This window comes from Pecten maximus, chromosome 13, assembly GCF_902652985.1.
Source record: "Pecten maximus chromosome 13, xPecMax1.1, whole genome shotgun sequence".
Lineage (NCBI taxonomy): Eukaryota > Metazoa > Mollusca > Bivalvia > Pectinida > Pectinidae > Pecten > Pecten maximus.
This window is the reverse complement of record NC_047027.1, coordinates 34,649,444-34,718,845: the sequence shown is the minus strand read 5'-3', so window position 1 is coordinate 34,718,845 and position 69,402 is coordinate 34,649,444. Positions and strand designations below refer to the sequence as shown.

General features: G+C 36.0%; 4 protein-coding genes and 1 long non-coding RNA gene across 5 annotated transcripts; 1 reads left to right on the top strand and 4 right to left on the bottom strand.

Annotated features, from left to right (window-relative positions):
• Positions 1–9,376: 9,376 nt before the first annotated feature.
• On the bottom strand, positions 9,377–14,247 carry LOC117341028. Its single transcript, XR_004535535.1, has 2 exons — positions 13,956–14,247; positions 9,377–10,369 (listed from the first exon to the last, which is right to left on the bottom strand). It is a non-coding gene; the product is annotated as an uncharacterized LOC117341028 (long non-coding RNA).
• A 6,420-nt stretch (positions 14,248–20,667) lies between these two features.
• On the bottom strand, positions 20,668–40,017 carry LOC117341377 (transmembrane protein 192-like). The gene is made up of 6 exons (XM_033903229.1): positions 39,945–40,017; positions 28,521–28,667; positions 28,118–28,334; positions 26,414–26,566; positions 23,745–23,850; positions 20,668–22,472 (listed from the first exon to the last, which is right to left on the bottom strand). Exons 1-6 carry the CDS (start codon positions 39,978–39,980, stop codon positions 22,334–22,336), a joined length of 798 nt encoding a protein of 265 aa, XP_033759120.1. The 5' UTR covers positions 39,981–40,017; the 3' UTR covers positions 20,668–22,333.
• Positions 40,018–43,971: 3,954 nt separating this feature from the next.
• On the bottom strand, positions 43,972–44,877 carry LOC117340697 (medium-chain acyl-CoA ligase ACSF2, mitochondrial-like). The gene has a single exon (XM_033902461.1). The coding sequence runs from the start codon at positions 44,875–44,877 to the stop codon at positions 43,972–43,974; it is 906 nt and encodes a 301-aa protein (XP_033758352.1).
• Positions 44,878–44,953: 76 nt separating this feature from the next.
• Positions 44,954–45,670, bottom strand: LOC117340696 (medium-chain acyl-CoA ligase ACSF2, mitochondrial-like). The gene has a single exon (XM_033902459.1). The coding sequence runs from the start codon at positions 45,668–45,670 to the stop codon at positions 44,954–44,956; it is 717 nt and encodes a 238-aa protein (XP_033758350.1).
• A 19,136-nt stretch (positions 45,671–64,806) lies between these two features.
• On the top strand, positions 64,807–66,492 carry LOC117340695 (medium-chain acyl-CoA ligase ACSF2, mitochondrial-like). The gene has a single exon (XM_033902458.1). The coding sequence runs from the start codon at positions 64,807–64,809 to the stop codon at positions 66,490–66,492; it is 1,686 nt and encodes a 561-aa protein (XP_033758349.1).
• Positions 66,493–69,402: the final 2,910 nt, after the last annotated feature.

Here is a 69,402-nt window from a genome sequence, read left to right as displayed (position 1 = left end):
CTATATAGATGCCAGAGCTTTGCAGACAATCTTCATAATGCGCGCTTGCGCATTATGAAATGATTATCTGCAAAGCTCTGGCATCTATATAGACCATATAATCCATAAAAAGACAGTTTAATGCTTATATTTACGTTTTCTATATTAGTTTCTTCTCGATTTCAACTTTAATTTTTATTATAATTTAAAATCTTACTTTTACCGACGTTTTCATTGTCAGAGGTCAACAAATTGAACAGCCTATTGTGATTCACGTGCTGATTGGCAAAAAAAAAAAAAAAAATAGTGCGTGGAAATAATTAAAAAAATACTGAAAATATCATCAGATATTTTAATAACAATATCAATAATATTGGTAGTCAGTATTTCAGAATATACGGATGAATTATTCAGTTTGTTAACGATTTCGGATTTTTTTTTTTTTAATTTACCATCCGGAACAATTATGCGGATGGAAATTTCACCCGTCACCACGCGCACGCAACGGCTGACAGCATTGACAGAGTTTAGCTATGAAAGTTGAATGTGCAGTGGGAGAAAGTGGAATTCGCCAAAAAACCAGGTGTAAACATGTTCTTTGATTGCATGGAAACAGCATTACAGTTTATAGTAGCTACAACAGCACCGGTGTCAGGGATACGACCAATGAGAGAAGTGACAGTGGCCGAGGGAGTTAGACGAGCTTCAGCGACAACGTTGCTTGTGACGGGTACCATGGCTGTTTCAAGTTTAGGATGCGTTAGACACGATAATGCACCACTTGATGCTTTCTTTTGTGAAGAAGAAACTGTTCTATTGCACGACCGTAGAGAAGCCTCGTTCTTATGATTTGACATAAACATGATGTGTCGGGTTTCAAAATTTTTGTCATTCAAACACTGGATGGCGGTGGCGCGCAAACAATGTGGTGTGTAATGATTTTCCACTCTGGCCCCGGGACAAATATCTGTCAACATATGTGTTTATTAAATCTTGTTTTATTTCCATTTTCGTGATTGTTAACCATTCTTACCTTTATTTTCGTTTTACATTTTAAGATTTGTTTTCTGGTCTCGTACTCTATCCGATAGCATGGTGAGCAATGATAAGATGCCATTTGTTTACATTGGTTGCAAGTAGTTCCGGGGGATCCCGTCCGTACATCCGGTCGCGTATGAATAACACCTGAATGCACGATTTGGGTGTCAGTTATGCATAGAATGGTGTCACGCTTTGGGTGTCAGTTATTCTCTCATAGACTGCAAATTTGTTTAGTTTGTTTATATCATGGCTTTGCCATCCAAATGTAAATATATACATGTATACCATTTATCGACATTGATTGATAATTTGACCCGTGACCTTAATTGAACCTGACAATGATCTTTCGAATAACTTTACACTGTTTTAAAATATGCATATAAAATGTATACGACATTGATCGACATTGATTAACAATTTGTCCTGTGACCTTTGGTGACCCATATAATGACCTTTGGTAAAACTTATCACTGTTATTAGATATGCATATGGCATGTACACGATATTGATCGACATTGATAAACAATTTAACCTTTGACCTTTGGTGACCCAGATAATGACATTTCGTATAACTTATCACTGTTATAAGATATGCATATGAAATGTATACGACATTGGTCCACATTATTAAGAATTTTACCTTGTGACCTTTGGTGACCCATATAATGACCTTTGGTATATGTTCAAACTAAATTATGATATGTGTAGTGAATGTATACGATATTGATCGACATTGATAAACAATTTAACCTTTGACCTTTGGTGACCCATATAATGACCTTTGAAATAACTCATTACTGTTATAAGATATTCATTTAACATGTTAACGATATTGATCGATATTGGTACACAATTCAACCTTTGACCTTTGGTTACCCAGATAATGACCTTTCGTATAACTCATCACCGTTATAAGTGATGCATATAAAATGTATACGACATTGGTCCACATTAATTAATAATTTGACATGTGAGCTTTGGTTACCCATATAATGACCTTTGGTATATATTAAAACTGAAATATAATATTTTTATGGGATGTATACGATATTGATCGACATTGATTAATAATTTGACCTTTGACCCTTGGTGACTCATAAAATGACCTTTGAAATAACTCAACACTGTTACAAGATATTCATGTAACATGAACACGATTTTGATCGACATTGAGTAACAATTTGACCTGTGACCTCTTGTGACCCATATAATGACCTTTGCTATAACTCATTACTGTTATAAGATATTCATTTAACATGTACACGATATTGATCGACATTGGTACACAATTCAACCTTTGACCTTTGGTGACCCAGATAATGACCTTTCGTATAATTCATCACCGTTATAAGTTATGAATATAAAATGTATACGACATTGGTCAACATTAATTAATAATTTGACCTGTGACCTTTGGTGACCCAGATAATGACCTTTGTTAAAACTTATCACTGTTATTAGATATTCATATGGCATGTACACGATATTGATCGACATTGATAAACAATTTAACCTTTGACCTTTGGTGACCGAGATAATGACCTTTCGTATAACTCATTACTGTTATAAGATATTCATTTAGCATGTACACGATATTGATCGACATTGATACACAATTTGAACTTTGACCTTTGGTGAGCCATATAATGACCTTTGGTATATATTCAATCTGTAATAGGTTATACATATGAAATTTATGATATTGATCAACATTGAAACACAATTTGACATTTGACCTTCGGTAAGCCATTTAATAAACTTTGGTATAACTTATCACTGCTATATAATATTCACATAGCATGAAAACGATATAGATCGACATTGATAAACATTTTGACCTATGATCTTTGGTGACCCATATCATGGCCTTTTGTGTAACTTTCAACTTTATACGCATATGGCTATTCACGACGTTGGTCCATATTTTTGAAGAATCTGACTTGTGACCTTTGGTGTCAATTTTAATGACCTTTGGTATAAACTTCAAACTGTTAATTGATATGCATACTCTTACGTATGCGATGTTAATCGACATTGACCTTTGAAGATTGGTGACACATATAATGACATATTGTATAAATATTAACTATCATAAGCTACATAAAACATGTATACGATATTGTCCACATAGATTTGTCCAATTATGTTTTCGGTAATTTATTCATTAACCAAGATCCACTGTAACGTTCGAATATGGAACTGGTGTCAAAATATAATAACCGGGTTAATTTTCAACAAATAATATGGAAATGGGCAGTATATCGTGGGGTCCATTTTCAACGTTGAATATGGAACCGGAGTCATTTTAAACTAATGATATGGAAATGGGTCAGTATATTGTGGGGTCCATTTTCAACGTTGAATATGGAACCGGGGTCATTTTCAGTAAATAATATGGAAATGGGTCAGTATGTCGTGGGGTCCATTTTCAACGTTGAAAATGGAACCGGGGTCATTATCAGTAAATAATATGAAAATGGGTCAGTATGTCGTGGGGTCCATTTTCAACATTGAATATGGAACTGCGTCATTTAAAAAATATATATATATTGAAATGGGTCAGTATATTGTGGGGTCCATTTTCAACGTTGAATATGGAACCGGGGTCATTTTTAGTTCTCTGTGGCTATTTATAGCCCCGAAAACTATAGCCAGCGGTCGAAAAAATTGATTATACCCCAAACTTGGGTAAGGAGGTATATAGTAATCACGTCCGTCCGCCCGTCCGTCCTCTCCGACATTGTGTACAATATATCTGGTATCTTGAAATCCCCTGGGTTTGGTGATCAGCGGTCAAGGTTATAGGACTTAAGATCACTCCTGGACCGTTTTGTATGGGTATAGGGGTATATCGATCGGAGTCCCTGCTCAGTTTATTTTCATTACTTTTGACATCATGTATCGCATGCTTTATAGTTACCATTGACATTGGGTCTCAAATTGTGCATACTTACTGATAACCGACGCCATATCTTCAAAGATGGCAATGCCAGCTATTGAGCATTGCTGTTTTCTGTTGTTCCGATTGGCATTGATTGTCACTGAATTAATATTTCATAATTATGCTACACAGTTACCGATGTCGATATGTCCCATGTTATATAATGTACATGTATATATATTTACTTATGACGTCTTTTTCCATACTTAATTAATGTGACGATGACTTTATATACAATGTATACTGTAGTTACCAATGACGCCACTGCTGACGCAAAGTCTCATATCCTAAATTGATGGTATTGCGAAGGCAAAATTGAGCTTATGTCATGGTGCAGCGTCCGTCGTACGTCATCCATTATCTGTTGTCCGTCCGTTAGCTTAACTTTTCTTTTAAATCACTACTAATCATGAACCACAGAGCCGATTTTGACCAAAATTGGTCTGAAACATCCCTGGGCAGAGCTGAACCATTGTTTTATAAACAGTATGTTTGACTCCCATGGAGCTTGATAGACGGGACCAGAGATGACAAATAGGACATATTACAATTTCTCATAAGAATGAAGGATTCTTCCATATTTGTTAAAAAAAAAACATCTTTGGGTAAAGGGGAATCAGTTTGTATAAACAGGCCAGATGGGCGATGTCCAATGGGGGAAAACAAAGCAACTTCGTTAAAATCCTACTTAGTCCATAGTAATGAAAGGATTTGTCCCATATATTTGGTCTGAAACATACCTGGATGAAGGGAAATTAACTTTGTATAAATGATAGGTCTGGCTCCTCAGGGGCCTGAGGGACGGGCCCAATGTAGCGATTTCTTTAAAATCCTACTTCTTCTGTTGGAAAGAAATGTTTTGTTCCATATTTGGTCATAACCATTCTTGGATGAAAGGAAAGGAAACCAATTTGTAAAACAGTGAGTCAGGCCTCCGAGGGATTGGAGGAGCGGCGTCCAATAGGATAAATATAGTAAATTCTTTAAAAATGCTTCTTCTTCTGTAAGAATTACACGAAATGTCCAAATGTAGTCTGAAGCATCATTGGGTAAAGATACTTTACTTTTATAGAAACTATTAGACTGGCCCGAGGGCCAGAGGACTAAGACCAAACAGGGGAAGTGTAGTGAATTCTTTAAATCTGTCTACTTCTTAAGGAGGAACAGGATATTGGTTTTCATGGGTGAAGGGAAATTCATTTGTATACGCAGTTGATCTGACCCACCTGGAGTCTGAGGGGCGGTTCCCATAGGGAATTTAGTAAATGCTTTAAAATGTATCTTACTCTATATGAATGTCAGTATATTATTCAAAATTGGGTGAACATGGTTCAATTTTATATAAATTGCGGGACTGATTGATAGTGTTGATTATATGTGATTTTCGTTATGCATATGGATATGATTGGTTAAGTTGTGTTTAAAAGGACAAATCACTTACTTTGATATTAGTTGCAGCATATATCGCAAATAATATTACAAAACAGTATTATCATTTCCAACCTAATTTCCTGGTTGTAAAGGGATTAATAAACTGTATAAACACAGATATATGGTCTTCATAGTTTCGTTTTGTTAAATAAAAGCTGTCCGCTAGGGAGCATGCCTGCATATTAACTGTTTGTAACGACAGAAAAAATACATACATACACAACTGTACACCAGCCAAGAATGCAAAACGTAATCAATTCACTATACAAACTATCAGTGAAATCACATCATATTGATGTTTTCATACCCATGCTTAGAATGTTATCAGTCAAAGTGTCACTGAAGACATCGTCATTCAGCTAGTATTTAAGATTCATTGTATCTAATCCAACAAAAGAAGGATAACGTGGTTCATGTTCATCGTTGAACATTTACATTGGAATATGATATTCAATATCATAATAACTCTTAATGACCGGGTGTAATATTTGAAACGTAGAAAATGGGCCCCCGTAACGTGTCGAACCATTTACGTATCAAATATTAAAACATGACACTGGTTTCGTATTCAACGTTCAATGGGTTCCTAAGTTAGGATCATGGAAAATAAAATATGATCAACCTTTACCGATTACATAAAAAAAATTAACCCGGTTCCATATTCAACGTTGAAAATGGACCCGACAACATACTGATCCATTTCCATATGATATGTTTAAAATGACACGGTTCCATATTCAACGGTGAAAATGGACCCCGCAACATACTGATCCATTTCCATATTATATGTTTAAAATGACATGGTTCCATATTCAACGTTGAAAATGGACCCGACAACATACTGATCCATTTCCATATTATATGTTTAAAATGACACGGTTCCATATTCAACGTTGAAAATGGACTCGACAATATATTGATCCATTTCCATACTATATGTTTAAAATAACACGGTTCCATATTCAACGGTGAAAATGGACCCCACAACATACTGATCCATTTCCATATTATATGTTTAAAATGACACGGTTCAATATTCAACGTTGAAAATGGACCCGACAACATACTGATCCATTTCCATACATTTTTGTATAATATGTTTAAAATGACATGGTTCTATATTCAACGTTGAAAATGGACCCGACAACATACTGATCCATTTCCATATTATATGTTTAAAATGACATGGTTCCATATTCAACGTTGAAAATGGACCCGACAACATACTGATCAATTTCCATATTATATGTTTAAAATGACACGGTTCCATATTCAACGTTGAAAATGGACCCCACAACATACTGATCCATTTCCATATTATATGTTTAAAATTACACCGGTTCCATATTCAACGTTGAAAATGGACCCCACAACATACTGATCCATTTCCATATTATATGTTTAAAATGACACGGTTCCATATTCAACGTTGAAAATGGACCCCACAACATACTGATCCATTTCCATATTATATGTTTAAAATCACACCGGTTCCATATTCAAATGTTACAGCGGATCTCAGTTTATGAATAAATAACCGAACGTTTAATAGGACAAAATGTTTATCCGTGTCGATCATATCATACATTTTATTTGCATATCCTATTACAGTTTGAAGATATACCAAAGGTCATTATATGGGTCACCAAAGGTAACATTATCAACCATTGTCGATCAATATCGTGTGCATGTCATATGCATATCTGATAACAGTGATAAGTCATACCAAAGGTCATTATATGGGTCAACAAAGGTCAAAGGTCTAATTGTCAATCTGTGTCGATCAATATCGTGTACGTGTTAGAATAATTTATCATATTTATCATAGTGATTAGTTATACCAAAGGTCAAAGGTCAAATGGTTTACCAATGTTGATCAATATCGTATACATTTTATATGCATATTATACTACAGTTTGAAGATATGCCAAAGGTCATTATATGGGTCACCAAAGATCGAATTGTTAATCAATATCGATCAATATTTATGCTTGTTAAATTGTATACAGACTTGTATCTTATAACAGTGCTATTATTCATAGAAACATGTACATGTGGCTCACTTTTCAACGGGTTCCGTTTTCAACAGGCTACACGTGGAAAAGAGAGAACTGATGGGGTCCATTTTCAACAGGAGGGTCAGTTTTCCACGGCATCCCGGTTCCATTTTCAACGTTGAAAATTACGTTGAAAATGGACCCGGGTTCCATTTTCCACGGGGGTCCATTTCCAACGTTACACCGGCACACTAACCGACTGTGCCATCGCTTCCCCTCTAACTTACAGAAAATCCAGCGATATTTTAAAAGTCTATAAATAACTAATGCTACAATTGAACAAAAGTAAATTTATCAGTTGTTAGTATGTATCATGGCTAGCCATGGAACTTACTGTTGAAATGAAAAAGTCATTCCGATGTATATCTATATAATTTGATAAATAACAAAATTGCTAATAATGTAAGGAACGTTTGGAACTTGATATCCTTAAATATTACACAATCATAGTTTACTGCTGACATGCAATTTATTCAGCCGTTTGATATTGTTTACTATTGTAATTGATAACAGCACACCTATTGTTACGGTGCTACCCGCACCGCTTCTAGCGGGATACACCAAACACAACACATGTATTTTTATATTTTTAATCAGTGACAGTAATTCTACAAAAATAATTTCATTGATGTTATCAACGCTTCCTCTCAAATTTGAAAAATGAAATATGTTAATCTGATGTGTTATCTACATAATTTGATAAAATAACAAAATTGTTAATAAGGTAAAGAATGTTTGGACCTTGATATCCTGAAATATTACAAAATCAGTTTTATTGTAAACAGACAATTATAAAAATCAGCGAATTTAACTGAAAGAGACTACAATATTTAATGTGTATCCTGAATGATTTTCATTGTTTGTTTTGAAAAAAAGTATTCTGAAAAACCAATGAGAAAATATTACGTCTTTTGCAAGATATACGAATGACTGCACACTTGTACGCAAATCTTATTGTAAACATTTAATCATGTCTTTGAAAAGCGTAATATACATAATAGTAAATCGATACAACTAATACATATTCAATGTGTCAATTTGTAAATGACAAAGACAGCCTTTTTCAAAGCCTAGCAGTTGTTTATGTCGGTGGCTTCGATTGCGTGCAAAATATTGGGCGTTGTTGGAAAACCATTTTTTTTCTACCTGCATAAGTTTTTAAGCACGGCAAGTCAACATGACTTTTTATTGGGGATTATGTGGTACTACTTAAGCCGACCTGAATGTATTGACAATATAATTCAATACTAATTATTATATTAATTTAAGAGACGGACTGTTACAGGGAGCATGGGTCCGCGGTGGCCGAGTGGTTAAGGTGTCCCGACACTTTAACACTAGCCCTCCACCTCTGGGTTGCGAGTTCGAAACCTACGTGGGGCAGTTGCCAGGTACTGACAGTAGGCACGGTGGTTTTTCTCCGGGTACTCCGGCTTTCCTCCACCTCCAAAACCTGGCACGTCCTTAAATGACCGTGGCTGTTAATAGGACGTTAAACAAAAACAAACCAAAACCAAACCAAAACAGGAAGCATGGAGTCGTTTTAACCTGTTTGACTAAAAACGTTTTGACTTTGGGTTAAATAAAGGTTACGGGATAAATTAAATATATGTGAATGTCTTTATATACAAATAAGCATGTCTATATAATTCCTAATGCTCGGGTCCAGCCTTTGACGAGGATTCAGACTCTTTATTTCCCAAGTCACGATCTTGGCTGCTCCAGTGTCTCATGACCGACTGCACACATTGGAACAGCCAAGATGGCGACTTCAGAAGTGGAAAAGAGACTGTTTCCTCGCAATATGCTAAGAAGTCGAACGTTTAGAATAATAGAGATATGTTTATTGGTATAAGATGGTTTATGTTAGACACCGGTCATACTCTCTGTGTTCTTGGTCGGCACATAATAAGATAATTACACCATATATATAATGAACATATTTTATTTGTAAACAAATTGCAATTACATAATTATTGACAACAACATAGGCAACGATGACATACAGTTACATGACTGGCCATTACAGAATGCTCTACAACGGACACACTGATCCTCTCACATCATCATAATGTTAAACAAAATATGTGTAGCCTAAGTATGGTTCATGGAATTGTGACACGGTGCATATTGCAGGTTGAGTCACCACAGATTTTCTAAAGTTACGTAAAGAGATATCTGGTAAGTTACTGCAAGGCAAATAGCTAACCTACTACATAACTATCTTCTTTTCAGTAAATAAATACATCTATGAGCCAAATTGAAATTTGACCTTGCTTATCTGCAAAACAGGAATTTTACCTTTCTTACTCTTATCTTTACAGACTCACTAGATATGAATTTTCTTCTTTTCATATCTTAAAGTTATTGATATTTTTAACTCATTATTTATTTTTGGGTCTTCCATTTAAAAAAAAGAAACTAGTCATAAGCATATACACTGTAGCTGTATATCTCTGACTGACTTTATGCAGGGCTTATATTTGGTGAAAAACGTTTTATATTGTTAGGTAGATCATTCAATATTTGCACTTTGAACAATATAACGATGTTTTGCTAATTTTCAAGCAATTACCAAAACTACTTTCTCTTTTTTTTCAAATGATGATTTTCTTGAAAAAAACGTCAATGACTAGTTATATCAGTAAAAACATAACACAATAAAAAGTATATATAAACATTTATCACACATGCATTGCATCATGGGAGTTGATATAATACTTGATGACAAAGGGCTGTGTGGGAATATGTAATATATACAACAATAAGTATTACTTCTCAAACAACTGACATTACATGTAAGATCTACGTTTTGGCGATTACTGAAAGATGATTTAAGTTCTTACTTGAGATATTTAGCAATATTCCACAATCAATAATGGAATATAATTCAAAAGATAATCATTTTGGAAAAAAGTACCTTATAATTAATTACTAATAATTATGATTCGAAGATATTGCTTTGTCAAAGCAACAAAGCCGTCTCAAAGCTGAACGCCAATTTTAATCTGTGGTTATGCGGTTAACAGCCTTTAGCAACCAGTAAGTGTCTTTAACACACAAGATATGAAGTATCTTGCTCAGGGAAAACCAACACACAATGTACCAATCTAATTAAAATATAGATGGTCATTCTCACTACGTTGCATGAACATCTAACAACATCCCATCAGGGGTCACCTCGGAATGACCTTTTGGATTAGCCAATCAAATGACTACTTCCAGAATCTTGGAAGGGATTTTTTTTATGTCCGAATTAGTATGACTAGAGTGCATAGCTTGCATAATCTGTCAATTTGTTTCAAGTCATTTCGTCCCCCAAGCATATATTGTACATGCTGTGCCGAAATGGTTTGCTTCAGATGCATGCTGTGACGAAATGGTTTACGTCGATGACATCGACAAATTGACAATTCGCCCTGAAAGTGAAATACACACATCTCAAAGGTCATCAGAACGTGACCCCCTATGGGATGTTGTTAGATGTTCATGTAACGTAGTGAGAAAGACCATCTAGATTTTAATTAGATTGACAATGTCCATGCCATGTTGTCTAGTAGCGACCATCACGTGCCCAATGAAAGGACATACCACCTGCGCCCAGTTGTTCAAAAGGTGATTATCTTAATCAATTGATTAGTGACAATCTCATTTCTCATTTACTTAAAAAATCTGTGTAGGTATATTCCTTAAAATAGGCAGGTAGGAATATAAGTCAGTATTGTGATTTCATAAAAATTTGTCAAGTTAGTTTTACCAAAAATGATTTGATCCGGATTTTAAAATTGTTGTTAAACTCTAATTACTCTGATTATCATTAGCCTAATTATTGTTTGAACAACTGGGCAAGACCACTGTCTTTTGATCTTTAAAACAATTTGGCTACACGTACATTACTACAAGAATGCCTGTTTGAATTCTAAAACCACAAAGGACGTCATTTCCAATCATCTAAGTACCAAAGCAAGATTTCAAAATGAGGAAATTTCATCTCAATGTTCTTAATGTTGATGGATTTGTGAGAGAAAGGGCAAAAAACAGACAATTATTTCCAAAAGAACTGTCCATTAGCAACTAGAGGGCAATTTTCAGTGAAAATTTTATGAAAATAATGTTCATGTTCAATTTGTAATACATAATTATACAAAAATGTACTCTCTGAAAGACCATATGGATTATTTTACACCATAATAGTGTTTAAAGAAACTAAGTCCCTTAGGGTGGGGAAAACCCTTTGGCCTATTTTTACATAAGAATTGTGTTTATCCCTTAATGCCCAGCGATACTATACATAGTTATGGGATTAAGGGTCACAGTAACCATTTATGCAAAATCTGTTCCCCCATGACCACGGATGTTTCTGACCAAATTGGGTTCAAATCCATTTAAAACTCAAATCTCTATTTCCCCTATTTGGCCCCTCCCTTCAGGCCCCTTGGGGGTCAGAGTCAATATTTATATAAACTCTCTTCCCCCCTTCCCCTAAGGATATTCCAGACCAAATTTGGTTCAAATCCATTCATAACTTTATGAAAAATAGCGATTTAAAGGATAAACCCCTATTTCCCTATTTGGCCCCGCCCCTCAGGCCCCTGAGGGTACAGAGTAAAAATTTATCCAAACTCGGTTCCCCTTCTCCAAAGGTTTTTCTTGACCAAATTTGGTTAAAATCCATTTAAAACTTTATGGCAAATAGCAATTTAAAGACTAATCTCTATTTCCCCTATTTGGCCCCGCCCCTCAGGCCCCTCAATATTTATACAAACTTTCTTCCCCTTCCTCTCTGGATGTTCCTGACCAAATTTAGTTAAAATCCATTTGTAACTTAATAATTAATAGCGATTTAAAGGATTAACCCCTATTTTCCCTAGCGGACCCCACTCCTCAGTCCCCTGGGGATTCAGAGTAAAATTTTTACCAACTCGGTTCGCCTTCTCCAATGAATATTCCTGACCATATTTGGTTAAAATCCATTTAAAACTTTATGACTAGTAGCAATTAAAAGACTAATCTCTATTTCCCCTACTTGGCCCCGCCCCTTAGGCCCCTAAGGGGTACAGAGTAAAAATTCATATAAACTCTGTTCCCCCTCCCCTCAAGGATGTTCCTGACCAAATTTGGTGAAAAGCTATTCAATACTTTAGGACTAGTAGCGATTTAAAGGAGTGACCCTATTTCCCTTATTTGGCCCCGCCCCTCAGGCCCCTGGGGGTTGAGAATAAAGATTTAAACAAACTCTGTTCCTCTTCCCCCAAGGATGTTCCTGACCAAATTTGGTTCAAATTCATTAATAACTTGATGACTAGTAGCGATTTAAAGGATTAACCCTATTTCCCCTATTTGGCCCCGCCTCTCAGGCCCCTGGGGGTTCAAAGTAAAAATTTATACAAACTATGTTCCCTTTCTGCCAAGAGTGTTCCTGACCAAATTTAGCTCAAATTCATTCATAACTTTATGACAAGTAGCGATTAAAAGGAGTAACCCTATTTCCCCTATTTGGCCCGCCCCTCAGGCCCCTGGGGGTTCAGAGTAAAAATTTATACAAACTCTGTTTCCTTTCTGCCAAGGATGTTACTGACCAAATTTGGTTCAAATTCATTCAGAACTTGATGACTAGTAGCGATTTAAAGGAGTAACCCTATTTCCCCTATTTGGCCCCGCCCCTCAGGTTCCTGAGGGTTCAGAGTAAAAATTTATACAAACTCTGTTCCCCTTCTGCCAAGGATGTTCCTGACCAAATTTGGTTCAAATTCATTCATAACTTGATGACTAGTAGCAATTTAAAGGAGAAACCCTATTTCCCCTATTTGGCCCCGCCCCTCAGGCCCCTAGGGGTTCAGAGTAAAAATTTACACAAACTCTGTTCCCTTTCTGCCAAGGATGTCACTGACCAAATTTGGTTCAAATTCATTTATAACTTTATGACTAGTAGCGATTTAAAGGAGTAACCCTATTTTCCCTATTTGGCCCCGCCCCTCAGGCCCCTGGGGGTTCAGAGTAAAAATGTATACAAACTCTGTTCCCTTTCTGCCAAGGATGTTACTGACCAAATTTGGTTCAAATTCATTCATAACTTTATGACTAGTAGCGATTTAAAGGAGTAACCCTATTTCCCCTATTTGGCCCCGCCCCTCAGGCCCCTGGGGGTTCAGAGTAAAAATTTATACAAACTCTATTCACCTTCTGCCAAGGATGTTCCTGACCAAATTTGGTTCAAATTCATTCATAACTTTATGACTAGTAGCGATTTAAAGGATTAACCCTATTTCCCCTATTTGGCCCCGCCCCTCAGGCCCCTGGGGGTTCAGAGTAAAAATGTATACAAACTCTGTTCCCCTTCCCCCAAGGATGTTCCTGACCAAATTTGGTGAAAATCCATTCAATACTTTAGGACTAGTAGCAGTTTAAAGAAAAAGTTGACGGACACCGGACGACGGACGGACGACGGATGCTGCACCATGGCATAAGCTCACCAGCCCTTCGGGCCAGGTGAGCTAAAAAAGTACCTTATAATTAATTACTAATAATTATGATTCGAAGATATTGCTTTGTCAAAGCAACAAAGCCGTCTCAAAGCTGTACGCCAATTTTAATCTGTGGTTATGCGGTTAACAACCTTTAGCAACCAATAAGTGTCTTTAACACACAAGAAATGAAGTATCTTGCTCAGGGAAAACCAACACACAATGTCCCAATCTAATTAAAATCTAGATGGTCATTCTCACTACGTTGCATGAACATCTAACAACATCCCATAAGGGGTCACGTCGGAATGACCTTTTGGATTAGCCAATCAAATGACTACTTCCAGAATCTTGGAAGTGAATTTTTTTACGTCCGAATTAGCATCATTAGAGTGCATAGCTTGCATAATCTGTCAATTTGTTTCAAGTCATTTCGTCCCCCAAGCATATATTGTACATACTGTGCCGAAATGGTTTGCTTCAGATGCATGCTGTGACGAAATGGTTTACGTCGATGACATCGACAAATTGACAATTCGCCCTGAAAGTGAAATACACACATCTCAAAGGTCATCAGAACGTGACCCCCTATGGGATGTTGTTAGATGTTCATGTAACGAAGTGAGAAAGACCATCTAGATTTCAATTAGATTGACAATGTCCATGCCATGTTGTCTAGTAGCGACCATCACGTGCCCAATGAAAGGACATACCACCTGCGCCCAGTTGTTCAAAAGGTGATTATCTTAACCAATTGATTAGTGACATTCTCATTTCTCCTTTACTTAAAAAATCTGTGTATGTATATTATGTATGTATATTCCTTAAAATAGGCAGGTGCAAAAAACAGACAATTATTTCCAAAAGAACATTAGCAACTAGAGGGCAATTTTCAATGAAAATTTTATGAAATCAAAATCTTTATTATGGAGTCTGCACTGATGTAGTTTTATTTTTACAAAAAAATTAGAAAGAAGGAATATATCACGTACAAGTTAAATCATATAAATAGCTAAATTCAAAAATGATAGAAAATGTCATGGATGTTGGCTTAATATAATGTATACAAAAGTTTTTCTACTTGAAATAATAATAAAAAAAAAGAAGCAAAAGTGAGACAACTGGATTGATTAATCAATTGATCATCTAACAATCAACAGTGAATGGACAAAGGAGTGACCAGATAAAACGGGCCCAGATAGTTGGGCAACCACATTGGTGGTGCTGAATAGTGGAACAACCAGATTAGTGGTGATTGGGTAATGGGACAACGAGATTAGTGGTGATCGGATAAAGGGACAACTAGATCTGTGGTGACTGGGTGGCGAGACAGCCAGATTAACAATGACTTGATAGTGGGACAATGAAAATTGTGTTGACTAGACAGGGACAAGCAGAATATTGGTGAATGGATAGGGGGGTAATGAGATTAGTGATGGATGGGTAGTGGAAGAACCAGATTGGTGTTGACTGGATAGTGGGACAGGCAGAATAAATGTTGACTTGATAGTGGGACAGACAGAATCAATGTTGATAGTGGGACAGCCAGAATAAATGTTGACTTGATAGTGGGACAGCCAGAATAAATGTTGACTTGATAGTGGGACAGCCAGAATAAACGTTGACTTGGTAGTGGGACAGCCAGAATAAACGTTGACTTGCTAGTGGGACAGCCAGAATAAATGTTGACTTGGTAGTGGGACAGTCAGAATAAACGTTGACTTGATAGTGTGACAGGCAGAATAAACGTTGACTTGATAGTGGGACAGCCAGAATAAATGTTGACTTGGTAGTGGGACAGTCAGAATAAACGTTGACTTGATAGTGGGACAGCCAGAATAAACGTTGACTTGATAGTGGGACAGCCAGAATAAATGTTGACTTGGTAGTGGGACAGTCAGAATAAACGTTGACTTGATAGTGTGACAGGCAGAATAAATGTTGACTTGATAGTGGGACAGCCAGAATAAATGTTGACTTGGTAGTGGGACAGTCAGAATAAACGTTGACTTGATAGTGGGACAGCCAGAATAAATGTTGACTTGATAGTGGGACAGCCAGAATAAATGTTGACTTGATAGTGGGACAGGCAGAATAAACGTTGACTTGATAGTGGGACAGGCAGAATAAACGTTGACTTGATAGTGGGACAGGCAGAATAAATGTTGACTTGATAGTGGGACAGGCAGAATAAATGTTGACTTGATAGTGGGACAGCCAGAATAAATGTTGACGTGGTAGTGGGACAGCCAGAATAAACGTTGACTTGATAGTGGGACAGCCAGAATAAATGTTGACTTGATAGTGAGACAGAATAAATGTTGACTTGGTAGTGGGACAGCCAGAATAAACGTTGACTTGATAGTGGGACAGCCAGAATAAATGTTGACTTGATAGTGGGACAGGCAGAATAAATGTTGACTTGATAGTGGGAAAGGCAGAATAAATGTTGATAGTGGGACAGCCAGAATAAATGTTGATAGTGGGACAGCCAGAATAAATGTTGATAGTGGGACAGCCAGAATAAACGTTGACTTGATAGTGGGACAGGCAGAATAAATGTTGACTTGATAGTGGGACAGGCAGAATAAATGTTGACTTGATAGTGGGACAGCCAGGATAAATGTTGATAGTGGGACAGCCAGAATAAACGTTGACTTGATAGTGGGACAGCCAGAATAAATGTTGACTTGATAGTGGGACAGCCAGAATAAACGTTGATTTGATAGTGGGACAGCCAGAATAAACGTTGACTTGATAGTGGGACAGCCAGAATAAACGTTGACTTGATAGTGGGACAGCCAGAATAAACGTTGACTGGATAGTGGGACAGCCAGAATAAATGTTGACTTGATAGTGGGACAGCCAGAATAAATGTTGACTTGATAGTGGGACAGCCAGAATAAACGTTGACTTGATAGTGGGACAGCCAGAATAAACGTTGACTTGATAGTGGGACAGCCAGAATAAATGTTGACTTGATAGTGGGACAGCCAGAATAAATGTTGACTTGATAGTGGGACAGAATAAATGTTGACTTGATAGTGGGACAGCTAGAATAAATGTTGACTTGATAGTGGGACAGCTAGATTAATGGTGACTTGATAGTGGGACATCCAGAATAAACGTTTACTTGATAGTGGGACAGCCAGAATAAACGTTGACTTGATAGTGGGACAGCCAGGATAAATGTTGATAGTGGGACAGCCAGAATAAATGTTGACTTGATAGTGGGACAGACAGAATAAATGTTGACTTGATAGTGGGACATCCAGAATAAACGTTTACTTGATAGTGGGACAGCCAGAATAAACGTTGACTTGATAGTGGGACAGCCAGAATAAATGTTGACTTGATAGTGGGACAGCCAGAATAAATGTTGATAGTGGGACAGCCAGAATAAATGTTGACTTGATAGTGGGACAGGCAGAATAAATGTTGACTTGATAGTGGGACAGACAGAATAAACGTTGACTTGATAGTGGGACAGCCAGATTAATGGTGACTTGATAGTGGGATATCCAGAATAAACGTTTACTTGATAGTGGGACAGCCAGAATAAACGTTGACTTGATAGTGGGACAGCCAGAATAAACGTTGACTTGATAGTGGGACACCCAGAATAAACGTTTACTTGATAGTGGGACAGCCAGAATAAACGTTGACTTGATAGTGGGACAGCCAGAATAAATGTTGACTTGATAGTGGGACAGCCAGAATAAATGTTGATAGTGGGACAGCCAGAATAAATGTTGACTTGATAGTGAGACAGGCAGAATAAATGTTGACTTGATAGTGGGACAGACAGAATAAACGTTGACTTGATAGTGGGACAGCCAGAATAAATGTTGACTTGATAGTGGGACAGCCAGAATAAATGTTGACTTGATAGTGGGACAGCCAGAATAAATGTTGACTTGATAGTGGGATAGACAGAATAAACGTTGACTTGATAGTGGGACAGCCAGAATAAACGTTGACTTGATAGTGGGACAGCCAGAATAAACGTTGACTTGATAGTGGGACAGAATAAATGTTGACTTGATAGTGGGACAGACATAATAAACGTTTACTTGATAGTGGGACAGACAGAATAAATGTTGACTTGATAGTGGGACAGACAGAATAAACGTTGACTTGATAGTGGGACAGCCAGAATAAACGTTGACTTGATAGTGGGACAGCCAGAATAAATGTTGACTTGATAGTGGGACAGCCAGAATAAATGTTGACTTGATAGTGGGACAGCCAGAATAAATGTTGACTTGATAGTGGGACAGCCAGAATAAACGTTGACTTGATAGTGGGACAGCCAGAATAATGGTGATTGGATAGTAGGACAGCCAGATTAATGGTGACTGGATAGTAGGACAGCCAGATTAATGGTGACTGGATAGGGGGAATAATGAGATTAGCAATGGATGCATAGGTGGGTAATGAGATTAGTGGTAGCGGCCATGGATAGTAGAGTGAGGAGATTTGAGGTTGTTTGATAGCAGAAATTACTGATTTAATGAATCTTGCTAGCTTTATCGGAGATAGCCATAGTATTTATCTTGTGTTGAATTAATCCAAGATTTTGTTTGTAGTATGGCTGGATATGAGATTAACTAAATATCAGCATCCTTTCTAGATCTACTGAATCACAGTAAATGCTGATGTAAATATTGTTGTAGGTCTTCATCATGACCATTATAGTAACAAAGAAATAGTTTGTGCCATCATGGAATGTTTTTTTCTGTTATACAATAAAATAGCATTTACTGATCTTCATAATAATCAGCTAAATGAATGGGCTTACTACAGAGTATTGTGGGTAAGGGTTTTATTCAGCACAAAAACATGATATATCTTGTCAATTAAACCCCCTTGTTGAAATTATATATATATAGTATACACACACACATATCAACAATTATCCAAATATGTTTGCCTTTTAAACGTTGTTTAGCTTGGAAGTAGGTCAGTTGAATTGACGCATGTGCTAAGATTAAAAAATACTGCTGTTTTCCATCACTGCCGTATACAGCAAAAACATATATGGTGGGTGTATTCCAACAATGCGGTGGCAGTTGCAGGATATATATAGGTGTGTATTGCAGAAACATAATATCCTTATACTGAAAACATTCTATAATGGCACAAAGTTAAGCACATTATCACACATCTACAAGTCCAAACATCCACAATATTCGGCATAAAACAATACACATCGATAAACTGCATATATAATTCAGTGCAATGTTTTAATAGGAAACGTGCTGAAACAATTCTACAATTATTCTCAGTTGCTAAATTCTTTAATGTGTCCATAGTGAAAATACAAGTCTTATCAAAGGACAACAGAATTACATTTGTTGGTAGTTGAATAGGAACAACACAAGTTATCATAGAACTAAAAGCAACAGATCGGGTGATCTCCAGTATGGTGACTTTTCATACACCGAGCCCCACTCGATTCGCACTCTTCTTAGAAGAGAAGCCTTCTAAGATGATTGCATTCCGTTATATGTAAATCGAGTAAACCGGTAGAATATAACCCAAAATAAACAAGTTTTTAAGTTTTCTCAAACACTATTACACAAACATATGCATATATGTGTCATATATCCTTCTCTAGTGAAACTCATCACTCGCACACTTAAAACATGGTCGCCGCCATCTTGGAAGATAAATCTTCCAGCTTCGAGACGGAAGAGGTAGAAGATCTTCCAAAAGCAGAAGAGCTACAAATCGAGTGACCGGAAGATATATTCTAGAAGGAGAAGAGTGCAAATCGAGTGGGGCTCTGGCCTTTTCGGGTTGTGTTAGCATATTGAATCATTTGTTGTTCAACAATTTTATTAGAACCTCAAGACAGATAATGTTATCAACTTAATTTTAAGGAAAAGAGACACTAGGTCAATGTAATTGATTATATTTCAATATTAGATATGGTCATACTTTCCTAAATTTCTATTGGCTAAAACATGGTCATATTGAGGTTAATAAGTTGAGATATCAACCTGATAGTTCTAATTTTAGAAAAATTGTGTAAATATTGCATTCATGACCATGGTGACATCAAATTATGCTCAAATGTAATGTCCTGTTTTCAGGTTAAATATAATGCAGTTCTATTTTTGCAAACATGCTTTGTATCTGCAATGTTTCTTATCTAATATAGAAATTAAGGACCTTTTATTCCGCCAATACAGTGGTGTTACATCGATATGGTAGAATATAAAATATTGATCATGGGCTTCAACCAAGGTCAATATTTTACTCTACCAGGTTGACGAAACACAATATTGACCTCACCAAAGTTCCATAACTGTTAATTATCAAAAATCTTCAGATCAGACCAAACATTGGTGGTTGCCAAATTAACAGCATCTTCGCTAGCCAAGGCTTCTGATTACGTTACACTCCAAGAACCCTTGGCAGATATAGTCGTGTTTAAACTGTCGCGCCCTGGAATCCCAGGGCACCCAATCAAATCACATTTTACATCCAGGCTTGGTTTCACAGTAAACAAAAATTGCGGCGCCCAGTGCAGAGCTACATCGTCGACTATGTCATGACATTTTACCTAAAAACAGAGATATACAATCATTGGGAAACATTCGCAGTGATTGATCAATTAATAGAAGTCATTGATCACATATCTCATCAAAATGACACAAGCCTCCATGTGTGTTTGTAAACATCTCTGATGAAGTAAATCGGTAATGTTCGTTTTGATTGGTCGAAAATTTCATGTGTAAAGGGTGGTAATTTCGAATCTCCGCTAGAGGGCCAGAACTGACGCCTATATCTGCCAAGGGTTCGTGGAGTGTAACGTAATCAGAAGCCTTGGCTAGCGAAGATGAATTAACAGGTACCAAAATAAACAGGATACTCCAGTTGAAAGCTGGAAACTTGAAAAGGATGTGCCAACAATGTACTGAAGTCTGATTACTGTATAAATTGACTCATTGCAGGCTAACTAAGATGACTGCTTAAATAGGCTTATTTGCAGTACAGCACAATATTTTACTGGAAGTTAAATATCTAATGAACAATAAATCATCGCATACAGGGTACATGGATATATAATTAACTTCAGGGACAACATCTAACATGGCTTTCATTGGAACATTTGCACATTGTCATATTCAATTAAACAATTCACAGACTTAAATAACTTCACATTGATATATACATACATAATTACAAATTGTGTAATAGTAAATACAAAGAATTTATACAAAATGTAATATGAGTTATTGAGTTCTATAGTGAAAAGAAACATCATTTCTCAAAGAGAACACTCAAAATGTGCTGACATAGACAAAAAAATATCAGTGTAATATTTTCAAAATGAATACTTGAGATCCTAAATAGACACAAAATATCATTGTAATGTTTTTAATATTGATATTTCATGTTTTATGTCCTTTCCTTACAATCAAACCTGTTCTCAACAACTTCTGTGCTCAATTTCTTAAGCCTAATGAAAAAGCATTTTTACACTTCTTCTTGACAAAAAAACCATTAAGACTTAGTTTCTACAATTTGTTCTTGAGCTTAAACAGAAATAGTGTCATTATAATAATGATAAATCTCATTACATACTATTAATTTTATCCTCTTTCTTGGAGGACTTTTATTCTCACATACTCCAGAGAGTGATCCCGTCGTTGAGAGGGAAGAGATTAAATAGAAATAAAGTGACGTCATGGTATTGTTGACGTACAAAGAGCATGTGTAGCTTGTCCCAACCTGATGTGATATAAGGAAATCTCACACCAGTAAAATTGTGGATATCCCTGTTCAGGGTAAGAGAAAACTCTATATAACACAGGAACAGGTAGCTGTCACATACTGTGACACCCTAACAAGGAATTGTCAACAGGACACCATTGTTAGAGTTGAACTAGATTCATATTGCAAATGAAATCATTTTATTTATAAGTACCGTATTTATTCGAATAAACGCCCAATCCCTCTTAAACACTCCCCCTCCCCCCAATGAAAAATTGCAAGCCCCCGGGGCGTTTATCAGAATAAATACGGTATATGAGAATAATATTAATACATGAATACGTCTATTCCGTGGACAGGGATATCCCAACCCAAGTTTAACTCTTACACTCAGGATGAGATATATCCCTGTCCATAGAAAAGTAAGATTCCATTATTCACCACTAACAACAGTACTGAAAGTCAAAATATAACTGTCAATCGGACCGAGCTGTTCTATTTTGATCTGTGAAGATAAACTTGATGAAACCTTGACAATTCCCCACGTACGGGTGACAGTCCAATCAGTGTTTTTTTTTTCAGCAGACAGTAGCCATGCCTGGAGGAAAAAATAATTTTTTCGCCAGAAATAAACTGTTTATCCTCAGTAAGAGTTCGATAATCTCAGAATAGTCATCCTGTTAGCATCGAATCACTCAGCTATTACCTCCCTTGAGGTTGTGGTTTTCGGCTGTAAGTGCAAGGATACGTTTCCCCAGCTGAGCGTTGTGTTGCTTCAGGTACCGTATCATATCGGCCTGTTTCTCCAATACTTGTTCAGTATATTGCTCGTCTCTGTAATAAAAAAAAAAGAAATATTGGCTACATAATTCTGAAACATTTACAATAAATTAGGGAATTTCTAGCCGTGGTTGTACATGTTGTTAATAATTATGTCACACATACATATTCCGAAATATAACAAGAGGCCCATGGGCCTTAACGGTCACCTGAGTTATGATATATTTTAGCATATTCGGCCCCTGTAACCTTCAATGAAGGTCAAGGTCATCCATTTGAACAAACTTGGTAGCCCTTCAATCCAGCATGCTACAGACCAAATATTGGGTCTCTGGGTCTCTGAGAGTTATCAAGAAGAACTTGTTTAAAGATTTTAGCATATTTGACCCCTGTGACCTTGAATGAAGGTCAAGGTCATCCATTTGAACAAACTTTGTAGCCCTTTATTCCAGCATGCTACACACCTAATATCAGGTCAGTGGGCCTGTTGAAAATATGATTTTTTTACGATGCACGGTGGACTTTGTCTCAGGTGACCTAAAAAGTTGAAGAACATGCATGCTGGGTATTGCTAAAGCAAATGTCCCCTTCTGGCCCTGCTAAATATAGTTAGTGACCTTGACCCAAACACCCTGAAACTTGAACTTGATATATGTAGCTACTCATACTGAAGTTACATACCAACTTTCAGCAACATGCCTTGATGTATGGCTGAGAAAAGAGTAGAAACTGAGTGGACGGAGTGACAGACGAGGAAGATAGACAGAGAGACAGACAGACGCATGAACCGAGAGGAAACCAGTATTGATAGTCCCCCAGGTTTCACCTATAGAGAACTAATCACACTGTATGGATATTTTATAACCAGAATCACAGTTTATCAAGACATACAGAGTCTTTAGGGCTATTTCCTTAAACTGTATATCATACAGGATGACTCCATTGAAGATATTCCTTGCATGATGGGTGACAGGGAAAATGTTTCTAATATGGTAGTTTTAATGAACTTCTAAGTCTTATCACCAGAAATCAGTCTTTACACTTTGATGATATGTTGTCTCAGAGATGTGAGTAGACTATACATAGCATCCCTGAGATACAGTCTTGAGACTCAGGAAAAAAGTTACATGACTTTTATTTCAGGGGTGAGGTTACATGACTTCTATTTCAGGGGTGTCAGTAGACTTTACAAAGTATCAGACTCGGGGAGTGTGTTGCCTGAGTCAGACTCGGGGAGTGTGTTGTCTGAGTCAGACTCGGGGAGTGTGTTACACGAGTCAGACTCGGGGAGTGTGTTGCCTGAGTCAGACTCGGGGAGTATCTTACCTGAATCCTATCTCGGAGGAGTGAGTAGACTGTACAAAGCTGGCCATCATGTCTTCTTGAGTAACATCAGGTGAAACCTTGCTTTTGTTGAATTTCACAGTCTTCACTGCAAGTAAATGGAAATAGGGATTTATTGTAATCAACAACATAAACCACTTGGAGTGTGCAACATTTCTCAAAAGAACAAGAGATCCCAGAGGGATCTTGGCGTCCACCATTGAATGATCTTTATAGGTTCCATGTCAGATTGATCTTTTCTCTTTTTTTCCCTTCCTCTTAATAATCTGTATAAATTGAGAAACATCCCTCCAGTGCTTTTTAAACAAGGGAAAGCTCTACATGAAATTTGAGATTTAGCGATAATGCTTGTCTGTCGACAATGTTTTCAGATTAGTCCAAAAATACAATACGACAGACCAAGGAGAACCTACATATGAAAATTGAGAAAGATCCCATCAGTTCTGTTGTTTGGTGCAGAACTACAGACCAAGTGGAACATATATATGACATTTGATAAAGATCCCTTCAGTAGTTTCTGAGAAATAGCGATAACAAACTTCAATTGTCAAAATCCAAGATGGCTGCCTGTCGGCCATGTTGTTTTCCGAAAGGTCTCAAAATAGAATATGCAAAACAAGGCACCGAGGGGAACCTATATATGAAATTTGAGAAAGATCCCTTCAGTACTTTCTGAGATATAGTGATAACAAACTTCAATTGTAAAAATCCAAGATGGCTGCCTGTCGGCCATGTTGTTTTCCGATAGGTCTCAAAATGCGATATGCATAACTAGGCACCAAGGGAAACCTACATATGAAATTTGAGAAAGATCACTTCAGCACTTTCTGAGAAATAGCGATAACAAGAATTGTTTACGGACGGAGGGATGGACAACGGACCACGGACGCAGGGCGATTTGAATAGCCCACCATCTGATATCGGTGAGCTAAAAACAAACTTCAATTGTCAAAATCCAAGATGGCTGCCTGTCGGCCATGTTGTTTTCCGATCGGTCCCAAAATGCAATATGCATAACTAGGGACCAAGGGCAACCTAAATATGAAACTTGAGAAGGATCCCTTCAGTACTTTCTTAGAAATAGCGATAACAAACTTCAATGGTCAAAATCCAAGATGGCTGCCTGTCGGCCATGTTGTTTTCCTATCGGTCCCAAAATGCAATATGCATAACTAGGCACCAAGGGGAACCTACATATGAAATTTTAGAAAGATCCCTTAAGTACTTTCTCAGAAATAGCGATAACAAACTTCAATGGTCATAATCCAAGCTGGCTGCCTGTCGGCCATGTTGTTTTCCTATCGGTCCCAAAATGCAATATGCATAACAAGGTACCAAGGGGAACATACATATGAAATTTGAGAAAGATCCCTTTAGTACTTTCTCAGAAATAGCGATAACAAACTTCAATTGTCATAATCCAAGATGGCTGCCAGTAGGCCATGTTGTTTTCAGATCGGTCCCAAAATGCAATATGCATAAGTAGGCACCAAGGGGAACGTACATATGAAATTTGAGAAAGATCCCTTAAGTACTTTCTCAGAATTAGCGATAACAAACTTCAATGGTCAAAATCCAAGATGGCTGCCTGTCGGCCATGTTGTTTTCCTATCGGTCCCAAAATGCAATATGCATAACTAGGCACCAAGGGGAACCTACATATGAAATTTGAGAAAGATCCCTTCAGTACTTTCTCAGAAATAGCGATAACAAGAATTGTTTACGGACGGACGGACGGACCACGGACCACGGACACAAGGCGATTTGAATAGCCCACCATCTGATGATGGTAGGCTAAAAAAACAAAACAAAATTAAATTTTTTTTCAACATATAGTAGCCTACACTTATGAAACAAGTTCAATGATTTCATATGCCACAAGCATTTCAAAAATCAATATTTTCAGACATTTTTCACACACATCTATAACTTCATATTTTAAATAAAAAAAGGCTTTAAACTAGACCCTATATATATTTGATTGACTACAAGGTACTCACCTAGATAGAAGATAAGTATGAGTTTGATTACAATTAAATACAAGGTACTCACCTAGATAGAAGATAAGTATGAGTTTGATTACAATTAAATACAAGGTACTCACCTAGATAGAAGATAAGTATGAGTTTGATTACAATTAAATACAAGGTACTCACCTAGGTACAGGATGAGAACAATGAGTTTGATTACAATTAAATACAAGGTACTCACCTAGATACAGGATGAGAACAATGAGTTTGATTACAATTAAATACAAGGTACTCACCTAGATACAGGATGAGAACAATGAGTTTGATTACAATTAAATACAAGGTACTCACCTAGATACAGGATGAGAACAATGAGTTTGATTACAATTAAATACAAGGTACTCACCTAGATACAGGATGAGAACAATGAGTTTGATTACAATTAAATACAAGGTACTCACCTAGATACAGGATGAGAACAATGAGTTTGATTACAATTAAATACAAGGTACTCACCTAGATACAGGATGAGAACAATGAGTTTGATTACAATTAAATACAAGGTACTCACCTAGATACAGGATGAGAACAATGAGTTTGATTACAATTAAATACAAGGTACTCACCTAGATACAGGATGAGAACAATGAGTTTGATTACAATTAAATACAAGGTACTCACCTAGGTACAGGATGAGAACAATGAGTTTGATTACAATGTGGATGACGACTATAAGACGAAGACAGAGATGCCAGACTTTGTTGTGTTTCCCCGTATCTGGTGTCCAGCCTTCCCTTCTCGCCACACTGGCCAATATGATCAACCCGGCGTTAACTGTAAATTGGATAATAAAAGTGACAATAAAGATACCGGGTATGAAAAAGGACGTTTAATCAATAAAGGGCATGTTAACCTTTTAAGGGTTAATTTATTTACCCCATAAAAGATAACCAAATTTCCTTTAACACTGTTTTTCAGATTCTTCCAGCTTCTGTATCAAATATTGTTTTTATGCTCGTCTCCAGGAGATTAAACCAAATAGCATGTAAGATACCATGTATATTTTTGTTGTGTGTATTTCAATAAGGAAATACACGGGTTGGTGTGATCCACTAGATTTTTAAGCGTTATCTGAAAGTTGCATTTAATACCAAAAGGTGTTGCAAACAGCTTTATCGAAAGTGAAAGTAGAACATAAATTCATCTTATGGTTTATATGTCACATTTTAATTAAAATCTTTTCATACATATTTCAATCAAAATCTTTTCAGAACTGTGATAGACAATAAGTCACCTGACTGAAAAAGGTATAAATTGACTCTGAAAATGCAACCGAAATGTTTGTCGATCTTAGGGAATTATCATTTATCAAGGTGTGGTGGTCTTCAGCTTTAACCTTTTCACCCCTACTGACCATATTGGACTTCAAATTATGAAAGAATGGCAGAGTCCACTGAAGATTCTAAGGGTTGAAATGATTGTTCATGATAAATCTTGAGCAGATGATTTGTATTTATTTTTTTTATTTGGAAATTCTGTGTGCTGTCTAGTCTATAATTAATCAACATTTTGATAATGTGATCATCATGTGTCAGCAACATGTAAGAGGGATGCATTTATACTCCTATGAATACACTATCATTCTGAATGTTACACATATGATATATATCAAAGCCATTAACAGTTTAATTATTTATTGAAGTCTTGAAAGAACATATAAAGTCTAGGAAAAATCAGGTCTTGAAAATAAGCCGATATTGAAAAATTTGTGACAAATTCCATGCAGGTTAAAATGATTAACAAACATACTTGGTATTGCTAAACCAATACATGTCCCCTACTGAAAATATAGTAACAGTGACCTTGACCCCAAAACCTCGAAACTCAAACTTGTCCCCTATCGATAATGTGAAGTTTGATTTAAATCCCTCAAGGAATGAAGCTGCTAGAGTGCAGACATACCCTGACGAATGAAGAGGAAACCTATAGTCCTTCAGGTTTCACCGGTAAGGGATTAATAATAATAATAATAATCAGGGTCACTTGACAATAAGCCTTAAGGTAACAGGATCATATATCAGTCGGATAGATTACATCTTATGGAATTAGGATTTATCAAGGTGTGGTGGTCTTCAGCTTGAACCCTTCCACCCCTACTGACCATATTGGACTTCAAATTATGAAAGAATGGCAGAGGCCACTGAAGTTTCTTAGGGTTGAAAGGGTTAAACAGTAATTAATTGGCAGTTAATCTGTATCGTCAGAAACAAACGCAAAAACACCTAGAATATAAGGTATTTGCGAAAATAAGCCATGAATTGTTACCAAAAGGACCAAATGCTTATTTTCAAGATTTGATAGTTTTGATTTTATAACATACTCCACCTGCTGAGTTGATGGCCAGTGGCAGCTGACGCACAAGTCTGGTCTGTCTGTAAAACTCCAAGTATCCATGGAGACGACTCTTCTTGTGGCAGTGTCGGTAAAACATGTCAAAAGCTAGATGTAGGAACCACAGCGCCCCCTGGATGTAATATATGATCGCCTCCGTTCTGTTGTGATATATGGAGTCTAATGCCAGTACTAATATGGCTGCCACAACCTACAGTAAAAAATCAACCATTCATGATGCCTTAAATCATGTCTCAAATGAATTTGTTGATACCCACACTCAACTTTGAAGAAAACTCTTCATTAAGCAATCCCCAATTATCGAGCGTCACTGTCTGAAAGGCAGAAACTTGGAAGTTATCATTATTCACGGACAAATGATTCAGTCAATATTTACCAGAATTAGGATATGCAGGACAATGGCTGCGGTTGTGTTGATGACCCGGAAAGGACGGTCCAGTTCTGTTGTATAAGTGGGGCTATCGAGGAGAGGTTCATCACCATCCCGACCCTGAATCATGTTTTCATCATTAAAAAAGTAACCCTGAAATAAATCAGATAAATGTTGACTTCATTGAAAAAAAAACCCATATTAAGTTATACTAGTGTGAAAATATGGTGCCAATATGCACAGCCGTCTGCTTCCGGATAGTATTAAAAAAAAAAAAAAAATTACTATCTTGAAGCAGATTCCAGTGCAATACTGTAAACGTACATATTTTAGCGGTAATTTTATTTTAGCGCTTTTCGCGCTGGAAGCCTTGCGCTAAATTATTATTGCGCTAATTACTTTTTGTACGTTCTATTACTATAGAAAGTTCTGTGGATGCGCTAATTCATCAATGCGCTAACTCGCTAAAATCTGCAAATGCACTAAAATTTGATTGCGCTAAAATAAGTACGTTTACAGTATGTTATTACTGGTTTCATCAACCCTGAAATGTAAAACACCTTCATATGATCACCAACAGGAATTGGATGTTCTAAATATGAATAATTATTAATTATGTACTATGAAATATATCACCAGTTATATAACAATAAATAGTGATATTTGTACTAAGCATTACGGGGATCATTTACGCTGATGATAACAAATTTCTAGTAATGTGCATCCAGCGACCATCTGTTTGTTAGGATCCAGTACCTATATTGGACCATACCATCGTTATTACTTTCTAGACCCTATATATACAGGTATATATGTATATTGATTCCTGAATGACCTAGTGTAGCAACTTGGGGTGATCTAAACTTCATTTGCTTTAAGATCTTTCCAATGACGGTTCAAATAGATTAAAAATTATTCAATATACATATACAGTGGACCCGCGATAATCCGGACGCCGATAGTCCGGAAAACTCACAGTCCGGATGGAAATGCACGGGAACGGATTTCCGTAACGTTATTTGTACTCACCAGTCCGGAAATTCGGATTCCGATTCCGGAAGCCCATTTTGGGAACGGAACGTACTTTTCATTAGTAAATTTCCCTCAATAATCCGGACGATTTTTTCGCCACGAGGAGAAAAAAATGTCGGGGCAAGTCACCCGTGTCGACAGCTGTACAGACTATCGCTTGACACTGTGCGTAGTCATAGCGACCGCTGCAAGGTCATAGCCCCGGGGGTTTACCTGTGTTACAATGTGTAGCTTTTGTTTTTATAACGGTACATTGCTGAATTTACGCACAAACATACAGTATGTGATACGATAATTAATCAATCTCAAATACATGTAATAAATTTATGATCGGTTATTAACATCATTAACACCTGTATTGGGTAAACACGGATATCGGCTTTGTAACACCGTTAACGTTACTTGAAACGACGACTCATTGAAAGATGCATGTTATTAATTACATACACATTTACGTATTAAGCAGTGATCAGAAGAACTGGGTTGATTACACACAAATTAGTCAATAGTCGTCTGATACTTTTAAAACTAAGCGTCACATTGTTAAGTGAATACGGCTTGAATAATTATCGGACATCTTGGGTAGTTCTCGCTGGTGTCGCGTACTTTTAAATAGATAGCTTGGGGTTTCTGGTACGTAAAAATCATAAAAAAACATGGACTGACGGAAGTTGTAAAATCCGGGTATTTTATTTAAGGTATTTAACGTTTGTAATTTCTACTTGTTTGTGAACCTCCGGGACGTGACACATGTGTGTTATTTGTAGGTCACATGATATGCCCGCTATACATAAAACAACTATCACTTTACATGTTCTTTTAAAAACATAGTTTATTTTTTACTTTCTACAAAACAAAACAAAAAGAATCATATCAGAAACATAAGTATATTTATTGTTAAAAAGGCTGACAATTAGACGTGTTTATGAAACGTCCCGGATTGTATATAATCAAGGGAGATAACTCTTACACAACAATTTTTTTGACCTGGTACACGAAATTCGGCAGTCCGGAAAACTCGTAATCCGGACGGTTTGGACTGGGAACGAAGGTGTTCGGATTATCGAGGGTCCACTGTATAGATATAAAGATATATGTACAATTCGTATCCATACAAGTATGTAAATACATTGCGATCCAGGTATTCATATCATCTTATAAACGACTTCCACAATGATCATGTCAGGGTATCGGGCCGACCATCACTGCGCCATTGAAACGTTCTTTTTAGAATGCCGATGTCGCGCAGCGGTATAGGCTGCGGGTATTTCTGGCTAGGCGATTGAGTGCCGTAGATCATTAGTTTGAGGCCTGGTCAGGGCACTTGTCAAAAAGTTGACTTCCTTTGTCATTTGTGTTGCTAAGTTATATATCTATTTATTAGCACAATGTATTATATACACTGACACTATGTGTTGGTGATCCGAAGATATAGATGTGAATTTCCTGTCATAGTTGTACCTACTCCTATACGTATATGAGGTCTTATTCCACCTGATTACATTGGTGGATATCGTTACATGACAGCCTGTCAAAAGTTTCCTGTCGTGTAAACCTCTAATATTATTGGAGTAAGTTGTACCGAGAGAAATGTATATAGATACAAAGATATATGTAGGGTCTAGTAAGTAATAACGACGGTATATTCGAATATAGGTACTGGATCCTAACAAACAGATGTTCGTTGGATGCGCATTACTAGAAATAGATAATTGTACTGTTGTTATTACTACTTGACAATTACGAAGACATCAGGAAGGAGTGTAACTCAACATTCAGCAGCTTCAATACTTAGGTTAATAAAGCAGTTACGGCTCGTCAGGGCAAAGATACAACAATTTTTAACCCATGAAGACAGTACACTCAAAGAGGTGCACATATCACTCTTTTTGTTATAAGGGGCGGTAATTCTTCTTTAGTAATATACAATCAGTGCAATTATATATACAATTATTGAATTAAATATTCATTGTAGAATTTAAAGTTCATTATAGCAATAAAATGTTCATTATAGAAATACAATGTTAATTATAGAATAAAAATGTTCATTATAGAAATACAATGTTAATTATAGAATAAAAATGTTCCAATATTCTTCTTATATGTCCGATTCCCTTTCGTCTTGGCAGACGATCCCCTCACTCTGATAACCTAGTTCCTTGTAATCCACGATGTCATGCTCCGAGGTGTTAGCTGTTGACGCTGTATCTTCAGACTCACTCTCCCGTAGCTCCAAATCTTTTTATAGTCTTTCCATAGCGATATCCAGCACTGGTTTGGTTTTCTGGTGATAGTCTATCTACCCTATGGTCTGTGCAGATTTAATTCTAAATTTAATCCTTTCCAACTGCGCCTGTGTTAAAGCCTCATTTTTTAACATTTCCGGTTTCTGAGGTTCATGAGTAAATTCCTCCGGCTCCACATGGTAGCCAGGGTGTTCTGTTTCATGTGGCGAGTGTGTGCGTCCTTCCTTGTTAAGCTATTCTTGCACATTTAACATTTATACCAGGTTGCGTATAAAACATGTGCATGGTTAGCATGTACTCTCCGTAATGTTCTTAGGCTTCAATACGTCTTGCCGCATCTTATGCAAGGTATTTTTACACTCCCTGTGGCGATCCTTCTTGGTGTTTTTGGTGTTTACTATTATGCTATCATGTTCATACCCCACGGCTGCTTGGTCTTCAACAATTGAATCCGTGACTCCTCAGTTCTGAGTCGAGTGCTGACGTCACTGATACACGTCACTATGCCAATAACCCCGACGTCATTGACATTGTGATCAGGTATCGTGAAATGTATTGCTATTGGTTTGTACTTAACTTTGTTCTGTATATCATATAAATGGCCCCCAATGCAGACGTTTAATGTATTTGATGTTGTCCAACGTATTGCCTACCACACTTTTTAAATGTGATTAGATAGACCTTCCCGTAATATGACTGTTGAAACTTTGACTCGAGTTCATATATGGACATATTTTGCATTTTGACAATTACAGTTGAGTGTAGACTAAAGGTTACACCCAAGTGCACTCCGAGTGCACTCCATTTGGACTTGGAGTGCACTCCGTTTGGACTCCAGGTAAACTTGGAGTGCACTCCAAGTGGACTCCGAGTCTACAGGGGGTCCTATAAGACACCATGTCTGCCCCGGGTCTATCATCAGACTATATCATATATATATATTAATACTTTGATGCTTTTAATATAATTTATTATAAATAAATAGATTTTTACAAATTATTTTTGTTCTGTTCATATTACTATTTACATTTGTTTAGTCTACTAGGAATATTTATTTTATTGTTAATACATGGTAATAATATGCGTACATGTTAAATCTATATTTATTAAGATCCATAAAATACAGTTATACAATTTATGCTATAATCAGGTTTTTATGAAAGTTAATTGCTTATTATTTCATATTTTATTTAAATGTAATTAAATTGTATTTCATTTTATTAAGGAAGTAAAAAAATATTTCAATTAGAATATTTATTTCTGTACACATATCATGACTTTAAAGGAAGTTTAGATAATGTACATATATTATGTTATTGATTATTCAAAATATTGAAAGTTTACAGTATTTAATGACTTATGTGGTTTTTTTTTAATAAGACATTCTCTACATGAAAGGAAAATATAACTACAGATATGAACTCAGTTCAGGCAAGTAATTATAAAATAAACACAAGAGGCCCAGGGGCCTTAACAGTCATCTGACTCTAAATTAAAACCCTTATATTATTGTAGTATGCATTCTCTGTAGCAAGTATATAGTGGCACTGTTGGCCATGGTGGCCATCTTGGATATCTGACCGACCCAATAAATAATAACATTTGGTCTGGACCATCTAAGGATCATTTCTGGTAAGTTAGCTAGAGCTGAATCCCACCGGTGGAATTTGAGAAGAAGTTTGAAATAGGTGTTGTTCAGGAAAACCATGATTGCGCAATCATGTTACAAAATGGCCGCCATTGCTGCCATGCCAAAGTTTTTACAAGGCCGAAAAAATAACAACACTTTGTTGGCACTCCTTCCTTAACATCCTCACCAATTTCGAGCTCAATGGCACCAGTGGAACTGGAGAAGAAGTTTAAAATGTGTTTTTTAAGATGGCGGATATGGCGGCCATCTTGCATTTCAGACCAATCTAAAAAATAACAACACTTGGTCGGGATCATCTCAGGAACATTTCAGGCAAGTTTCAGCCCAACAGCACTGGTGGAACTTGAGAAAAGTTTAAAATGTGCTTTTCAAGATGGCGCCTATGGCGGCCATCTTGGATTTCGGACCAACCCGAAAAATAACAACACTTGGTCACGATCATATCAGGATCATTTCAGGCAAGTTTCAGCTCAATAGCACTGCTGGAACTTGAGAAAAGTTTAAAATGTGCTTTTCAAGATGGCGCCTATGGCGGCCATCTTGGATTTCGGACCAACCCGAAAAATAACAACACTTGGTCACGATCATATCAGGATCATTTCAGGCAAGTTTCAGCTCAATAGCAATTGTGGAACTTGAGAAGAAGTTTAAAATATGTTTTTCAAGATGGCGGCTATGGCGGCCATCTTGGATTTTGGACCGACCCGAAAAATAACAACACTTGGTCGGGATAATCTCAGGATCATTTCTGGCAAGTTTCAGCCCAACAGCACTGGTGGAACTTGAGAAGAAGTTTAAAATGTGTTTTTCAAGATGGCGGCTATGGCGGCCATCTTGGATTTCGGACCGACCCGAAAAATAACAACACTTGGTCGGGATCATATCAGGATTATTTCAGGCAAGTTTCAGCTCAATAGCACTGGTGGAACTTGAGAAGAAGTTTAAAATGTGTTTTCAAGATGGCGGCTATGGCGGCCATCTTGGATTTCGGACCGACCCGAAAAATAACAACACTTGGTCAGGATCATCTCAGGATCATTTCAGGCAAGTTTCAGCTCGAAAGCACTGGTGGAACTTGAGAAGAAGTTTAAAATGTGTTTTTTCAAGATGGCGGCTTTGGCGGCCATCTTGGATTTCGGACCGACCCGAAAAATAACAACACTTGGTCGGGATCATATCAGGATCATTTCAGGCAAGTTTCATCTCAATAGCACTGGTGGAACTTGAGAAGAAGTTTAAAATGTGTTTTTCAAGATGGCGGCTATGGCGGCCATCTTGGATTTCGGACCGACCCGAAAAATAACAACACTTGGTCGGGATCATCTCAGGATCATTTCAGGCAAGTTTCAGCTCAATAGCACTGGTGGAACTTGAGAAGAAGTTTAAAATGTGTTTTCAAAATGGCGGCTATGGCGGCCATCTTGGATTTCGGACCGACCCGAAAAATAACAACACTTGGTCGGGATCATATCAGGATCATTTCAGGCAAGTTTCATCTCAATAGCACTGGTGGAACTTGAGAAGAAGTTTAAAATGTGTTTTTCAAGATGGCGGCTATGGCGGCCATCTTGGATTTCGGACCGACCCGAAAAATAACAACACTTGGTCGGGATCATCTCAGGATTATTTCAGGCAAGTTTCTGCTCAATAGCACTGGTGGAACTTGAGAAGAAGTTTAAAATGTGTTTTCAAAATGGCGGCTATGGCGGCCATCTTGGATTTCGGACTGACCCGAAAAATAACAACACTTGGTCAGGACCATCTCAGGATCATTTCAGGCAAGTTTCAGCTCGAAAGCACTGGTGGAACTTGAGAAGAAGTTTAAAATGTGTTTTTCAAGATGGCGGCTTTGGCGGCCATCTTGGATTTCGGACCGACCCGAAAAATAACAACACTTGGTCGGGATCATCTCAGGATCATTTCAGGCAAGTTTCAGCTCAATAGCACTGGTGGAACTTGAGAAGAAGTTTAAAATGTGTTTTTCAAGATGGCGGCTATGGCGGCCATCTTGGATTTCGGACCGACCCGAAAAATAACAACACTTGGTCGGGATCATCTCAGGATCATTTCAGGCAAGTTTCAGCTCAATAGCACTGGTGGAACTTGAGAAGAAGTTTAAAATGTGTTTTCAAAATGGCGGCTATGGCGGCCATCTTGGATTTCGGACTGACCGGAAAAATAACAACACTTGGTCAGGACCATCTCAGGATCATTTCAGGCAAGTTTCAGCTTAATCCCACTGGTGGAACTTGAGAAGAAGATTGAAATGTGAAAAGTTTACGCACGGCGCACGACGCACGGCGCACGGCGCACGACGACGGACGAAGCATGATGACTATAGGTCATCCTGACCCTTCGGGTCAGATGACCTAATAATCAATATAGTTTATATAGGTTTATATTTTTAAATGTATTGTTAAAAAATATACATTTAGGCCTACAACTGTAAATATTTACGAGCATTACCTGGTTAAAATAATGTTCTGACATAATGTACACACAAGTATGTGGTTCTGTACTACCCATAATAAATGACAGTATCTGTTATAATTGCTATTATTATTTGCCATGCATGACTGACTCTGCCCTGACCCACCTGAGAACTGTGCCAGGTGAGTTTTAGTAGCCAGCTACAGGTACTGCCCTGGGTTCACAGAAATGTCCATATTTGTTGTTGTGTGGCTTCAAATGATGAAGCTGTGCAAAGCAGGGTGTGTAGCCTCAGGCCATCAGAACAGTAAGATTATCTCCTGACCTGAAGGAAAGGTTGAAGCTCTCCATCTGAGAGGCCTTAATCAGACCAAAATTATAAACGAAATACCGATATAATTAAGGTGGAAATGTCAAAATAAGCTGTAAAATCATTAACAAACTGGTAAACAGGTTTTAGAAGACCAACTTTATTGAAATGAAATTAGAAAGTAAAAATAAGTTGTTTCTTATTACATTGTAACCTGTCTAAACTGTAAGTCATTGAGACTAAACGTATTGGCCGGTTTATGCAGGTGTCCGGTATGTAGAGGTACAATGTTGAATGATATAAGTTCAGAAAAAAATAATGCAAATCAAATTAAGAAATGATGCAGTTCTTATCTTGTTATATTCAAAAATATAAAGACATTGCTTTAAAAAATAATTGTAAAGAAAGAGATTAAAGTAAAAAAAAAATCAGTATAATTCCCAATGGTATAATAAATGTAAATTCACCATTTCCCGAAACCAACCTATAGCCGTAATTAGTACACATTGTTCTCGTCCAGGAAATGGGATCATAATAGGAAACAGGAAACTGCCTGAGGTACAATTTGCCTATGGGCAGTTGGACACTGGCAACCTATGTACCATTTACCTGTAAAACTTACCTGTTGGAACTACATCGTTTTCTATTCCTATTCAGTCAATATGTAACAGATACAGGTCATGAATGTACAATGGTTGTTCAAGACAATTATAAAATCATAAAGTTAAATGTTTAAACTTAAAAAAAAAAAATTCATAAGGTAAGCTGCAGTTAGTGTATGGAATGTTTGATAAGTATTTACTTAACTCATAGATGAAAATTATATTAATCTATGGTGATTTACATTATAATTGACTTCTAATACTCTATACATACTTCCATTATAATATTAAAGACACAAACTAATAGTACCAGTTTGAAATAAAATATCTTTTGTTATTTTTTTTTATATATATGATAATGACTTATAACTGTTGTTGTAATAGTATTTTAATAGTAATGAACAATCATATCATTTCAAAAGTGTCAGATATAGACAGCCACATATTCTATATGACCTTGGTATATAGGTTAGCCCGAGTTTCCTCTGGCCCTGGCACCATATACACCAGATATGGTGTCAGGGCCAGAGGAAACTCAGGCTAGGTAAAGGTAAGGTGTGATGACCAGTTTCCATTTAACAATTAAGGGAGTCTTTATCTAGTTAGATGACTGTGTACACCTGTCCTGATCTTCACACCTTATAAGGTAAACTTGGAGGAAGGGGTCATTATTGCGGTCAGTGTACAAGTCTGTCTTTTCTCCACACCCCTGTAATCACGCTTGATATACAGGTAAATATTGATTCTGGAAGTGGGGAGTGGGGATGGGTGGGGGGGTGGGGGTGGGGGGGGAGACAGGATTGTATCTTACATAACAGTTAAAAGAACTCCATGTATGACCTGGATTTAATGAGGCAGGTATAACAAGAAAACAAACAGTTGGTTTACCAAATGGAAATGTAAGTCTGATGTTAAACTCTATACAAAACTAGACATTGGATCCAGAATATGCTATCAAGGTGATAAAAAAGCTTTCTTTTGTATTGTATGTTAAGTAATATACAATTGTATATACTGTTGGAACTGTTGAAATATTAAAAACAGTAGTACTTTGAGTACAAGATAGTTCCGGTACACATTCAGACTCTACATTTTGAGAGACCACAAACAACTTGCCAAATACATTTCTGTTTATTCCCAATTTCTATTCATTTATGGCGTGGCTTGTTAAAATTCTTCAAATCAAAGGAATGCTGTCCTATATTTTCAACAAAGTGCCAAATCTATTCAGTCACTTATATAGGGTTTTCTAATAAAAAAAAAATCAATTATGTTAGATGCATTGTTTGTTAACCAAAATAAAAATGAACCAACAAAATTATATGATATATACACAGATAAAACAGTAACACATATCTTATTTATATGATGTACATGTATACATCTATATATAAACATTATGTGTATATGTACTTGGTTACAGGTACATGTGATACATGTGTATCCAGGTAGAATTGGAGCCTGATAGGACTCCAGGTAAACTTGGAGTGCACTCGGAGTGCACTCGGAGTGCACTCCAAGTTTACCTGGAGTCCAAACGGAGTGCACTCCAAGTCCAAACGGAGTGCACTCGGAGTGCACTTTGTGTAACCTTTAGTCTACACTCAACTGTAGATACACAGATATATATGTGTACAGATTCCTGAGTGACCAAGTAGCAACTTGGGATGACTTGAACTTCATTTGCTTTAACATTCTTCTAATGATGTCTCAGATTGAAAATAATTTAATGTGCCGGCATGCATTCAAAATACTTCCTGGCCATTGATTCACAGATATAGCCTATTCTATTTATCCTATAACTCTGACAAAAAAGAAATGTTTCCTGATGTTTATTCATGCACATAGTTTTTTTCTGATTTCTTACTCTGGCCCCTATTTTGGTCTCTTTTGATGATTTTATCATTTTCCGTCCTTTTTGGTCGAGATTGTCATTGTCATTAATTATACATCATCTGTTTCTCTTTCAGCATATATCCTAAGATTATTTAACAACATAAAATAATTAATGCATTGTATTGTTCACTGGAATATTTAGTTCAGAATCGATGAGTCCAATATTAAGCTTATTTAAAACAACAATTAATGCTCTAGATATCCATCTCCATAATCCCTAATTATTACTGTGGGAGTTGGGTATTTTATATGTGTGTATGTGTGCATAGGCCTCTGGAATGTTGTGTAAGTTGTACGAGCTACCGATGATCGAGTCTGTGTGTGAATGACTGAATGTAATCATGAATGGAAGGTATGTATCTGTGTATGGATGATGATTATTATTAATATTACCTTGTTCTAGCCCTGTGTTTATAATATGTGTGTATTGCCGTCGCTGGGACTTGTCGTCTGTCACTCGTGTCGTCCATGTTGTTTATAATTTTTCATTTATGAGAGCGGCTCGTTGATTGGTTGACCAGTAGGGTATCGGAGATTGGCTACCCTATTTACTATAATACGGCAGCACACGGGTTTTCGTCAGACGGGCAGTTAGCTTTTGCTGAGTCCGTCTCGGCGTCCCTGTTAGCGGAAGTGTGTACGTGTTTGCAGGTGGGTGGCTATGTAAATGTCTAAGTAAATATTTTTCGTTCTTGTCTCGTACATTGTGTCGTCATACGGGCCGAGCCAGGTAGCTGAACCCGTTTGTATATATCTATCCGTGTTATCCCCAGCGACGAAATAAAACTGTTGAAACTTAATATTGTTGTTCATTATTACTGTTACACATGGAACCCCAGACTAGAACCTGGGTAAAAGTCTGTAATTTAAAGACTGAGAGGTCATTCCTCCTACATTACCAACACTGTTTTCAAACTTTCAAATGCATCTTTTTAAAATATTCTATTTTCAATTCTAATCTTCATCCACTTAACAAAACATTCTCATATCCTTCATCTAAATAGCCCAATAAGACACAATTCAAACTGCATCGACGCATTTGCTGCACACAATATAATCAAAAGATGATGATGCACTTGGCTGGTATGGTTTTACAGGTTTAGACTTAGAGATGAGATCATACAGACTGGCTCCGAGATGTGGCAGTCGCAGTTTTCGGATATCACTGGTTAATTCACATCTACATTTCCATGCGTCAGATATATTAGTAATTAAATTCTCATTCAAAAACAATAAATATATATCATAAAGCTACAAACTTACGCCAGAACGTCGGTTTTCATTCGACAGGCTCACCATCGCGGATTTTCAAGAGCTTATACTACCCAGATCATGATCATATAAGCGCTTAAAAAGGCGTGATTACTTTACGGATGGAATTGTTGAAATTCCGGAATCTGATCGTTACAGATCAAAGAACAAAATAATATATTATAGGTCTCTGGAACAGACCACTCACATCGATATATCTTTTTATTGTCATTTGAAATTAAGTCGAACACCAGATGTATATTTGGTGATCAATTGCATGATATCATGGATACGTTATCTAGCTCACTGATAAGATAGCCTATGACTGGTGTACCACAGGGACACGTTACAATAATAATACGTGAAATGAACATAATTAACACAAGGGACGAAGCTTCGATTCTGGAATTCCGAGGGCGCCAATTTCAAATAAAAATTAACAACACTTACTATCAATCATTTTTTACGAGAATTTTTGCTATCATTTCGTTATTAGTTATAGCTATCACACACATCATTCTTATTGACCCATCTATACTCGTTCTCTCCATTTTGAAGAATTTTGTCGACAGTTTTCAAGGTTCCCTTCAAACACAGGGGCACGTTACAATAATAATACATGAAATGATTAAAAATGTATGTGGGTCAGTAGTATAAACTGACCCACGTACATTTTTATTCATTTCATGTATTATTATTGTAACGTGCCCCTGTGGGTGTACTGTCTGTAACTTTCGTTTAGGACTCACACAACTACATGTAAATCAACCAATCAGCAAATCAGCGAGTGTTTTACCTGAACCACGTCCCTTACGAAAATGTGTTTCTGAGGTTTGTAGCCATTTTCTTGAGTAATTAACATATATAATAGATACTTCCTATTTGCGAGAATAAAGAGTAATGACTGAAGACTTGAAAAAAAGTAAGATACACTCCTACCACAGGGGCATGTCTAGTTTTATATTAAAAAATAGTCAGAAATACCTATATACTAGTTTTATATTAAAAAATAGTCAGAAATACCTATATAGGTATTTCTGACTATTTTTTAATATAAAACTAGACATGCCCCTGTGTTCCTACAGAAAATAGAATGACGTACGACTACAAGTGAAAAAAGAATTAAGTCACTAGTAATCACATATAGTAAAATATTTAAATATGAGAGTCCTTTATCGATACGGATGAACCGGTTGGGCCGGAGTTGTTCGTTTATGAAATAAGGACAGACCTAGCGATTTTTCGTTGTTGTTTTAGACGGATCTTGACAAAGACTTTCAATGTCTGGAGTCATATCTGTCAAGTAATATGCCTGAAATATTATATTAAACAAGAAATATCTTTAAAAAAGATAAACGGCATAGTTTTAATGCTGGTGGTTATAATGTAAAACTACCGGTGAACAAAATTAACGAACTAATGCGTTTCAGCACGGATAACAAAATTATATCGGTTTGAATCCTTTTTGTTGATAATAAGGCAGAATTTGAATCAGGAATATGATTTTATTAATTCAGCTTGCATACAATCTTATCTTTGTTTCGTTTTTAACGGCATATCTGCATTTTGCATTTACGGCTACATTGACCAATCATATACTTCATCTTGACCAGTAACGCCACCTGTCTCGTCATATCCGGGACCAAAAGAATATTATACGGCTATGCCGAAAAACAGAGGAATCGGGTTGTCCGCATCAAACAGGCTCCTGATTTGTGAATTGTCTTAATATGTTCTAAATGTGCACTTCAACATTTTTACATGATTAGGTGCATTCGTTTCGACGAGGGGCCGCGGTGGCCGAGTGGTTAAGGTGTCCAGACACTTTATCACTAGCCCTCCAGCTCTGGGTTGCGAGTTGGAAACCTACGTTGCCAGGAACTGACCGTGGGCCGGTGGTTTTTCTCCGGGTACTCCGGCTTTCCTCCACCAAAACCTGGCACGTCCTTAAATGACTCTGGCCGTTAATTGGACGTTAAACAAAAACAAACCAAACGTTTTGACGTTTCTCTGTTCTTTATCAGTATATGTACATTGTTACTTTTTTTTAGATAGGCGACCATCTTCGATTTTTACAGTTGAAGTTCGTTATATTGCTGTTTCTTTAACTACAACATTTTAACAGGATCTTTCTCAGTTTTCATATGTTGTAGAGAAAAGTTCATTAATTAAAAACCGTTCAACGGTTGACACCAAGACCTCTCCAGGAGTTCGTGTTTATGAACACCAATTCAATTGTTACGTGACGCAGATTTTGTTACAGAAACATTGTGTTAATTTTTGTATAAAATATGCTAGTAACATTGTCTAAACGATTTTTTACACAGGCAAACTGTCTTCATGTGAATTCAGGTCAAGTTCAGGTCAAGTTCAGGTCAAGTTCAGGTCAATTTCAGGTCAAGATTCTCAGGTCAAATTGACCTGAAAAGAGCAGATAAGTCAATTCATGTCAAGAAATTGACCTCAATTTGACCTGAAATTAACCTGAATTTGACCTGAAATTGACCTGAATTTGACATGAAAAAAAATTCAGGTCAAATTCAGGTCAATTTCATGTCATTTTCAGGTTAATTTCAGGTCAATTTCAGGTCAATTTCAGGTCAATTTTTTTCAGGACAAATTGACATGAAGACATTTTGCCTACCAATCCTATTACTACCTTTTCTGAAACATCCTATCACAAGCGATGTAATTCAGATATAATGTATATTCTAACGTATACTTCTCTATATAAAATCTGTTAAAAGATAAGAAAAAAAATGGTATTGGATTTCTGCATGGCACAATGATGAAATGATACCTGGAAGAGAACGATTGTATATTAGAGAAATATTACTTCGCATAACACTTTACATGGACGATTTGAATAGAGGAAGTAGCTGGATTATAAAGCTAGTATGTATCAGGCAGATATATGATATTTTATATTTTATAAATATTATTATGCAATAAATTGTGTAAATGGTAAAATCCCCTTTATGATATCATTGCCGTTTCCCTGCACTTCCCATCTGTCTCTTCTTTCACTCCACTGATTCCCAATTTCGTTTCATTGTATATAATGTCTAAAGTTCCTGCCACATTGCTGAAATAAATTTTGGATGCTTCTGTTAGCTGCCATAACTTGTGCTCGGTGCTCTTGCTTGTTTTAAAGAAGAAATAAAAATTATTTTTTAAATGAGACGGGTTATTAGAGATAGCCGAGTACACTCAACCAAGATGAAAATAAACGAGGAGTTTAAGTACAATTATTTAATATGAAGTTGATATATAAATTCATATATAATATCCATATATATTTGTACTCCTGAAGGTACTGTTAGATATTCTGTTTATTACATTTTATAGACAAATATACCGAGACATTCCGATCCTAGAATACAAAAGTTTGATCATCCTAAAGAGTCCTCTCCTTAAAACGTCTCTCCTACAAAACATTTGAGCATTATACTTTTAAATCCACCATTTCTAATTTCAAACGTATGAAACACGTTTTCTTTCCTTCATGCAAGAGCTTTCTTTTCAAAGAAAAGCGATACGCACTAATTCATGGTATTGGACAATATTGGAATGTATTTCATTAAACATTTGCAGACTGATACAATATATACCAAGAATAAAATTACCTATCACGAGAACGAACTGATTTTACTGAAAAGCTTATCAGAATATGTAACATGTTATTTCCAAATTCTTTGAAATTCATCCTGGTTTGATAAAAAACCTTTAAGGAATTGAAATTAAGGGTGCTGTAGATTCTTCAACATCACTCGCTGATCCCAATCTTCACTTGCATCGTATCAAGAAACATAACACCATCTTAATTAAGATAAATTTTGTGATGCATAATAGAGAGCATGGAAAGTCATTACAATCTTTAAAGAACAAACTATATATATATATCTACATAAGTAGATATCGTCAATATCTTGATGTTTAGTCTGTTCGTACAGTCTTTGATTCGGTATTCTACTGGTGATGTTGAAAACACGGGATGTTTGCAACTATATCTTCTAGACAGACCTTTTTCTCTCATCGGTTAGTTGTCCGTAGTTGTGGATGTCTTGTTTAGACCTAATCTTGCAACAGCTTCAAGACTTATTCGTTTTCTATCGAATTTTCCGTTTCCTACTTTGGGAAACGTTTCAAACCGTAAAAAGTATGTCGGTATTTCGCCAAGACTGCTCTGAGTGTGCTCCCTAAAAAGTTTCTGTTCAAAGAATCTTTTCACGTCTTCTGGGGTGACCTGCCCGGACGACAGAAAACACACACAGACTTCTTCAAGTAGTCTTTTATCAGGTACAGGTACCACACAAACGTCTTTGATCGCCGTCATCTCCCTTAAAAGAGACTCCAACATTCCAGGGTATATATTTTTACAGCCTCTTGATATGACATCATTTTCACGCCCCACGATTATGAGATTTCCTTCAGGTGATATTTTACCGAGGTCGCCTGTTCTATACCATTTACTTTCTGTGAAAACCTGCTTTGTAAGCTGCGGATTACCAACGTACTCTTTCATTGCATATGGTGAGCGGACCTGAATTTTGCCTATCGTTCCTCTTTCGTTGGGAATATCTATGTCGTCTACGATTCTGATCTCCACTCCCGGAAAGGGCCTACCAACGTCTCCTGCTTGTAGAGGTTTACTGCCATCAATGGGACCGTTAACAGCCACTCGCGGGCTTTCATTAGAGCTGTATATAACCATCATGTTCTGACAAAATCGTCCTATGACTCCCGTGTAGAAGTTGTCAATCATCTGACCAGTTACGACGATGCTTCGGAGCCTGAATCCGTCCTCCGTTACAGATTTGGGTAGGTCCAGTAAATCATGGATTGCAAAAGGCTGAAGCCATGCATCTGTGCATTCCTCTTCTTTCAAAAGCTGCCAAACAAAACCAGTATTCTCTCTGTTCATTGCTACACCTGATCCTAGCATTATCCACGTTTGACCTGTAGCGATGACAAATGGAAATATTCCTGGCATCCATCCAAAACATTTTTCGTTCAAATTATTACTTTGGTAATTCAGCCATACCCGGGTTATTGGATGGAGGGCAGTTCATCAAGCTGAAGTGAGAATGACAGACCATCTTTGATTTGCCTGTGCTACCAGATGTTGACAGGAGCAAAGCTTTGTGCTCTGGGTAAATATCTGGGAGTTCGACTTGATCCAGTTGAAGTGATTGTATGTGTTCTAAAGTTACTGACTTTTTAAAATCGGCTTTTCTGAGAAATATAGCCTGAAAATTGGTGTCTCCATTCGCGCTGTCTGTTTGACCAGTGACGTTTTCCAGCAAAGCTTTTACAGGGGGAAGAAAATGGCTATCTTTGCCACAATCCACCAGCATGAATTTTGCCTGTAGAAGTTGAATTTGTGCTTTGACACCTTGCGCTGTTTTCATATTAATGGTGACATTCCATACAACAGCTCCTGCTAACAGTATTGCCAACGACCCAATAGCCGTCTCTATAGAATTCGGACCTACCAGGCCTACTGTGTCACCTCTCTTGACTCCCCGTGTCACCAGATATCGTGCCAGGTGTTCGGCTTGTTGATACCAGCTAGCATTAGTCAAACTATACCTTGAACCGTCCAATTCTCTGAAGATCACCAGTTCCTGATTTGGACGAAAGCGAGCATTCTCTAGAGCTATCTGGATAACTGTGGTGTAGGTGTAGGGCCTGACTGACGGAGTGTGGAGATAACTGAGATTCGACACAGCAGCCATATCACTACTCTGAAAAGAAGTAAACACGATTTGTCAGAATATGAACAGGAAGATGCTTCCACACTTTAATACAAATTGAAAGTGACGCAAGAACGAATTTAACTGAATCTCACAGCTGTTTCATTTTGGACTCGTCAGTAATGCAAAGGTACTATAGTGATGACACTAAGAAAACTCAAGTTTAATAGAAAGAAATATGAAAATCTGATTGGACATTGCAGGGAAATATCCAAACATGTTATATTACTGGGGTCTCGAGAAATACATATATATTTTAAAAGAAGTTTTTACAAAGTATCCAGAAGATATACAAGTGTATAAGCACACTTATTGCTAACTGAGAGTTATATATAGTTGAGCAAAACACCATAGCTTTAAATCCCCATTACAACTAGTCAGTAATGGTAACATAGAAGGTGATGACACTCAGAAGGCGAATGTGGAAACTTAACTTAACAAGGGGAAAATGATTTGATTGTTTTGTATCTGTAGTGTTGTGGAAATAAACCGTATGGACGGATAAAGAATTATTGTGTTATTATAGCAGACATCGTTTTAAAGCAATGAGCTGATCTAACCTATTTTCGACGAAAATTAGCGTATTAATATAGTTGATGAATCACGTAAAGCACCGTGTGTGCATCCTGTGGACTGTTAATACATCATGCTAATGTTGTTCTACATTCTGTTGCTCATTAGTGTATTCATGTAAAGTATATATTGTTGTACATTGCTGCAACATTCCAATGACGTCACATTGTTTACAGGTTCCGTGTTGTGTCTAAACTGCTTGCCGCGAAGGCTGTATTTAGTATTTTTCAGGGTTTTTATAAGTTTTCGATGTTTGAATTAATGAGATATAGTACAGCAACATAAAATAATACCAGTTCTGAATGGAGTTTTACGAAACAAACGGCAAGTTACGAATAAGAATTCATTCTACTTTTACTTTTGTCATCGCATTTCTGATCGTCCTGGTCATGACAGCGATAGGTGTTTGGTTTCAACACAATGTTAAATCTACAAATACGATCTTCACAATTCAGCACGTCTTTGAAAATTATCTTCAAATGAAAGATTTAATCAATTCCTAATCGTTGCATTCGTGAAGTTGTTTGTAAGTTTCTATGCCATCTTTCGACATTAAAAATACCGAAAAAGTTCCAATATTGAGAGGAACATGAACATTAATATCGATCGTAATTTGTCTAAAAGCGTAACCATGTGATCACCTTAAAAATATAAAATGAGACATTTTGAATAGGAAATTAACTCGCTTATGTAGATTTTGCTTTGCACCTGAATAACTGACAAATTGGGAAACATTCTATAATAAGGCCAAATCGCCGTACTTACATTAAATCAACATTTTTGAAGGTAATCGTTCAAATCAATCAGATGCATAGGACTTTTCAGACGAATATTGATATTCTCTTTCCAATGATTCCAGGTACCTCCTTATAAAGCATTCTTAGAGGTTGCACTTCGCGAAAATTTCTAACGGTTTTAATACTGTTGCATTTATCATCACGTGACCTCACTATATATGCCTGTTACCTGAAAGGGCCGTCGTTATACAGAGGTCAATGTGTACTTTAATTTTAAATGCTTATTGAGCAGGCACATCATTGTAAATCGGGAAACAAGGACAAGGGAATATCATTTAAGGTACGTATATTGTGTAGGATAACAAAAGAAGTGATGCATGATGAAGCTTTGGGTTTTCCCGACAAATCTCTCGTATATACCTTCCACTAAAGGTAGCTGGAACTTTTTGTTTGTTTTTGTTTTGAAAATGAAAACGTAATGAAAAAAAATTGTAGCTAGAACTTGTTAGATTTATCTATACGATCACCCCCTTCCCCTAGTTTGTTCAAAAACTCTATAAACTAAAATGTACAACCATCACCAACTATCTACTACAGCCATGGTGAAAGAAAGTTAAGCATTTTACATATAAGATTGAGGCGCAATTGTAGTGTTATCAAATATAATCATCTAATTGATGATCCGTTTTGAACCTATGGACATCCTTGCGAAAATGCCTTTCAGTTTTTCTTTGAATGCAATTTCTATGGATTGGAAAGATTAAATATCTTTTAAAGTTTGAATGGCTTAAATGCTTGGTTTTGGATTGAAAACTTCTCTTGTTTGGTAATTAAGATATTTCTGTAGACATATAATCACTTGTGTTCATGTCAAAAAATACATCAAATCCAGCAATACATTTTGATATAGATTCTTGTACTCTTTATTGCAAACCTGTGTCTATGTTAAATATTCTATATGTCTACTTGATGTTTACGCCTATCTTAAATAGTCCGTGTCATGTATTTGTAGGATTATAGAGGGTGCCCATAAGTTGAAAAACAAAATGTGCCTAATCCCTTGTTTCAATGTAATTGTCAATAAAATATGTTTAATTCAAATCGCAAATTGTGTGGTTGATCAATATTACGGATTGAAAATTAAACGGAAGACCTTGTACTTACAAGTATAGATACCAAGGGCGTATCAGAGTTGATCGGTGATCAGAAAGGTAATTGGTTACATAGATATTGTGGATCTTGCGTAAATTAAGTTAATCAAGTGGCGAGAGAACTGTTTACGGGGGAAAGAACTAACGGGTACATATACATGACTTGTGGCGAATAACAGGAAATGGTATCAGTGAACAAGGAAAAGATAGTGCAGCCATAATTAAAGCGAAATGTTTTCAACTCAGGAACACAAAAAATAGCATAACCGTAATTATATACGCTTGCTGTAATTTCAAACATGATATTAAATATCCACCTCTCCCTTCTTTAGCTAAGTAAACTCTGACTGCGAATAAATTAACGTATACGCAGTGAAAAAAAAACCTCAAAGGATAAACAAGCGCGGGAATCGGTATCATTATTATGACGTCGTCTATTTGTGACGTTACTGGAACGTCAACTAGACGGCGCCATTTTGAAAGGTCTGGCCAACGTAATTTTAGCGTTTTCTCCTGTTACCCGATGATCTCTGCACAAAAAGCTAACGTCAAGTGAGTTTTTTGTCAAAAATACTAAACTGAATATTGCGAAAATTGGTGCATAGTTAACTTATCCACGAGGTAAGCTAACAACAAATGGCTGAAGCGTACAGTTCCTAGAGAACATTTGACCACGTCACTACTAACTCTGTGTCAATACACGCTGTGCTTGACAACCATAGTTAACCCGAGACGGAAATCGTGGATTGTGAATATATCCATTTATTAAAAACGTAAAAGAAAGATGTTGTTTCTTTTAATTTAATTAAACCTACTGGTGTTTGCACGTAGATTTACTTGAACTATATTATTATAGCAATCAATAAACACATCCTGAATTTTATTTTCTTCTTACTGTATTTAAATGATTTGTTTGATGTAAATATAAGGATTGTACCACATTTTGATTGCGGTTACGGTAGTGTGTCAACGAATATATCCAACGGAGAGCGAACGCGCTAACCGTATGAAATGTTCGTTGCCAACTGCGGGGATACTACCGTATACGCAGCAAAATGAGGTGCATCCTTAGATTTTTATGAAAAAAACACAACATATTGTGTTGATGCATTACTCAAATATCAATGCTTCTCTTGATGCTCGATATATTCAACTTTAGCCCTTAAATGATAATAGTAAGAACATATTAATGTTACAAGTTTGACAGAGAAAGCGAATTCAGTGAAAATGATTATTAACATATTTAAGTTTGTGTAATTTAAGAAATATATCATACTTAATTAAACTGATTGCATTTTCATATTGTGATCAGATGATTAAAAAAAACTTTGAAAGCATCGATAGTTGATCAACAAATATATATTATCAGAAAACAAAATTAAATTTTATTCGAAAACTACTTCATTCCTTCATTAGTTTAACATGACGTTTGATTTTGTAAGATATTCTTGGATCCCAATATTATATATTTTTAAAATCAACGATCAGTGTATTGTCACAGAAGTATTTTATTACCTTTTCTTTGCCAACTACTATACTCTTCTGTATAAATTACCGCACATATCGTTTCTGTAAATATCTATTGTGTAACGTTAAACAGATCTCAAAATGTTACCTTCACGGCACTGGCTAACTTGGACTATAGAAGTTTCCTTAAGTGCTCTTCCCCGTACGTCGCCAGCTAATCCGGATACTTTAGTTTCGACTCGGTTTAAATATATAGTCATATTATTGATCTCTCTTTACATCAAAAGCATCTGCTGACGACAACAAACGACTTTTGTTTTAATGGTAGATATACTTTTATCACCACAAACACATGACACCACGTAACACATACACACACATATCTATATATATAAAAGAAATTATTGCGAAGGTGAATGTATAAAAAGTTTGATTTTTGTCATTATATATATATATATACATCATGTATATCGAAAATAGTAAAAATCTACTAAGACATAAACTATATGTTTTATATATATTTTTATTTATATAATTAGCGATTTATTAAATTATTACACAGTTTTTTTTTTAACGTCCTATTAACAGTCAGGGTCATTTTAAGACGTGCCAGGTTTTGGAGGTTGAGGAAAGCCGGAGTACCCGGAGAAAAACCACCGGCCTACAGTCAGTACCTGACAACTGGAAGGTTTCGAACTCGCAACCCAGAGGTGGAGGGCTAGTGATAACGTGTCGGTACACCTTCACCACTCGGCCACTGCGGTCCCTATTACACAGTCATATACATGTATATAATTGATCATGTAGTTATAACGACAGTACAGACAAGTACATTATCGGAATACAAATCTCCATGCTTTCTTTTTTCCAAACCCTTTCATTCAATTTCTATATAGATTTTGACAGATACAGTTAAAAGTGCATTTCACTTCGCTTTTCAAATTATTATTTATTACACTGCTTATAACGTAAATTTCCATTTGAAAATGCATTATTTCCTTATTTCGTTACCAGTATTCCAATCCGTTTCACCATTTTTATTTAAGATCTGACAAAAATACGAGACAAAAAGAAAAAAAAAGTATGCTGTATTGTAAAAAATCTCAAATGATCTCGGTTTATGTTTTGCTGGTATAACTATTTTCCATTCAAAATGACCCGATACTCACAAAGATAATGTATCTCCTACTTTCACGGACTTGGTTATTTGAGATATCTTTGATCCGATTATGTTGGTCACGCTTATTGATAACATAGACTCGATTAGATTGATATCAGTTTTAGTGACTTAATTAATGCTTAATACACCATTGTTAATTTGTGATTTATAAAACTGTACACAACTGGAGTAAAATACAGTTGGACAGTTCTTCGTGATTCGGTATTGAAAATAACTGTCTAATTTTAGGCGAATGGATGAAAAAAACCCAGTTTCATTATTCCTGTATATCGATCATCAGGGGAAAACCATTAAATTCGGATTTTTATAATCTAGCCAAGGTAAACCCCATATATATTTTTTATCAGTTTAACAGCGACGGATGTTGTTCATCAGTTTTGGTGCATTCTTTATAATTTATGAAAGCGTCTTGTTCTTGTTACCTTATACTACACAGCAGACGACCATTCGTGTTTGTTGATGTCATCTCGACTGGAAATCGTTGTCTATCAGACGCTTGACATGCATAATGCTTTGACGACGGTTCAAAACGCCGATTTAATTGTAAGAGTAGAGTCACGAAAGGGGGAAATGGCCCTGTTGTGGAGCCAAATTTGAAAATATTTATGTTTCAAATATAAAACCATGAAACAATAACTGGTGTGTTTATCTTTTATTATGGATATTTTGACGTCAACAGGTTAACACGCTTTGCCACGTTTTACAGTTGCCTTGTTAAAAATACTATTTACATATGATCACGTACATGTATAAGGCCTAATTGACCAATGGAAATGCCCATACGATATGGTAATAAGTTACGATATATGGTGATAAGCAGACGGACAGAACAATATCTTGTATAAATAATCAGTCTGACAAACGCACGGACAGTCGGCAAACCAGATGTGAATAACCCTAGCGGTCCTTACTCACCCAACGTTCATGTTTAATTACCTTGTCGTTTTTTAATCAGAACAATGGCAATTGCACGTGACTTGTTTGTCCTTTATTGTCTTGATTGTCGTAATTTGGTTTGGTTTGTTTTTGTTTGTCGTCCTATTAACAGCCAGAGTCATTTAAGGACGTGCCAGTTTTTGCAGGTGGAGGAAAGCCGGAGTACCCGGAAAAAACCACCGGCTTCGGTCAGTACCTGGCAACTGCCCCACGCAGATTGTCGTAAGAGTTAAGTTTAGGCTGTGTTGTTTGCACCAGTGATTAAAGTAATATAACACTGATATAAAAGTAAAATCTATGTATAGGCCATGTTGAACTTTCTGGAATATATAATGTTTTGTTTACATGTGTTTTTGACAAGTGGTTGTATACAAGAAGTGTTTAGGGAATTCCAGAAAAGAGATGTTGGAGAATGTACCTGAAATATTTGGCGATGTAGTATAAATACAACTAGAGACAAATTGGCAAGGAAAGCTATATGAATTTTGTTGGATTATTAATTGCATGATACGGAAAACTGATTTATATCTATTAAGGAAAACTGCATGAATTTTATTGGAATATTAAGATTATAATATCTTGGAACTGTGAACTATTGGATTTATAAACATTTTAAATTTTGGTGAAATGGATAGGAAAGGAGGATTACGCAAGGACAGTTGTTATAAGATAAGTAATTTACAGTGTTGTTAAGTACATCACCTTGTTCACCACTTAATTGTAATTGTGAATTATCTCTGTAATTTACTTGGTGTTGTATATATAATTAAATTGTCTTCTGGGATAACTTCCTGGGTTTCGTCTTTCTGTTATTCTCATGCTGTTGTATAAAAATATGAAAATATGAAAAATATGTTTATGTACAGGAAACATTAATTTATTTAATAAAACGCCATATGTTTATACTATAAATCTGGTAAATATTCTTTTACGTTGGTAATAAACTCTGAAATCTGAAGATATATGCGAGATGTATGGATATGCTGAGTGTAAATGTTTTCTGAGGTTGCGGTATATTCGTGTTTGTATCATTGAACTGATGTCGAATTATAGTGCTACCTCACTGAAGCATACTGCCGAAGACACCCAGTACCAAGTCACATTATATCAAGGATGGGCAAACTTTGTGTCAGAATCTGTATGTTTTATTAGATTTGATTGTACTTTTTAACGTCCTATTAATAGTAAAAATCACTTAAACAGAATCGTCCTAATGTTTTTATTTGTCATAACGGAGTTGAAAGCTAATATATTATGATGTAATGAAAGGAGGATAAAGCGGGTTTCGGCATACAATTACGACAATAGTTTTAATTGACTTTTAAGTTGATATTTGTGCTTTTATTGATTTTCAGTAATATGATTCAATGTGGTCAATATTCTTAAAGTGCCAACTGTTGACTAACGTATTTCAATTATCGAAATCTCGGTATTTCAAATGATGTACAGAAGACATCGTTCAATTCAGTTAGACCAAGTAAATTAAGGGTAATACATAAATGCATGCAGTAGAGCTGTAGAGATAAACATGATTATATTGCATCATTCAGATGTTTCAGTGATGATGTTGTGGTTGGAATAAGTGAGAGACAACAGGCTAAACGGTTGACATGTTTATTTGAACTGCTTCTTTCCCTAGATGATGATACACTGAGAAATTGGCTGTGACGTCATAGCTACATCAAGTTTGACGTCCATGGCTTGATGACGTCAGTAACACAACATTCTTGACAGATGAGAAGGGCCTAATGGTTTGATAACTAGATGGCGGTTGCCGAAATTTCAAACAGGTCGAACGAAATGTGAAAATCTAGAAGGGACCTCATTCAATACACTTACTAATGTATTATATTTACATCGTTGAAAGAAATTTCTGTTGACCTTTTCATAGTCTGTCATTGTACAATAAAGTGATAAAACCCGCACAGACTGAATTCCACTAGCACCGTCTACCACCTAAAATCTCAAATAATGATACAAAATACACATAAGTCAATACCTCTTATCATAACATATTGATATTTAGATAGCATATGGCCCGAAGCATGGAAACGTAACATTGCCAAAGTTTGACATAAGATTTAGATAAAGTCAATTAATCAGAAAACACTCTTCAGTCATACATGGGGATATTGTTCTTGTCCTGAACAATCTGCACATTATTATATCTTAAAGGGACCACAGAACCAAATCAAAAATAGATTGTGGGTTTTCCTCGTTTGGGCAGAAGATTTAATAGGAAAGTTAATGCATCGGGGCTTACTTATTGGATATTTAGGTGAGAGAAGTTTCCAAAGTTTTAATATGTGGGCTGGGCAATACATGTAGATGTAAAATATATAGAACAAAAAGGCTATGTTTTGCTAGCCTATTTTTGTCAGGGGGAGTTAAGTAAGTGTGTACTTTGTTGTAAATTTAGATGATTTTTTGGTGCTGTATTCAATACAAGATGGTGGCCCCCATATAAAAAAGTTCAAATTGGTAGAATGAGAGTACATGGTATTTATTCGATAGATATATTTAGAGTACGAAAACCTCTGACAACATTGATGTGACCTGCGTCATCTCAGCCTAAGAATCAATATTATATGCGTAATATTTAATACAATATAAAAATTATCAAATATTATACAAAACGCCGATCAAAATGGTAATACTACTCTGAGATAACAAACATTTGTTTATAATAAGGTGAACAATAGTTGATTTAAGGATTTCGTATTATCTTTGTCCCTGTAAAATTAATTGATATGTACAATAAACACCAGTAAATAATTGCGTGATGACGTGGACATCAAAACAACACAGATATTCATGACGTTGCAGTCTGTGCTAAAATATTTACTCAATTTTACTGTACACATTCTTTATAAAACTTTCTCACGCGATAATTACAGGAGAAAGTAATTGTTATAAAGGCTCCCTGCAAATTAGATAACACCTCAAAAATTAAAAGAAGAACATCGGAATGTGACAAAACAGAAACTATTCCGATAATCCAACTAAACCCCATAATTGTTGATATTTTCAAAAAAACAATAACGTTAGACTTATTTGAATTGACTGAAATGGAAGTTGCGGAAATATAGTGAATAATGGAGATAAATAAATAAAAATTTCCACATAGAAACAAAAATACTGGGACGGCAAAACCACATAACATAACGTATTTTTGCGAAATGAAACAAATGCGGCCGCCATACCATTTCTCGTTCGGTGCTAAACACAAGTTTAAGGCTTTCGTACAGAAAACTATAACAAATGGTACAGAAAAGCCCAACAACACATATTTGACAGTAACTATAGCCCGTTTTGATCTTGTACACACTTGAAGACATCTTATGTCGGCATTTAAGCGATATGAACTCAGGGTCGTGAAAACAAATACACTTAACCATATATAATGCTGAATAATACCAACATATTCACACGAATTGCTTGGAATTGCAAAGTGAGACAAAATCAAGAAGTTTGATTGGGCAAGTAGTAAGAAACATACTAAGACAATTATCAAATCTGATTTCCCATCATTTAGAGTCGGAATGGTACAGTACTGTATCAAACCGTATACCATACATATTATTGAGATAGATATACAAACTGTGTTGATAACACTCCTGTAACTATCCACGTTATTTTTCCATTGATCACCAAAGTGATATTTCGATAGAAATGTATCGACACACAAGAAATATTCGCCATTCGCGAATACCATATCCGATGAAGAGACAATAATTCCACTAAGATGAAAGTAGGAATGCTCGGCCGACGTCAAATTCAAACCATGTCTCATCAGATCGTCACTGCTTGACTGGTTTCTGCTATATTGCAGCTTCATCGCTGGGCACGGTAAATCATTGTCGACTGAAATCAAGTCTAGAAAATAAAATGGATCACTAATAGAAGCATTTGACTGACACGTCATAGTTTGCGTGTCTGATATATAATTTAAAACGTTTCCATATGAAGTCCACTGAGTGTGATTTTCAAAGAATTTCACAATTGCTGACTTTTGGGAGTCGACTGAGAAGCCAGTTTGCAATATTATGTCGGCAGGGATTCCAATATGCACTTGGATGATAGAACACTCATTGTTAGAGTTAACTTGTGTTCCAGGAATACATTTAATAGATTTCTCACTCAGCAAGTTAAGTGATATTCTTGACTGTAGATAGGTTTCCAGAGGTGAAATAAGTGTTCGATATAAATTCAGTCTATTTTCTATACTTTTGTTTGCTTCAAACAAGAGGTCAAGTATGTAACCGTCACTTGTATGTTTTATATCGGTACACTCTCCACCTGATGGTTCTGATTGAGCAGGGCAGTACAAACGTTGACATCCAACCTGTTGATAATATAACATATGTCGAAGATTAGATCGCTACTGGATTTAATAATATATATATATTAAATATATCTTAGATATATATCTTTTATCCACAATGACCATATTTTCGTCCAAGGTAAATAATTTGATATTTACATTTCGGTGTCTTTTATGATAATGAGACTCAATGGTTTGGGTTAAAAAAAGAATATTGATACTTACTTTAAGGTTTAAGATTAAATCTAATGTAATATATTTAGGTGTCATTCAATTACTGACAGTGATTCTGTCATAATGACGTCACAAGTTCATTTGATTATATTTATTCATTTGCGGAATATATTTCGAAAATGGAAATGCACACAGAGAATCATTTGACACACACATGATCGATGGAGGTAAACGGACAGTTACTGGTCATAACTTGAAACAGAATTCACCGATGGCGATACAATTATGATTTGAACGCGTTAACAGAATGCTAACACTATTGATTAATCTTTATAATGCACACACGGAGAGTGCATATATCATTACAATTCAACAAATAATTTCATCGAATTTTCGTTATTTATCATTATTTCGTTCTAATCTATATTTTTTGAGTGAGTGTAACCATTCTTGACTCCTGCGATATACAATTGATTATAAATGTTTAAGAACAACTAAGAACCGTTTATACATTAACACCAATTGGACACTTTATAAAAATACCCTGTTCATTACATGAATGAAATTATGTTTCGAAATCATTCACAAAAGGCTCTGACCATATAAGAGAAAACGCTATATGATTTGGGAATAGGTGGCATCGTTTTTATCACCTTTGATCACTGACATATATGAAATCATCAATTGACAAACTTAAATAATCACTGCTTATATTTGATCAATCAAAACTGCGCTTTCCATTTACCGCCTTGAAATCCGCCGATTTTTGGCACAAATCCAAACGAAACGAAGGTACAATAGGAGGTTAATTTGCTGTGTAACTGTGTTACACACTGCAGATTTTGATAAAATGCTTATTTGCTTGCATTCGTGAAAACTATCGATTTTCTATAATCATGGATTATACAGATAACCATTCATTATCCAAAATATTGGAAAAAAAATCTATATGCCTTTGCTGTTGTCAACCGTTCGGAATATTTTGTTATTGTTAGTTTTTTTTTAACTCTAAGGTAACTATAGTTAACAATGGCTCATGTTGTCTGACACAAATATGTAGATATTGTCTTACCTCATCAGATATTTGGATTTCATTGTCGCTGCATTTCGGCTTTTCTTGTGGGGTATAAAAAATGGAAGAGAAATCAATCAGGCTGCGGAGTGTAGGATAGTCCGCAACACCTTTATGGTTACTGGCTAATATTACAACGTGAGTTATATTTAAAATGTCGGGATAGGATATTCTCTTATCATCAATCAAACATTGTAAATTGCGAAAGTATAGATTCTTCTTTCCACTAATTTCAACGATAATTGGCTTAAATATACGGTTGCTACAGGAAGAGTTTTGTAGACGTTGCAAATTGAACGTTGTCGATATGGCATAGTCAAATTCCTCGTAGCAGTAATGTATGGTAATATTGGGTGGTTTGAAGCGGTAACTACAGCGATCACTCTGGATCCTTGCCATCACTGTCTCAATTAGTGACTGTGAAGGAACAAATATGCCCTGCATACATGTTATCTCCAATAACCATGATATATAATTTTGAATTTTATGACATTTTGCACATTGACGATTTTTGAACGTTACATTTGTTTTGGTGTCAAGAACCGGTAGCATGTCACGAACATCAGTAGCTATTCCCTGTTCACAGTTCTTTCTGTTAGCGGTGTTGCCAGCCCAAGTGTCAGGACACGATGATACCATAAACGCCCCTTGTCTAATGTTAGTGCTTTCTTTAAAAGATATCATTTCACAAGTTGTCATTTCCAAATACTGTCGGCGTGCATCATCTTCAATGGTTTCCTCTACCTCCTCTCCTGTAATGGCCGCTGAATCATAACAACAATTATCATAGTAACTACACATACGGTCACAGCCACAGTGAATATTGGCTGGGCTATAGACACATGAATGATCTATCTGATGGCGGACGTCAAGTTGGTGTAGATAGCGGTCTGTTGAGTTTTGTACACAAAGTCCTATCGATATGTACACTATCCCAAATAGTGAAAAAGATTTCATTCTGAAAGACACCCTACTATTATGAAATAATTTGCCAGGCCTCCTGGTACGGAAAACAGCAGTCGTTCAATAGCTCTCTCCTTATGTATTTGATCAATACATCATTAGTTCCTTTCATAGTCGTCAATAAATATGTCAATCCGATGGAAAATACTCCTGCTCAATTTGCTGTCTTAAAGCACGAGCAAAATCATCATTAGTGAATTAAAACATTGGTCCCAGATCTAGTTTCATATCTAATATCCATATTAAAGGGCGATTATGTAGTGTTATTGGTTTAAAATTGATTGCGAATGAGAAAGGCAGTAAACAGACAAGAAATAGAAGTGAAGATAGCTGAGGATGGTCACGTTCTCCTAGTTAGGACGTATCAGTATGTCTCGAATATTGTCATATAATGGTTCTTTACAGTAAGTATATGTTTTTAATAGACACGAAATGATGTGAAATCATGAGCCCTATATCATGTGATTATAAAAGCCTTTCATTTCCTAATAAATATAGATATATAAACGATCAATAAAATAATGGCACGAACAAAGATAACGGATTACCTTAGAAAAACACTAGATCATCATCACCGTGATGTAAACATGTAGATGATGAAGTGAAATGAATTAATTTAGAATTTACCAAAAATCATAACAGACCTTCCATTTTCTGACGACTGTAGACGGCTAACATGTTTACAGGATCAGCCATCGGCCGTATGATTCCATTTAACAGTCTTTTTAGTATATTACTGTATCTAACATTTTGTCTGGCCTCAAGCTAGTTAAAATCGAGATGCCCATTCTCGCTACGTTACATGAACATCTAAGGACATCGCATAAGGGGTCACGTCAGGATGACCTTTGTTGTCGCAATATTTCACTTTCAGGTCGAATTGTCAATTTTTCGATGACATCGACCCGACCCAATCGTCACATCATGTATCTGAAGCTAACCATTTCAGTACAGCATGGTAACAGTTATATGCTTTGTCGGACGAAATGACTTGAAACAAATTGACACACTATGCAAGCTATGCATTCTAGTCATGCTATTTCGCACATACGAAATTCACTTCCAAGATTCTGTAAGTAGAAATTTTATTGGTAAATCCAAAAGGTCATGCTAACGTGACCCCTTTTACGATGTCGTTTGATGTTCATGAAACGTAGTGAGAATGACCATCTAGATTTTAAAAAGATTGTCTGGCTTGGACTATGATTCTAACCCAGTAATTGATCACTGTTTCCTCGTTTTTTAAGACTGAACACTTCAGTCTCAACACGTTAATAAAATGTCCAGATACATGTACACCCTACGTCCGATTCCTGTCTCCAAAAACTACACACACCAGAACCAAAAGAGGACTAAGGTACGTGCTTGCTTGTAACAGAGTGTTTCATTCATTCCCCCTTCATACGATTAATTTTCCATTGTTTGTAAGCAGAATGCAACTTTCTAATTGGTTGAGCCTTTTTTCCCCATACCTCTATGGAAAATATCGTAAATGGCGCGAACAAACGTTACGTCATAACACGACCACTGACTTCCAAAAGAATTCCTCGTGAAATAAGTAAAATTGTATATTAAACATGTTTTAGATTTGAAAAAAACAATTACGGAAATTAATCATCAGCTTTGATGTCCATATCTTTTTAGATTCATAGGGGGTACTCCTTTGAAACTAGAAATTATTAAGATATTATTAAAATACATCAATATTTAAATACATGTATATTATTAAAATTATTAAAAATATCATTTTTTTAGGTGATGATACGAGTTTTATTCATTTTTGGAATTTTTAAGAAAAAAAGTCGGTCAATGATACTGCATTTTTATTTTCTGATTTCTGCATAATGACCGTTTTATAAGTAGGACACTGTCGATGTTAAGGCAAAGAAATTGAAAATCAAGTCTGCCAAATTAATAGAACCCAAGTGACCACAGGCGATTACACAATGGAATATCTGTATGTGACGTCACATTTGGACACTTGGCGTGAAAACATGTTACCTAACAATCAATATGACGGCGTTTTTCGACCGGTGTAGTTTACCGAGTGTTACAGTTTAAGTTTCATCAAACATTGGTTGCAATGAGATTTATTTCTAATGTGTCACAATCGTGTTGGAATGGATTATAACGGTTGTCCGTGTATTTGTGTCGTTAATCTAGCTGCAAGACAATAACCTCATGGCGACTCCGAAAAGGCAAAAAAGCTTTATGAAGCCTCAAACACCACTGACGAAATTTAGAAGAGTGAAACAAATGTATGATGTGCACACAATCTTTTCACTAAGTTTGCTTTTAAAGGCGGTGTTCACACGTACTTAGCACAATCTTTAAAGATTGAAATGTACGTCTTAGGTACAATCCTGTAAACACGTGACTGAGATCAATTCAAAAACAAGCATATTGACTTGATTTGATATAATTTATATATGTTAAGATTTAATCTGTTATCGCTATGTTGGAGTAGCGAAATGACTGCATGGCACAGCCACATTACTTCCGGGACATTCCTTTACAATGTATGAATAAATAACAATGCTGCAGTCGTTACATATTCATGTTATCAAAGATTTACCCTCATTCGTCAGTTACCGAAAAATCAGTTATATAGCTCGTCCTAGTCCGTTGAACTTGAATTCCTTCTTTTGAGTTATAAAATTATGCAATTAACATCTGGGTCCAGTTGTTTAAAGAGTGATAAGGCTATTCACAGTTAAACGACAATTTACAAATCATGATAAAATCATTTTTGATAAAACTTACTTTCATGAAACTATAACGCTAGTCAGTCACTTCCTACCTGCCTATTTTTAGGAATACACACACTCAAGATTTGAAGTGAGGGAGAAATAAGATTTTTACTAACTAACTGATTAGGCTAATCACCATTTTTAACAACTGGACCCTGGACCATGTAGTATGAAATGTCAATAACGTCATTATAATGATTGATTGTGATTTTGTTGCTTAAATTTACTGATGAAGGGAAGTGAACCTTGTAGAAATGATCCCCGGAATAAATATTTTCACAGTTTTGTTAAAAACATTAGGTGTTGCACATTATTGATAAATCTAATGTATCAAATAAATAAATGATATTGAATGGTTTATGACAGAATATCGAAAGCATCATGAGTGCAGAGCACGAGTGAAAAATACGAGTGATACGAGTGTTTGATCAGTTTGATAAATATCCATATTTGTCCAAAATTGCAATAAATAATCCTATATTAGCGGTTTATAACGATTCTTCACGACAGACTACAACAGATTAAAATAAAAAATAAAGCAAAGCAAAGCAAAAAACACATGCGTAACTTAATCTAGTCTATGAAACAACTAATCTTTTCTAAAATCTATCCACAACTATAAGACGATAAAAACACACTGAAAAGGTTTTATTGGTGAATACATCAAACTACATTCCCTCAGAACACAGATTTAATATTGACTTTGTGTTAGTGTTAATATAGTGATTACAAAGAACAAGAAAACATTAAAAAAACGCCGTTATAGGTTTTTATTACTTTTTTTCATGTCATTTTGTGTACAAAATCTTTTGTATTTTTTTCTAGATTTTTAACAGTGAATTAATTCTTTTGAATCCTAAAAAAATGCAACTATTTTATGACACACATGTATTTGTTTGTGTTCCGACCGCGTGTTTCCTGAATAAGTAAACAGCCGATTCCAGATTCTATAAATTGCAATGTTAATCGATCTATAGTATGAATAAGTATTTAACCAGTGACTGATATTGTGGTAATGTAACCGAATTGGCAGTCCAGTCAGCCAACGACTTACGAAGAGCAGCACCAGTAGGACTTTCTATATTCAAACTTAACCAGTTCTGTGGAGGTAAAGTAACTGCATATGTACAGATCATATATGTGGTAGGTGATAGATATGAGTGTTAACATATGTGACATAAGACGTCATGAGGTACGGATTTAGATATTTAGATCAGGAAATCAAACCCGACCTAAAGTCAATGAAAACGTAAACTAGCCCTATGTAATAGGTTAGGTGTCATTGCAGCGTATTTCTGATGATAAACTTTGTCGATAATTCAGTTTACGGAGTTGGATGACAATATGATAATGCAATCAGTCTCAGTACTCGTGACTGTTCGCTTAATTACGATATATTCATCATGTATATGATTATTGTTTATACAATGACTTTCTCTGTAACTCAGGTTACATTAAAGTAGTCTGGCTATCATTACTTTAAACATATCTTTTGTTTATGGAACATTAAGAGTAACATCAGATATATAACTTATACATCTACACAATATCTTGTTTGGTTTCCATAACAACTCATATCGATTTTGAAATTGCTGTTAAAGAAAAAAACTTTAGCGTTAATCCGATTTAATTTATTTGTTCATGTTAAAAGCTTCCGTAAAATTAAAATTCTGCTTATTATATTTATTTCTAGGAAAAAGCCAGTAGGCCTTTTCATTGTACTAATATTTATTAATTAAGATTGAAAATCAAAGTCGCGTGAGCGTAAAATAAATACAAGGCACATTGGACGTTGGTAGTATGTGCTTATGTAAAACTCCTGTCAAGTAAACTTGGGAATAAAATATATAAAATGGAGGATTGTTGATTCATTCAAGGATATGAAAAAATTAAAATGAAAAAATAATTTAAAGTTGTAAGATTACACCGCGTTACAAAATGACAATATGCGCACGATATCTATTCTTTGTTGGTGCAGAGTTTACAAGATATCCGCAAAATTAGAACATCGGGCGAAATTATATTTGTAACATGATAAGATTACTAAACGTTACATTATCATATAAAACATTCTATAATTTCTTTTTTAATTTCCCGTTAACCAGACAATTTCTCAATGCGTTTTTTTTTCTTTTCATTTCATTTCCTTAGGTTGGTTGGTTGGTTGGTGTGTGAAGATGTATAGATTTTTATCTGTTTAAATGAGTTGATTAATTATGCCTAATATTAGTCAACAAAGTTTATCAAAAACAATTGTTGTCTGCGTTGACAAAGTCCGGAAAATGTATACACGACTATTTTCGTGATATAACACATTATTATTAATGCGTTTTTTTGTTAAGCAGTTTTTATCAATACAACCTTACATTATACCATTGCTATATAAGTGTATACTACAGTTACACAGTAAAGCATATACTCCACAGCATTATTCTGTTGAATTTACTGTTAAATCTTAAAGTAATAATAATCTGTCTGAATGGTTTATTGATATATAATTTAATTTTGTATGAAACAAACATTTTCATTGGCTGAAATAATTTTGTTATACCTCCATAACAAAATTTTTGACGTTGTGAAATGTAACGTCATTTTTGATTGGCTGATGACGTTGCGTAATAATTTATCACAGAAAAGAGTTCACCAAAGAAAGTGAAATATCTTGTTGTGTATAAGACGAAATTAAATTATAAGAATTAACATTAATTATTTTTTCTGTTATACAGTCATAACATACAAAAATGCAGTGTACTCTCTTCATAAACCGCTTCGCGGTTTATTTAGAGTACACTCCAGTTTTTTCTGTTATGACTGTATAACAGAAAAAAATAATTGATGTTAATCCTTAAATCATTACACACATACAGATGTTATTCTCTTTATCATCACAGTAAAACCCTCACCAATCCAATTTTTCAACCTTCGATGAGTCGCCCACCGAGAATCAATAATTTAGCCTCTTACAATTTATGACTAATCCGAATGGAAGTAAAAGCCAAATGGTGCTTTGTAGTCTGTTTTTGCAATTGTTTTTCATTCATGTTACCTATAATTAACTTAAATGTATTTTTATTAAAAAAAAAACAAAAAAAAAAAACACAAAAAAAACTAAAAAGCACAAAAAACAAACCAAAACAAACGAAGTGTTTCTCTTTATCAACCGCGAAGCGCTTTACTCTTCTTATATTATAAATCTATTATATACAAAATGTATATTCAAATTAATCATTATTATTTTATCTACACCCTGCAAAAATTAACTTTATTGATTGACACTTTTCTGCTAAAATCATTACGCGGCACCATCCGCCAATCAAAAGCGATGTTAGAAACGGCGACGTAATTCATTACGTTATGGACTGATAACTTGAATTTTTAAGCAAATGGAAATGCCTGTTTAAAACAAGATTAGATTACTATCACATTAAAACAGGCCGTGTTTTTCTTTTGCACCACTCCATTAATGTTTTGATATTTTGACACTTCTTTTTGCATTTCTTACGATTTCTCCAACGCGTCTTCACTGTAGCTCATTTACATTACTGACGAGTCCTAAACAGCTGTGTTATGTAGTTTAATTATTGTTGGGCCCTAAACTATTTAACTCTTTACTAGCAATAAAGTATGATGTTATTTTCAGTTCCTGACAAAAGTAATGCACTGCTGATGAGTCCTAAATGAAAGATTAATTAAATTCATCCTTGCTTCACTTTTAATTTGTATTAAAGTGTAGAAGCAACGTCCTGTTGATATTTTAACCAATCTTGTTTACTTCCTTTCAGAGTAAGGATATGACTGCTGTGTCCAATCTCAGTTATCTCCACACTCCGCCTGTCAGGCCCTACATCTACACCACGGTTACCCAGATCGCTCGAGAGAATGCTTGCTTACGTCCAAATCAAGAAATATTAATAATCAGAGAACTGGACGGGTCAAGGTATAGTTTGACCAACGCCAGACTGTATCAACAAGCTGAACAGCTGGCAAGATATCTGGTGACACAGGGAGTCAAGAGAGGTGACACAGTAGGCCTGGTAGGTCCAAATTCTCTAGAGAAGGCTATTGGATCATTGGGAATAATGTTAGCAGGAGCTATTATATGGAATGCCAACATTAATCTTAAAACGGCACAAGATGTCATGGCACAAATTCAACTTCTAAAGGCAAAGGTCATGTTGGTGGATTGTGGCAAAGATAACTGTTTTCTTCCCCCTGTAAAAGCTATGCTGGATCAGCGCAATGCGCAAACAAACAGCACTGATATTAAGGTTACATATCTCAGAAAAACAGATGTTAACATGTCGGAAACTTTAGAACATATACAATCACTTCAACTGTATCAAATCGAACTGCCAACGATTTACCCAGAAGACGACGCGATACTCCTTCCAACATCTGGGAGTACTGGAAAATCAAAGATTGTTCGTCATTCTCACTTCACCTTCATAAACTGTCCCTCAAGCAAATACTCCGTATGCGATAAACTACCACAAGATAATTTCAACGAAAAAGTTTTCAGCTGGATGTCGAAAATTGTTCCATATATTATCGTTCAAGGTCAACCCTCGGTAATGTTAGGGTCAGATATAACAATGAATAGCGCGAATGCTGGCTTTATTTGGCAGATTTTGAAAGAAGAGAAATGCACAGATGCATGGCTCCAGCCTTTTGTAATCAATGATTTACTGGACCTACCCAAATATGTAACGGAGGACGGATTCAGGGTCCGAAGCATCGTCGTAACTGGTCAGATGATTGACAACTTCTACATGGGAGTCATAGGACGATTTTGTCAAAAACTGATGATTATATATAGTTCTGTGGAATGCTGTCCATTAGCTGTTTACAGTTCTACTGATGTGAATGAACCTCTAAAAGCAGGAGACGTTGGAAGGCCCATTCCTGGAGTAGAAATCAGAATCGTAGATCAACAAGATGTACCAATCGAGAAAGGACTGATAGGCAAAATTCAGGTCCGTTCACCATATGCAATGAAAAAATATGATGGAAATCCGGAGCTTACAAAGAAGGTTTTTACAGAAGAGAAATGGTACAGAACAGGGGATCTTGGTAAAATGTCACGGAATGGAAATCTCGTTATTGTGGGGCGAGAAGCTGATGTCATATCTAGAGGCTGCAAAGATATATACCCGGGAACGTTGGAGTCTCTTTTAAGGGAGATGGCGTCGATCAAAGACGTTTGTGTGGTACCTGTACCTGATAAAAGACTACTTGAAGAAGTTTGTGTGTGTTTTGTGTCGTCCGGGCAGCTTAACCCAGAAGACGTGAAAAAGTTCTTCGAGCAGAAACTTTTCAAGGAGCAAACTCAGAACAATCTTAGCGAAATACCGACCTACTTTTTGCAGTTTCAAGCCTTTCCAGAGGTAGGAAATGGAAAATTTGATAGAAAAACAATACGTTGCGATGCAATTGCAAGATTGGGTCTGACTAAAACACACGCCAGTATGAACAAGTAGCTGCTGATGGAAGTAACAGTATAGTGTGTCAACAACAACCACTGCATGTAAAACGAAGACCAGTTATCAATATGTTGACATTGTACAGGTGTTAGTACATTTATATAGAGTATTTCAGGCTTACATCAAGTTATTGTATACTTCAATTTCAATAGAAAAAAAACGTAGCCAATTTAAGTTTGTTTGTGAGTTCTGTGATGCAAAGTTGTTCATTGTTTTATCATTACTGCTAATACAGTAAGAATCTTAGCTTTTAATACTTCTACCCTTTCCCCCGCGACTTATGGTGACGAGTGTACATGGAGAAACAATCACTGTGTTTCCTGGTGATAGGCCAATTATGCCGATCAATCACCGGGGTTAAATCATCAAAGATTGAGGTGACCAAGCGTGCCGCGTTGAACCTCCGCGATCGGGACAGAGGATCACAGAGGATCAGCAGGACTCATCGGTGCTGACTCATGCGATAAAATTTACCTGAAATATGAATCGGTATGGAGTAACTACATGTAATCATCCCCTAGGACAAAAGCCCCCTCACACTAATCAAAAAGTGGACAAAAGTCCCTTCATAAAAAAACATTACCAGGCCAAAATCTTTGTGCATACATAAATCACAACACACCGTCCAATCACATCGCTATAGACCGTACACAATCCTAGACTTGTTTGTATTACAACCCGTACAGTCGATGCGAAGTTTATTTCGATATTTTGCAAAATGTAGTAAAGACAGAATCATGCTGAATGTCATTGTTAACGCACGAGATGTATATGTTTCTACTCAAACAGTCAGAAAGTTATATATTATCCGTGTTTATCTGTAAAATGTGCAAATTTGATGCGACAGTCACATCGACAGCTGATTTCACGCAGAGTTTTGACATAAAAGTATCATTTAACATGTGTATTTTTAACTTATAAATCTACATAATATCAAGAGTTCATTTAGGAGACACCGTAACGCTGGGGTATGTAAAATACATAATTTAACTACTTAATTTCAGCTTTAAAACTTACCTCACTCTCTGCTTTTTATCTTACCGCCTCGCTTCAGCTATCGCAACATCCGGTAGCCGTACAGTTGAGTTCGCACACAGTGGGAACGAAATATGGTAATAAATACTTTTTAGTTTAGTTTATTTCCGAATGTAGCACAACATATAGGAATTACATAATACATAAACTTACATTAAAATTCATTTGAACAAGATGGCGGAGAACACAACCGATATAATTATAATTCATACCATCACACACATGCATATAACACACTCTCTAAAGCAAGCAAAATAACGAAACTTGACAAATACTATCTAACGCAAAATTCAGTTATTGAGTAGAGATATTCTTTTGGACGAAGCATGCATTAGATATTTACTGAACTTTCTTAAAGTTGTAACAGTTTTACTTGCATACAATTCAGTTAACTTGAATACAGAAGGGCGGCGATAAAAATACGGCTTGATGTACACACTTCTCAACTCTGAATAAACTGGACATAATAATATAAAATGAGTTTCATCTTCAACTTCCCTTCTATTACATAATACACACAGTCTTTGGGCTCTGGGAATACCTTGGTATCTACCAGTTTCAACACTTAAATCCTGTGCTTGTATCCTATACTTAGTAAGTACATTTCTAAATTTAAAAGACTTCGTGAGATACAACTGCAATTCAAATCGATCTACAATATGCCGATACAAAATACATTAAGAAGAATTTTCGAAATTGTTTCTCAACTCTTGGATAAAAATATCATGCACCCGTTGTGTGTATAACAGCAAAAAATGTTTTTCATTAGGAACACACTTGGACAACCAGACGTCATAGAATCCGAAACTACTAAGCTCATGCTTTACATGATACATGAGATTCATTTTACATCTTGGCTTTGTTACGTTAAGCTCTACAAGTTCATTATAACATGATTTTAAAACACAATTATCCGTATTCAGAAGTTTAATCCAATATTTTAGAACAGAAATCTTGATTTGTAAAGGGAAACGCCCAAGCTCAGAGTAGACCATGGAAGAATTGGCGATCTTTTTTTTATACCAAGTACATTTTTTAAGAACAGTAAGTGTATTTTCTCTAACTCTGGTGCCGGACAAAATCCCCAAACTTCACATCCATAGTTCAGTAAACATGACATATATGTATCAAATAATGACAATTTGGTTTCACAATTTAACATGAATCTTTTCATTTTCCTGTTTAACAAGAAGTAAGCTTTTCTGCCTTGCATAGCAAAGTTATTCAAAGCAACAGTAAATTTACCATTATAATTAAAAATCAGACCAAGGTAACAAAATTGATCTGCCAACTCAATTGGCATACCATTGTATGTCCAACGTTCAATAGGATACATTCTTTTACTTTTCCTGAACACAACAATTTTAGTTTTATCCAGGTTTACCTCTAAATCCCATCGTGAAGAATACGAATGCAAAAAGTCTAGCATGTTTTGAAGGTCTTGTGTGTTTTCTGAAAACAGGACAGTATCGTCAGCGTACATTAAAATGAACAGGTTAATCAACTGCAACTGATAACTTTGACAATTAGAATTAATTAATTCAGATTCTATATCATTAATGAATAAAGAAAACAAAATCTGGGACAACGATTCCCCTTGTAATAATCTGACATGAAAGTCAAAAAATGCCGATAACTTACCATTTAGCTTAACACAAGATTTAACGTTATCGTATATCGATCTAATAATATCTAACAAACGATGAAGATGAAGATACGGCCGGAGACAGATGTCTGCTTATTGTAATGTTCAAGTCAACAATGTGTCTGTGATTTTAATGCGTTAACGGAACGAAATATGGTAATAAATAAATGAATGATCACATGCACCCTAATTACACTGCGGTCGGTACTGACGATCTGCGGTGTCTG

Bases quoted from the DNA above. Each gene is read 5' to 3' on its own strand.
- LOC117341377 (XM_033903229.1), bottom strand. From the start codon at position 39,980: ATGGTGAGCCTGTCGAATGAAAACCGACGTTCTGGC. The intron at 28,668-39,944 runs GTAAGTTTGTAG...GATTTATTTCAG, and splicing joins ATGAAAACCGACGTTCTGGC to GGTTACTTTTTTAATGATGA. The intron at 26,567-28,117 runs GTGGAGTATGTT...TCCAATTTACAG, and splicing joins ACTGGCCATCAACTCAGCAG to TTAACGCCGGGTTGATCATA.
- LOC117340697 (XM_033902461.1), bottom strand. From the start codon at position 44,877: ATGCTAGGATCAGGTGTAGCAATGAACAGAGAGAATACTGGTTTTGTT.
- LOC117340696 (XM_033902459.1), bottom strand. From the start codon at position 45,670: ATGGCTGCTGTGTCGAATCTCAGTTATCTCCACACTCCGTCAGTCAGG.
- LOC117340695 (XM_033902458.1), top strand. From the start codon at position 64,807: ATGACTGCTGTGTCCAATCTCAGTTATCTCCACACTCCGCCTGTCAGG.